The sequence below is a fragment of the Rhinolophus ferrumequinum genome, chromosome 16 (assembly GCF_004115265.2).
Source record: "Rhinolophus ferrumequinum isolate MPI-CBG mRhiFer1 chromosome 16, mRhiFer1_v1.p, whole genome shotgun sequence".
Classification (NCBI taxonomy): domain Eukaryota; kingdom Metazoa; phylum Chordata; class Mammalia; order Chiroptera; family Rhinolophidae; genus Rhinolophus; species Rhinolophus ferrumequinum.
The window spans coordinates 56058683-56129025 of record NC_046299.1 but is presented as its reverse complement, the minus strand read 5'-3'; the positions used below and the strand labels follow the sequence as shown (position 1 = coordinate 56129025).

Here is a 70343-nt window from a genome sequence, read left to right as displayed (position 1 = left end):
GAACGCCATAAATTTTATGGATCTATGGTATCATTAGATAGTAAAATTCATGCAAAAGTTGCAGTTTTAGGGGTTGACTTTAAAGGTCTGGAACGGATTAATCCATTTTGCATTACTTTCTATGGGGAAACTGTGCCTTAGTTTCAGAACTTGAACGGTCTTCCAGAACGGATTATGTTCGAAAACTGAGGTACCACTGTATGTCGTATTTGAAAAATGGAGCTAAGATATCTAAACTTATAAGTTTATTGATGCAAGGATTACATTACACGAGGTATCACAGGTATAGCCTTAGCACAATACTAGGTTCAAAAAAAATTTAGCAAATACTAGAGTAATGATACATAATTCTACTTGTTGCTATTAGTCCCAGCTGGCCACCACCCTGCTTCCATGTCTGGCCTATGACTGCCATATTTCCCTATTTCCTGGCCCTGATGCCACTTCCCCCTATTTTTAGTTCCATTGGTCATTTCTAGAGAATGTTGGAAGGAGGGCATTAGCTAACTGAGTCCTTACTATCTTCATGCCCAGAAGTTTTCCTTTACGTGTTTACGCTGATTTCTGTTGGTGTAAAGAAATAAATTGATTTCTAAACACTTACCTTAAATTCACCCAGTGTATGGAGTATTGATTCAAGTAGTTCTTCTAGTTCTACTGGATTTTCTAAGGAAGCAGTTGAACCTTCCACTGTCTGCAGTATTTTGTCTCTTTCATAATACCTCTTCTTTTCATTTGTGCTTCATTGCCTTGATCAGTCCATAGATAATGAATAGTGGTGATGGTGGTGTCTTTACCTCATTCCTGGCTTAATAAAGAATGCCTCTGTCCTTTTTCCAGTATAAATGTGTAAAATACTTGTTTAGATAAAAGTAGTTAACTTGTTAAGAAAATGCCCCTTTATTTCCTTTATTTCTACCTCTTAGAGTTTGTGGTTGTTTTTAAGTCTGGGATGGCTATTTATTTTAATCAAATAATAGTTTTAGTATTTACTGAAATTATAAGTTTTCATTTTTGTTTCTTTGACCTTATAATGGAAATGATGGCCAGAGATTTTCTGGAACTCCACTGGGGAGTGAATAGCTAACCAACAATTTATTTTACGTTCAAATTAGTGGCTAAAGGATGAACTATGCAATGAAGAGCATTAGGATATTTAGATGCCCATTTGGGAAGAACATTTAAGTTTGAATCTGTCCTTGCAACCACCTAAAACTTCTAGATGGATTAAAGATTATGCCTTTTTTAAAAAAAAAATCTTTAAACTATTTGAAGAAAACATTAAAATATATGTTTATGGTCTTGATGTGAGGAATCATAAACAAGTTGTAAAACCTAGAAGCTATAAAAGGAAATATTGAGAGATTTGGCTACCTATTTACATATCTAAAACTTCTGTATGATGAAAGACACCCTAAAGAAAGTTGAAGACAATGGTAGAATGGAAGAAAACGTTCCCAATATATATAACAGACACCGACTTAATAATCAGAATATGTAAAGACAAGGGGGCAAAGAAAAAAAAGTATTTGAATAGGCAAATAAAGCTCAACTTCACTCATAATAAATTGCAAGTAAATAAAAACAACAACAAGGTAACATTTTTCATCATCAAATTGTTAAAAGTTTAAAAGATAGATATCCAGTGTTGGAGAATGTACAAGGCTGCTAGCTAGATCTACAACTTCAGGTCTCTCCTCTAGGGAGGTACTTTATGTAAATGGCGCCCCCTGTAGCACACAGAATTGGATCCAACACAGAATTGGATTAATCGGGGGCCCTTGGAGTAGGGTTCTCAGGGCCAAGCCCTGTGTTGCGGCTTAGTAGCAGTTTGGGACACATCTAGCAAAATGTAAAAGGCCCTCTGACTCAAAGATTTCTTTTCCAGGAATCTAGCCTTTCAGAAATCCATGAATATGTAATACGTACCTAAAGATACATGCAAAAGGATGTTCATTGAAGCATGATTTATATCTGGGATGAAAAAAGAAACAAACTACATATCCATCAGTAATGGATTGTCTGGACAAATAATGGTCCATCATTCATGAGATATTTTGCAACTTTTCAAAGGAATAAGTTAGATTTATGTGTACTAATAGAATGATCTTCCAGATTTGATGTTATGACTGAGACAAACATGAGTGTGAAAGCAAATCCCCAAAGTGTCTAGTATTCAATCCCATGTACACGTTTGTGTCTCAATATATATTAGATAGATAGGGAATGCACAGACAAGGAACTGAAGCGTCCACCAAGTTGAGGGGACAGAACTGGACTTGCTGGGTAGGGAGGTTAGTGATGTGGAGCAGTTTCTTGTTTACCTCTGTCTGCTTTCTTCCTTTGTGACTCTACCACAACAAAAAAGTATTATATGTGTGGCGTTTTTATTGCAAATTCAAAATATTAGGTAACCCACTGGTTCTGAGCTGCAAGAATCCCTGTGGGTTTGGCTGTTTCCTTGTCAACGTCCCACCTGACTTACTGAGGAATGTCCTACTGCCAAGTGTGAGAAATTCTTGGCATTCTTGTAATAAATCCTTCTTCTGAACCAGCTCATCTGGGCATCCTAATCCCCACGAGAGTCTGAAAAATTAGATCCAAGATCTGCTGACTCAGAATGGGAATTTCTGTGCCTTAGACTGTTACCTTGGAGGAAGAAGTGAGAAGTGAGGGTTCTGGTGGTAACTGTCCCGGACACCTGCACAGCCACAGTGGGTAACAGGAAATGTAGAGAGGCAACCTTGATCTGCAAGGGCTCCCGTTAACCCCGATGGGGGCCCTTGCTGGATAAAGACATCCTCCTGGGCTTGGTGATGAAGGTGCTTGCTCCACTCGCACTCAAGGCTCTGCAGCACAGACGTGAGGGCTGCTTTTGTTTTCACACAAACATAACTTGTTTTTTGCAGTTGGGTGGGTGTTTCTCGTGAATGAGGGTTAGAATTAGGTTCTAAACTGGAGGGAGGTGGATTTGAAGTTCACTGAAAAACCCATCCAGCTCTTATTGTTGGCTTCCTTAGAACGAAGAAAGACAACCGGGGTCTCAGGGACGCGGTTTATATTATTATCTAAGGGCCAGCCTATAGAGGTAGCAGAACTGGATTCAAATATGACTACATTACACCCGCTGGTGACTATCAGCAAGGTTCTTAACATCTCTGACCCTCTACCCTTCATGGAGTTGCAGTGAGGATCAGAGAGGGTGTGTATACAGAGGTAAACCGATCAAAGTTTATTAATATTATGGTGGATAATAGACTGAACTCCTTGAGGGCAGACGTGTGTGAATAGAGTCTCCTGGTGGGAATTCCCGCCTGTTCTCAGGAATTTATTTCGCTTTCCCGTTCCCGAATCCCGAGATATAAACTATTTTCTGTTCTCCACAATGAATCGTTTCCTCAAAGTGATGGCCGATACCACCAACCACCTGGGTTCAAGGAGCCGATTTTCCCGATTTCCCGACCAACTTTTCTCTGGATTCAGGAACGGTAAAGCGAAACAAATTCCTGGAAACAGGCGGGAATTTTCACCCGGAAACCCTAGCGATAAATAGGAAAAATGTCTAAGAGATACATTGTGAGTAGTATGTTTATTTCCCATTGTGGGTATTACTGGGTTCAAGAAGCCGATTTTCCCGATTTCCCAACCAACTTTTCTCAGGATTTGGGAACGGAAAAACAAACAAAAAAAATCCTGAGAATGGGCGGGGATTCCCGCCTGGAAACCCTATATGTGAATATGAGAATTCTTTTGTTTCCTTCCTCCCCTAGATTCTACCTAACACTGTCTGAAACAGAGGAAGTGTTTGCTGAACACTCTGATTCTGATTCTCATTCTCATTCTATTAGGGTTCTGGGCCCTTCATTGCTCTTAAGCCATTTTACAAGTCTGTAAGTCATAAATAGCAAAGCAAAATAATTCTTTCCTATAGGTATGCAAATTATTCCTGTTGTAGGTTCAATTAAGTCTCCCGTCACTGTGTGGAAGAAGCCAGTTTTGCCTCTATTTGCACGATCGCGTCAATATTCCAAGTCTGTGTCTATCCTTTGCGCTGGTTGTCACCTCTTACTGATCCCCTCACTAATAATGAGTTAAGCAAAATCTTCAGCCCATGCTCATTTTACATCTGTATGAAAGTCATGATTTTACCTTTTTTTGAAAAATACCTTCTAGTATTATTATTACACTGTTAGCAGACCAGAACGTTTCTAGAGAAGGCAGATACCACTTCTCAAGGCCAGACACTGTCCCGTGTAATTAGAGTTAAGGACTTATTTGTATGCGGTCAGAGAAAAGCTTTCACACTCCGTGCAGTCAGGGGTGCAGTGCCGTAGCTGTGGGTAACCGGAGGAAGGCACTGCTCTCCAAGCTTCAGTTGGCCGGTCTGTAAAATGGGCTCATAACGGGGACTCCAGGGAGGCCCCTTCCCGGGCAGGCGCCCAAGGCTGGCATGTCCGCCCTCCGCCCGCAGGGTCTCTGGGCTCCGCGCGGGGTGTGGAGGGGCCTCTGGAGGGGGCGGGTTCGTTTGAGCCAGAAAGCCCGGAGCCGCCCAGGAATTTTGGCTGGGACTGCGAGCATTTCCTCCCGGGCGGACCGGCGCGATCCCGGGGAGGGTGGCGGCGGGCAGACGGCACCATGCGGCCCCTGCTCTGCGCGCTGGCCGGGCTCGCCCTGCTCCGCGCCGCGGGCGCCGACGCCGGTGAGTGGGGCCCGGGCGGGCGGGCTCAGGGGAGAGCGTGGCGAGGTGGGAGAGAGCTAGAGATGGAGGAGGGAGGACGATGGAAACAGAGCCAGATGGAGAGAGAGAGAGAGAAAGAGAGAGGGAAAACGGTGAGAGAAAACAGGCAGAGAAAGAAAAAGGCAGAGAAATAAAGGCAGAAAGACAGAGAAGATTGGAGAGAGGCGAGAGGAAAGAATAAAAGGAAGGGAGAAGCTCAGGCAGAGAGACTTTGGAGATAAACAGATGGGTGTGAACTATGAACTAAGAAGGAGGTGGAAAGAAAAAAGTGTGAGAGGCAAACGGAACAAGAGGGAAAGCAATAGAGCAACTAACATGGCAAGAGGTGTGTGTGTGTGAGAGAGAGAGAGAGAGAGAGAGAGAGAGAGAGAGAGAGAGAGAGAGAGAGAGAGAGAGAGAGAGAGAGAGAGAATTGAGGGAAAAAGAAAGATTTGAGAGACCAAAAGGAAGAGAGTGTTGAAACCCGATTATTGAAGGTGAGAGAGGAGGAGACTAGGATCGCCCTCAGGGTGGGGCAGCCCCCACCCCCCGCACCCCCATCCCGAGCGCCTTCCCGAGGGCCGGCGGAGGCGCCCAGGCCCGGTAAGCCCTTGCCTTGGAAGCTGAGCTCCAACATGCAGATGCCCCAGGCCTGGCCCAGCACAGCCAGTCAAGGGCCAGGCAGGTGGCCCCAGGATAAAGGCCACAGCCTCACTTCTCAGGTGGCCTGAGGAGCGCTGCAGTTGGGGTGAGGAGGCCCGTCTCCAGGCTTCCAGAGTTCACCAAGGGCCTGAGCTGTTTTGGGCGGAGAGGGAAGGGATTCAAGAGGGAGAGGCCCTCTGGGTGCTGCGCTGGCTGGGTTCTTTGCCTTGTACTATCCCCTCTGTCTCCTGCCAGCAGTGCTAGTGCTCAGGTGAGGCAAGTGTACTTACTGTCCACACAGATGCTCATTCCTCCACCCCGAGACTCTGCATATTGTACAATACTGAAAGTGTACAAGCCACGTTCCCAGTTACCCAGCATCTCACCCAGGTCTTCGCCAGAGGCAGCGTGTGCTCATCCTAGTGGTTCAGGTGAGCGGAAGTCTCGGGTCTCACAGTGGTGCCCAGAGAGAGCATCCAGACCTTCTGCCCCCTCAGTCAGGCCCTTGTCCCCAGGCCAGGCTGCTCCCCCATCACCCTGGAGCCAGTGGATGTTGAGTCACTCGCAAAGTGCTCCGCTTTAGGATGGAAGCCCCACCTGCACCCCCCAAGACCACCTCAGGGTACAATGAACTGTGGGAGTGAGCACAGGGAAAGAATGGAGGCCAATCCTGACCCCGAGCAGCCCCTGGCTGAGTAACCTTGGGTAAGGTGCTTCACCTCTCCGAGTCTGTTTCCTCCTCTGGAAGTTAGGGAGAACGATACCCATCCCACAGAGCTGTCTGCGGGGATTGGACAAAAGAGGAAGCGCCCAGCATGGAACATGTGTCAACACACTGGCTACTTCTCTTGTCCCTTCAGCTCCATTGATCTCTCTGAGCCTCAGTTTCTCCACCTGTTAAGAGGACCTCGGTGAGGAATGGCTCTGCACAGTGCACGTCCTTCTTTTTCTTTCCCTTACCCTTACCCTCCCCTGCAGCCCCCACCTCCTGGAGCAGAGAAGACAAAGTAGTCTGTGTTCCCCAGAGGGGAGGAGTGGCCACTGCCCACTAGTGGCTGACTTTTTGTGGCCCCTTTAGCCATGACTGGTACATACTCTTTAATTTAAAACCATTTTTAAACATTATTTTCTTTCTGATTATGAGTGCTCATTGCTACAGAAAAAAAGAGGAAAGTATAAATGTGTTAATGTAATTTCACATTGAGTTCCCACATTTTTGTGTATAATCTTTCAGATTTCAGACAATATACCATTGTGTTTCTTAACTTTTGGTTATGAAATCTTTTGGATACAAAGGCATACCTTGGAGATATTGTGGGTTCCGTTACAGACTTCCACAATGAAACAAATATTGCAATATAGTGAGTCACGTGATTTTTTTTAGTTTCCCAATACACATGAAAGTTAGGTTTACACTATTCCGTAGTCTATTAAGTGTGTAATAGCATTGTCTTAAAAAATGTACATACAATAATTTAAAAATACTTTATTGCTAAAAAATGTTAACCATCATCTGAGCCTTCAGCGAGCTGAGTCTTCAGTGAGTCATATGTAATCTTTTTGCTGGTGGAGGGTCTTACCTTCAATTTGTAAAAAACGCAGTATCTGTGAAGCACAATAAGGTGAGGTTTGCCTGCAAAATAATATAATGAACCCCATGCACCTATTACCCTGCTTCAACAAGTATCAATTCATGGGCAATCTTGTTTCACCTATAATTCCCTCCTTCAGATGATTTTGAAGGAAATTCCACACCTCATATATTTTCATCTCGAAATATTCCTTAACTATCTCTAAAAGCTAGGTAATCTTTTAACAAACATAACTTTGTCACACCATTGTCACACCATGCCATTTTCACACCCTAAAAGTGGACAAGAATTCCTTAATATGCATATCATAAATATCTAATCAGGGTTCAATTGCCCCTGATTGTGTTATGTTTTTACATTTGTTTTGTTTGATCCCAAGAAGGTGCATTATGTTGCTTTTGCTTGATATGTCTGTTAAGTTTCTTTTAATATAGTTCTCTACCCCCATCCTTTCTTTCTTAAAATGTATTTGTTGAAGAAACTGGGTTGTTTGTCCTATAGTTTTCCACGTTTAGATTTTTATCTGATTGCATCCCCCAGGTGCCATTTAAATGTTCTTCTCTCCCCTGTATTGTCTATAACTGGTAGTTAGATCTAGAAGCTTGGTCTAATTCCAGATTTTTTTTCTTTTTTTTTTTGCAAGAGTACCTTACAATGGCCCTTTTGGCTTTAATTTACATTTCTTTGATTACTACCAAAGTTGGAGTTTTTCTTCAAATGCATATTGTTCATTTCTCCTAATTCTTGTGAATTGTTTAGCCTTTTCAATTGTGGTATTGAGATTTTTTTTTTTAATTGGCAAATATTGGGGAACAGTGTGTTTCTCCAGGGCCTATCAGCTCCAAGTCAAGTTGTTCTTCAATCTTTGTTGTGGAGAGTGCAGCTCAGCTCCAAATCCAGTTGCTGTTTTTTTGTTTGTTTTTTTTTTTGTTTTTTTAAAGATTTTATTGGGGAAGGGGAACAGGACTTTATTGGGGAACAGTGTGTACTTCCAGGACTTTTTTCCAAGTCAAGTTGTTGTCCTTTCAATCTTAGTTGTGGAGGGCGCAGCTCAGCTCCAGGTCCAGTTGCCATTGTTAGTTGCAGGGGGCGGAGCCACCATCCCTTGAGGGAGTCCAACTGGCAACCTTGTGGTTGAGAGCCCACTGGCCCATGTGGGAATCGAACCGGCAGCCTTCAGAGTTAGGAGCATGGAGCTCTAACCGCCTGAGCCACCTGGCCGGCCCTCCAGTTGCCGTTTTCAACCTTTAGTTGCAGGGGGCGCAGCCCATCATTCCATGTGGGAATTGAACCGGCAACCTTGTTTTTGAGAGCTTGCACTCTAACCAACTGAGCCATCTGGCCGCCCCATGGTATTGAGATTTTTTTATAGGATCTGTAAAAGGTCTTATTAAGTGAAACAAACTGTTTTGTGTCATTTGTAGAGAATTTTTGTTGTTGTTGTTGTTTTAAGTTAAGGCTTCAGCTGAGTTCCTTTCCTATTTTGCTATCAGAAGGATCTGAAGTACTAGAGCCTGGTCCTTTTAGCCAGTGTAACTATTCTCACTCATGCCTGGGGGCCATTGGGGAAGCTCTCACTGTCCACCGCTGAGCACTCCAGGTCCTGTGAATATCCATCTTCCATTGCGATTCTGCTTTTTGCTGTGGGTGAAAGAGGAAGATGCTGAAGGGCTGTTGTGAGGATCACAGAATATCTTCTTACAAAAATAAATGTTGTGGGGAGTGAAGCTTCAAAGGCAGTTGGATCCAAGGCACACATTTGGGCTATTGTGGGGACTCAAGACAGCTGCAAAGGTGTCAGGTATATGGGTCCCCGTTGGCCCACACCTGTCCATCCCCTCCTTTTACAGAGGAGGCAGCTGAGGCCCCAAGTGGGAGACCCTTGCTTACAGAAGGTCACACCACTGCCAGGGCATAGTATAGACAGTGTCAGGCAGATTCAAATCTTGTCCCCACCCCCTGCAAGCTGCATAATCTGGGGTATATTACTCAACCTCTCTGATCTTTGCTTTTCTAATCTGTGAATAAAAGATATAAGCATACTGAACTCACAGAATTAAATGAGATAATCCATGTACAGACTCAACATAAAGCTTGGCATATAATAAGTGATCACAAATCAAGAGTAACTTTGAATATAGAGGATGTTATGCTCATTCTAAAGGTGAAGAAAACAAGAGTCCAGCAAGCGGGAATGGCTTCAAAGAGCCTGGAGAGCCGGGTGCTACGCCCTTTGTGTGCTTGATGGAGAAGCCCCTCGCAAGCATCACTTGGACCCCTGCGTGGGTTTAGTTCTAGAGCAGATGCCTCCCTGTCTTGGGGAGAGCTGGTTGGAGTGATCTAGACAAGAACACTGGCTCCATGTGGAGAAGGGGAGCCATGAGGGACTTGCACTGCTTGCTCTGTCTTCAGCTCACCTGGTAAACGCCCCTACGTGGCATTTCACATCACTTGGCAGTTCCAGGGCACCTTCAAGTGCAGGATCCCGTTTGAGCGACACAGCCGTCCTGAAAAGTGGACAGAGCAGGGCAGATCCCATGCCGATGAGGAAGGCAGTGAGAGGCAAAGAGTGTGGTCAGTGAGAGTGGCGGTGGGACTGCGTCTGACTCCCAGCCTTGTGTTCTTCTCAGAGCGCAGAGAGAGAGGTTTATCCTGGATGGCTTCTGAGACCTTCTCAGCATTGCGGGAGTTTTGGAATGTTCTAGTACATTATAGCCCAGTGAATTAAAAACATAGTATTCCAAGATAGAAGGAATATTGGTTTCGGTACAGCCTCATGGAGCACAGCTGCCTGCCAGCCCTGACCACCAGCCAGTCTACCTCTGAACTGATACATGAGAAAGAAATAAACATGTGTGTAATGGAAGGGGGCTCTTTGTTACAGCAGCCTAGCTTGTATCAAGCAAAATACTAACTTAACCAGATACTGAAGGTCTTGGAATAACATTTCTAAGCTCTCAGAGTGATTGGCTAGGCTCAAATCCCATCTGGAAAACGAACAGAGACCAAGGGAGCAGGACATGTCTCTCTCCCAAAACAAAACAAAAATGTTCCTCAGAATCTGAGCTGTCTGTTTGGGGGCCTGAGGGTCCCTCTCCTGTTTCAGCCAGAGCAGTTCCACAGATTGGAGTTCTTCACATAATTGTTTGAATATAATATTCTTCTGCTTAAAATAATTTTTAAAAACCACTGATGGTTTTGAATGAATCACAAATTGTAATACAAATATTGAATGTGGTAAAATTTTATTATTCTATTATATTGAATGTGGTCAAATATAATTAACCCCCAAGTGACAAGAGTTGCTGGTCAAAGCAGAGTGCTTTTGATGATTTAGGAGGCACACTAGTACCTTTCAGGGTCACCAGAGAAAATATTTGTCATCACCAGCATAGCAGAAATCCTGTGAGTTGTCGGTGCTTTCTTAGTGTTGGAGTCCCAGATACAAAGGGTCTCCTCTGCTTGTAATTGAGAGTGAGCCATACTTCCCGCCTCTAAGGGGGACCCAGTGGCCATGTCTCTTTAACTGGAAAAGTGAGCCCAGCGCCTCCCCCTGGGCCTCTGGCCTCCACTGGCAGCCTGTTTTCACCAGCGCACAACATTCCACCCCTGGCCACCATCCAGGGTGCAGAAAGGCCCTGAGTGGGAGCCAGTCCAGAGAAAACAATCCGGCATCCAAGAAAGTCCATTTCCCAACTGGCTCGGGCAGGGAGGGAGGGAGTGAAGGAAGGAAGGAAGAGAAGACCGGGTAACTACAACCTTAGCTGCTCAAAGTTGGTCAAGGTAATCCTTCAGCCTTCCCCATTCCTTCTCTTGTTTGCACTTTCTAAGCCCCGTGAAACAGGTGTTATCATGAGCTCCTTTCTACTGATGAAGAAGCTGAGGCACCAACACGTGTGTGTGGTACATGCACAAGCTGAAGAAAAAGAAAAAGAAAACGGCAGGCACACCCCAGGTCTTGCCTTGGTGGAGCTTCTGGTTCAGGAAGCAACTTATCCTTGACTCATCCCATTTCTGTCCTTGTAGTTAAATTTTGAAGCCTCTCGGCAGGCTCTGAAAGACAGAGCAACATCATGGATGAGCTGTATCTGGGTAGCAGTGCCTCAGATAATAGGCCTATCCCACCGGGTTACAGAGGAGGCAGCACAACGTGTCCCACAGGCCCACACCAATTCGTGGCTGTGCTGGGCTGGGAAAGAGGCTATCCACTGTGTTTTCTGCCACCATGCGTTGAGGTCAATGCCATGGGGACCCACGTGGGGGAGAGCAGCAGTGCAGAGCCCTGGCCCTGGCCCTGGCTCTGGCCCAGCTTTCTCAGATGAGCTGGTCGGGAGGCTTGGATGAGCTCATGGACAGTGGGGCGGTGGAGCTCAGGGCGCAGTTCTATCCAGACGTGAGAGATTAGCGCTGCGTGATGTGGAGAGCAACCTCAGCCCAGCCTTTTCCCTGGAGGGGCTTTGGAGCCAAGTTAGACCTCATCACAGACACGTAAAGAACAGTATGTTTTAGGCCAATGGGGGGAGCAGATTCATGTTGTTCATGACTTACAAAGCTGGCAGAGCCCCACGTGGCCGGCAGGGTCACAGTGCTTCCTCTTGGCCTAAGCTGGGGAGAGGGGGAGGGGGGAAGAGGTTAGGGTCTGAGAGAGGCCAGGTGAGGCTCAGGAGAAAAATTTGGCCAAAGACCCCAGGGCAGAGCCTGCAGAGGATGGGTGTGGACACAGACCCACACCGGAACAGCCATCTCTTCTCTGACAGCCCTCCCTGTGGGCCAGAAGAGCTCTTCCTGGTCCCCTTGAAGTTTTTCCTCTCCAGGCTGAGCACCCCAGTTCTTTCAGCTGAGACAAATGAATCAGAATTCGGAGTCCCTTCACCCTGGCCAGCTCTAGACCTGTTCAGCCCATCGAAGGCCTTCTCAGGACACATGGCCCAGAATGAAGCACAGCCCTCCAGGTGGGGTCTCTCAGACCATCCCCCCTTGTTCTGAACATTTTACATTAATGCATGCAGCCCACAATGGCTTCTACGTTTTGCTAACAACCCATCAGACACCTGGCTTTTATTATGGAAAATTTTAAGCCACATACACGAAAGTAGAAGAGCGCAATGAACTCCCATGTCCCATCACCCAATTTCAACAATTACTAATCTTGGCCAATCTTGTTTGCTCTGTTCTCCCATCCATGCCTCCTCCCACTCCCAGCTCTTGTTTATTTTAAAATAAATCTCAAGACATCATAGCATTTCATCTGTAAATATTTCAATATGGCTCTCTAAAAGACTCCCTTAAGACAAAAAGTAACCCAAGGCACCACTATAACATCCCCCTCTTTTCCCAGAGTCAACATGAAGGCCATTGTCCTTTGAAGGGGCTTTTTGTAAGTTCAGTGGAGGGGAAAAATGAAATGGAGAATATAAAACACAAACTGTTCTCCTCAAAAGATGCTCAGAGCAGAAGGAAGTTTTGTCTCTGCTCTTGGTTCTCGCCCCTGAATGGAAGAGAACAGACAGAGCTGGAACCAGAGAATCTCAGGGTAGGGGGACTCCAGCAGAGCTCCAGAGGGAGGGGTCAGCCAGCTTGCTGAAGTGGGGTCAAGAGAAGGCCAGGGTGCTTGGGATCCAGTCATTTGCTGATTGTGTGACCTTAAGCAAGTCACTCAACCTCTCAGAGTGACTTTCATCACCAGCAAAATGGCTCATCATCTCCTTCCTGACCTCAAGCCCTTCCAACCTTCTGGGCAACTTTAAACGTCCTCTTGGGCAATACAACTAACACCAAGGTCTTACAGTTACAAGAGTTTTGTACCTTGAGCAATCAAGTCCAGTAACTCTTAAACCCTCTCTGCTTCAGATGGCTACATCCATGGCCACAACCTTGCTATTGCCAATCTGAAGCTACTCCGCCTCTAAAAGCTGAAGTTGCAGTATCCCTTCCCACTTTTGCCTTTGGCTCCTCCCATCATCGCATCAAGACCTCCAGTCCCTTCAGCCCCTCCGTTTCCCCCAATTATTAGCCTCTTACTAGCCTCCTTCCTTCCTATGCAAGCTAGACTCCAGAGCTCATCCCCTCAACCCCTTGCTGGCCAAATCTTCAATTCCTTTGCTCTCTTTCTTTCCACCACATTCATCCTGCAGACTCCCAGGTTTCAGCTCCATCCAGCCATCGTCTTTGCTGCTCTACACTCAGCCTGCTGAGCTGCGGGGGGAGGACTGGTGCTTCCAACGTTCCTCATTGATGTTAGGTCCTCCTGCACAGTCTCCTCGTCCTCCTCATCCCTTTTGGGAGCCCTCTTGTTATTTCCCCCCCTTCTTCCGCTTCTCACCACCCACTCTGGTTCAAGCCGTTGTTTCTCAGTCTAGTTGTGTAGGACACAGCTCCCTGGCCCATGCTGGTATTATGAGCCTTGCGCTCCCCCCGGCTGAGGCAGTCAGTCACCAGTCGACCATGGATCGCTCATGTACTGGCTGCTCACAACGGCTGCCGGCCACTCACGCTGGGTACTGGCCGCTCATGGTGGCATACGGTAGCCTGTGGCCCACGGTAGTAGCCCATGGCACACGGTAGCCCGTGGCAACTCACACCAACCTCCAGCTGCTCATGGCAGCCCAGCTCTCGGAGCTGTTGTTCACAATCTTAGCTGTAGAGGGCGCAACTCACTGGCCCATGTGGGAATCGAACCGGCGACCTCGGCATTAGGAGCACGGTGCTCCAACCACCTGAGCCACCGGGCCAGCCTGGGAGCCTTCTCTTTATTCAAGCCCCCTACTCAGTGGTGTGCTGGTGGACTGGCTCTAAACAAAAGGAAAAGAAAAAAAATTGCCAATTTTCGTGGTGTAACTTCTCTCACTATCGCTCCCATTTCATTGGCTGTTGTGGCTGCTAATTCGCGGGTTGTGAAAGTATTCATGAGGCAGTTAGAAATACAGAAGGAAGCTTTATTAAAGTAAGAGGAGGGTAAGCTGGGCAGAGTCTGCTCAGGACTATTGCACAGTCTTTGTTTCCTCTGAAGTTTTATATTTGCTAACCAGGATGTAAATTGCTTCAGCCTGCAGTGGAATTTTCAGTTGAGTTCAGCTTTGTCCACTGAGGTAGGGGAAGGTGGAGTTAAACTGGTTATCAGAACCTTAGTATATGTTATGTAGATTTAAGTTGGAACCAGGAGTGGATCCCATACAGGTGCAAAACCTTTCCCAAGTCATAGGGCCTGCAGGGCCAAAGTAAACAGAACCATTGAAATTGGTATGCATATTAAACGTATGGTAAACAGAGTCATTAAGGTTTTTCAGGAAGAAGGAAGGCAAAGAAAAGAGCAAAAACCTTTCTGGAAGTCCCAAGCTAAATTACACTTGTTAAATTGCATTATACCAGAGGGTCAAATCTCAAAATAGAAGATTTATTAATAGTGCCACCATTACAACCCCTGTCTTATCAGTGGCTATGTTTAATAACCCACTCACAGAATTCCTGAAAATTCAACAACTAGCTCTCCTCTTTCTTAATCCTACATGAATTTTCAGATGATTCTCCTCATTTTACAGGACGAATAGAAGCTATCAGGTGGGAACTCACTCAACTTTTTGGCCCTCTACGTAGAACTTTTCTTACCCATTTTTGCTGCATCCCCTCTCTCTTCCTTCCATGTATGGCCCCTAACCCCCCCCCACCCTTTCTGGATTCTGTGGCCTCTCATCTCTTCAGGAAATGCATTCCTTCAGTTCTGTCTTCTTCCTATCCTTCAGCCTATAAGCATGGCTGTGTTTCTTCAATGCTTAAAACAACAGAAACGACAACAATAAACATCCTCTAGACTTTGCGATCTGATCTCCTTTCCTTCACAGCTGTGCTTCCTGAAAACATTTTCCAGGATCCAAGTTTCCACCTTCTGACCTCTCCTTCCTTTCTCATCCCACTGCAGTCTAAACTTTGCTTTGCTTCTGTCGACTGGCAAAAAATAACTCTTCAGAAAATTCACCAAAAGAACGGTTTATTCGGGAAGAGAAAAAGACACGAGGTCACCCCAGGAGTGTGCAGATGCACACTCACGACCGGTGCTCCTACTGACCGCCCATGTGAAGAAGAGCCCCAATTCCAAGATGGCTATTCTATTTATTAGCATCTCTTGACCTCCCTTCCCCGAAAGTTACCACAAAGTTTAACAGGAAGTCAGGACTAGAGGGTTAACAAGGGACCCAGGCCCACCCATAGTACTCCCAGCTCTACGGTTCGTCATCTTAAGATGCCAGTTCACTTTTATCACTTCCACCACTTCGCTGAAAGTGCTGGGGTGGAATTTAGCTGTAACTTTCCCATTGCTCTGTTTTTCCAGCCTTTGCTATACCTCCATGATGCTTTAGATCATGCTGACTGCTTCATCTTCTGTAAAGCTCTTTACCTCTTAGTTTCTGGGACAGTATCCTTCTTCCTGAGTGTCAGCGGTCTCCAAGGTTCCAGCTAACTGATACCCTGCAGGCATTGCAGACCACCAACTCTGAAACCTCAGCTCAGAACTGTTACCATGCAAAGGGTCGGCTGCTTGCCACACAAAAGCCAAGACTCAAGAGGTGAGGTTGGTGGAAAGAAAAGCATATTTATTCCAAAATGCCAGCCTAAAGGGAAGGCAGTGGACTCTGTTGCATAGATTGCCTTCCTGCTCTTAATATTGCCAAAAGGTTTTATAGGCACGCAAGGAGAGGCAGAACAAAGGAAAGGAGAAGTTGGCCAGGTAACTCCAGGAAAAAGCACTTCCCAGAGGCTGGTATGTCCCAGAGACAGAAGTGGATCCTATGCAGGTGCAAAAACTTCATGTCACTGGGCCAGGCATGCACATGGCCCAGAAGTAAAGGGAACCATTGAAACTGGTGTGCAAAATAAATGTATAGTAAACAGAATTATTAAGGTCTGGCAAGAGGGGGAGGGAAACAAAGCAAAGAAAAACTGAAAAAATTCCAAGCCAAACTACACTGTTAAATCGAATTACACTAGAGGTTTAAATCTCAAAATAGAAGATATAGTGTCACCTTACAGAACCAGGGCTCTAAGACTTCCCGTGTGAGGGTTTGTGATGCCAGGAAGAACCAAGGAGGAACCAACACTGGGGAGAAAAATGATGGCTCAAGGGGTGAACCTCAAATCTTCCACTTACTAGCTGAGTGACATTGGACATATCATTTCACCCCTCTGTGCATCAATTTCCTTATGTGTAAATTGGGGATAATAATAAATTGTCGTAGAGGTTGACTGAGTGAACATATTTGTTTAGCACACTATGTGGTATGTGGTAAGCACTCCTCAAATGTTAGTTGTGACTAACTGGTCAGCAATGTCAATGCTACCACCGAAATATCTCCACTCAGTTTCTTCCTTTCTATTCCTACTGCTACTGCTCCGTTTCATCACTTCTTTCACTGATTACTCCAGTAACCTCCTCCCTTCAAAGACACATGCTTCCAACCCATTCTCTGTATTTAAAACATCCATATATGACTATGTGACTCTTCAGTTAACAGAAACCCTAAAACAAGCATCGTGATTGTTTTTTAGGGCCTCTGGCTTTGTTTCCACGATCCACCTCTCCAGTGTCATCTCCCACCACCTGTAGTTTCCAGCCACTCCAAACCGCCGAGGGTTTGTACGCTGAGCCATGCTAACGCATGCCTATCTTTGCACATGCCATTCTCCCTCGAGGAGACTTTTCCTCCCTCCCTTACCTTACCCAGTTCAGGCAGCACCTCCTTCAGGAGGCTCATCTGGGTCTGCAGGTGACCATGGCCAGACCCAAGGGGGCAGCTCCATACTTGCTCCCTAACCCCCACTTAGCCTTCTTTGGCTTCTCTTTGTGACGGTTTTCACTTGAGTGCTTTATAGGAGCTTCCAGTGTTACAGGGAAACCGAGGACCCTATAGTGACTAGACTTGTTTTCCCACAGCTCCTGAACCTTTCATCCCCTCCCGAGGAGACTCCACTCGAAGCACAGGGTGTGACACACACATGGCTGTGCACGGCCGTTTAGACGTCATAGAGGAGGTAATAATAAGGGTGACCTGGGAGGACATGCAGCTTCAGGGCCACCTGCCAGGCCGGTGGCTTTATAGAGCTCGGGACAACCTTGCTTTAGAAAATTGGGGAAATCCAGGCCAATCTAGTTCCCTGGCCACCGTGTTAATCATCTCCCTGCCCTACCTGGGCTGTTGGCTGGCCAGCCCCCAACAGATCCCGACGCCTGCGGCCTTGCTGACACCCGGCAGAGATCTCTGCATAATGACCAGACAGGGAGGTGGAAATTCAGTCACTGTGTTTTGTTACACAGCCAATTTGTAACCTGGGGTTCATAAACTTGTGGGGGGGGGAATTGTGCATTGTTTTCAAAAACCTTAGCATAGCGTCCCATTCATTATAAATACAGACACCTAACCATAGTAGTGTTAAAAGTACTGTGACTTTTGTCATCAACAGAAATCAGATAATTTCACACCATTATGGTTGTATATCTCGACATATCATTTATTCTAATAAGTATATCAAAATTGTAGTCATTGTTAGACCTGATGTTAGGTCATGTTATTTAATGAGTTAATAAATACATGAATTTTTACATCAAAATTTTAATTTTTAATACTTGAATAATATTTTAATGCAATTGGTGTCTTTGTAATTCCTGTTTCATTTTTTTCAATTAAATCATTTTTCTGAGAAGTGGTCTGTAACTTTCACCAGACTGCTAACTAATGGGGTTCGTTTAGGAAAAAAGTTAAGAACCCTGAATAAAGAAAATTTCAAAATCCCAAACCTGTCATTTGGCAGAGTTGCCACCAGGGGTCGGGGCAACAAAAGGAATGTGAGCTCCCCGTGGTGAAGAGAATACGAATCCTAGAGCCGCTCCTGGCCAAACCTATGCCTGAGAAAAACCGCTGAGCGCCAGAACCAGGAGTGGACTTAGAGAGCAGGCCCCTAGGATTCTGTGATCTGGGGAACTGAGAAGCAGGCAGGGGCAGATACTGGACGAGGAGGACTCAGGTCCCCTGGCACCCAGTTCTCTTCCCACTGGATCACCAGGTGCTCCTGATTAAGCAGGACTTGGCACCACTCTTGTCCTTGACTCTTCCTGCCCCCCACCCCACCCTGTTCCCATCTCTCCTTGTTCTAGACGGTGGAGAAGACAGTGGAGCACCTGGAGGCGGAAGTGAAAGGCCTGCTGAGCCAGCTGGAGGAGCTGGCCTGGAACCTGCCCCCAGGGCCCTTCAGCCCGACCTCCGACCTCCTCGGAGATGGTGAGCAGCTCTAGGGGCAGAGATGACAGGCTTTGGGGCTGGGGATGGGTGCTCCACCGCACGGGTATAGCCTGGGTGTAGACTGGACAAGCCGGGAGAGGCTCCAGCTCCTCCTTGGGACAGAAGTGGGAAGGCATCCCCCCCCAGCTCACCCCAAATGTTCTCTGCTCCCACCCCTTCCCTGGGGTTGCTGCAGCCCAGCATCAGGTCAGGGTTCCTGGAAGAGCTGGCCCCGCTTACGAACCTAACACAGAGCAGATGACTCCTTCACTGGCCATTTTCATCCCTCCAAGCTCCTCAGTTCCTCTCATCTCCCTTCCAAGGAATACCATTGTGCCAAGACTGGCATTCCTCTGACCGCGCAGGACGGATTGCCACCCTGCTTTCTCCTTGCGCTCTGTTCCCTGGCACAGGAGTTCCCTGGGGATTGGGAGGGGAGGGCAGGGTGCCTTCAGCAGCCCCTGCTTGCTTACACTTCTTCCTTTCAGATCATTTTTGAGCACCGGAGCCTGAGTTGCCCAATATTGGGAAGTGACAAACCCGCTGAACACTCTCCTCTGAAACAGAGCCATGCATCCTGGCTATCCTTCCTCAGCTTTGTGCAAAATAAAATCTACTCCTTTGGTCCCCTCTGTGTCTGCTAACAGAGTGACCCCCGATAGCTGCAGCCCCCTCTCCATCTAATCCCATGCCCTGAGGCCCACAACTCCCTGCAGCCTCAGACCTGGGAGCCCCCAGTCGGTCCGTTCTTCCTTGCCCTCCTTTACAGGGACGGACAGGGTAGGGTTGGTTCCCAGAGGTGAAGCACCTGAGACCCAGAATCGGAGGTGACACAGTGGAAGGGCCCGTTGGTAGCCTTGCTACTCAAACGAGGCCACAGATGAGCAGCAGTAGCCTCACCTGGGAACTTGTCAGAAATGCGGAATTTGGGGCCCCACCCAGACCTCCTGAATCAGAATCTTCATTTTAATGCCATCCCCAGGGGATGTGTCTGCACACTAAAGTTTTTAAAATTTTTCTATTGAGGTAAAATTCACATAGCACAAAATTCAAGTTGTTAACCATTTTAAACTACACAATTTCAGTGGCTGCAGAGTATTGTGCAAGCGTCACCACTCTCTAATTCCAGAACATTCTGTTCATCCCAAAAGGAAACCCTGTACCTACTAAGCATCACTTCCCATTTCCCCTCCGACCACCCCTTGGAAACTAATATTTCTGTCTTTATGGACTTAACCTATTCTGGACATTTCATATAAATGGAATCATAGAATATGTGGCCTGTGTCAGACTTTTTTCCATTTAGCATAATGTGTTCAAGGTCCGTCCACGTTGTAGCCTGTATCAGTTTCCCTTTTATGGCTGAATAATGTTCCATTGCACGTTGTTTGCACTTTTTGGCTATTATGAATAATGCTGTAAGCATTCACAGATGTTTTTGTGTGGACATGTTTTCATTTCTCTTGGGTCTATAACTAGGGATGGAATTGCTGAGTCAAATAGCAACTCTTTTTAAGTTTTTGAAGAACCACCAAACGTTTTTGCACAGCAGCTGTACCATTTTATATTCCCAACAGCAATGTATGTATAAGGGTCCCAGTTTTCCACATTCTCACCAACATCTGTGTTTTTGATTATAGCCATCATATTAGGTGTGCAGTGGTGGATCATTTGTGGTTACTAGTTGTATTTACCTAATGACTAGTAATGCAGAGCATCTTTTCATGTGCTTGTTGGCTATTTCTACGTCTTCTTTCTTTTGGAAAAATGACTAATCAAGTCCTTTGCCCATTTAAAAAATTGGGTTGCCTTTTGTTGTTGAGTTGTAAGTGTTCTTTATGTGTTGTGGATACTAGGCTTCTATCAGATACATAATTTGCAAGTATTTTCTCCCATTCTGTGGGTTGTCTTTTTACTTTCTTGATGTTCTTTGAACACAAGTTTTAATTTTGATGAAGCCCAATTTATCTATTTTGTTGTTGCTTGTGCTTTTGGTATCATTCATTTCTAAGAATCCATTGCCAAATCCAAGGTCATGAATATTTATTTGTTTTCTTCTAAGATTTTTATAACTTTAGCTCCTACATTTAGTTCTTTCATCTATTTTAATTTTTGTATATGATGTGAGGTAGGGATTCAACATCATTCCTTTGCTTGGGGATATCCAGTTGTCCCTGCACTATTTATTGAAGAGAATATTTTCCCCATTGAATGGTCCTGGGACCCTTGTCAAAAATCAATTGAACTGAGATGTTTAGGTTGATTTCACAATTCTATCCCATTGGTCTATATGCCTATATTTATGGCAGTACCACACTGTTTGAATTACTATAGATTTGCAGTAAATTTTGAAATTTAAGAAGTATGGGCTCCCTGACTTTATTGTTCCAAGACTGTTTCGGCAGTTTGGGGAGCAGTTCCTTGTAATTCCATACGAATTTTAGGATCAGCTCGTCCATATCTGCAAAAAGGCAGCTGGAATTTTGATAGAGATTGGACCACATCTGTAGATCAATTTGCAGAGTATTGCCATCTTAACAATACTCTTCCAATCCATGAGCATGGGAAGTTTTATATTTTTGTATTTTTCAGTATACAAGTCTTTCACCACCTTGGTTAAATTTATCCTTAAGCATTTTATTCTTTTTGTTATTATTGCAAATGGAATTTTCTTAATTTCATTTTCTGATTGTTCATTGCTGGTGTATAGAAATACAACTGATTTTTGTATGTTCATGTATCCTATCCTACAACTTTACTGAATGCATTTACTAGCTCTTTGTGCAGATATTTTAGGATTTTTTTCTATGTATATGGTCATGTTATCTGTGAATAGAAATAGTTTTACTTCTTACTTTCCAATTTGGATGCCTTTTCTTTTTCTTGCCTAATTGCCCTGGCTAGAACTCCCAATACAATGTTCAATAGTAGTGGCAAGAGTATTTAGTATGTCAGCTGTTTTTCATAGATGCCATTTATTTCAAGTTGATAAATTTCCTTTATATTGTTTCTTAGGTGATTTTTTTTTTAATCATGAAAATGTGTTGGCTTTTCTCAAATGCTTCTTATATCGAAATGATCATGTGGCTTTTAGCCCCATTCTTTTAATGGATATTATGTTGATTTTTGTATATTGAATGATCCTTCTCTTCCTTTGATATATCCCACCTGGTCATGGGGCAGAAGCCTTTTAATATGCTGCTAGATTCAGTTTGCATTGAGAATGTTAGCACTTTTCTTGTGATTGATGTTTTTGTCTGATTTAGTATCAGGATAACGCTGGTCTCACAGAATGAGTTAGGAAGTGTTCCCTTTTTATTTTGGGAAGAGTTTCCCCCGTTCTTCCATCTCCCCTCCCCCCCCATTCCGGTTCAAGCCGTTGCTTCTCAGTCTAGTTGTGTGGGACACAGCTCCCTGGCCCATGCTGGTATTATGAGCCTTGCGCTCCCCCCAGCTGAGGCAGCTGGTTGCCAGTTGTCAGTCAGCCGCTCACAGCAGCTCTTGTCGGCTACTGGCCACTCACGATGGCTGCCGGCCACTCATGCTGGCCACCGGCGGCTTATGATAACACACATTAGCCCACGGCAGCACACAGCAGCTCATGCCAGCCTCACCGCAGCCCAGCTCCAGGGAGAGCTGTTGTTTACAATCTTAGCTGTAGAGGGCGCAGCTCACTGGCCCATGTGGGAATCGCACCAGCGACCTTGCGGTTAGGAGCACCGCGCTCCAACCATCCAGGCCACCGGGCCGGTCCTTGGGAAGAGTTTGAGAAAGATTGGTGTTACTTCTTTACACATTTGATAGAATGCATCATGAAGTCTGTTGGTCCTGGTTTTTTCTGTTGGTAATTTTTTGATTACTGATTTAATCTCATTATAAGTCTATTCAGAGTTTCTATTTCTTCTTGAGTCAGATTTGGGAATTTGTATGTCCCTAGGAATTCTTTCATTTGCTCTAGGTTATCTAATCCATTGGCATATAATTTTTAACAGTACTTTCTTATAATCCTTTATTTTGTCTCTCCTGTCAGTATAGCTAAAGGTCTGTCAATTTTGTTGAGCTTTACAAAGAGCCTTTTTTTTTTCTGGTCTCATCAATTCTACTGTTTTCCTAGTCTCTGTTTTGTTTGTCTGCACGCTAATGTTTTATTATTTCCTTCCTTTCGGTTGCTTTGGGTTTAGTTTGCTCTTCTTTTTCTAATTCCTTAAAATGGAAGGCTAGGTTATCTATTTTAGATCTTTTTTCTTCCCTCTTGAGCACTGCACTTTCACTGCATCCTATAAGTTTTGATATGCTGTGCTTTCATTTTCATAAATCTCAAAGAATTTCCTAATTTCTCTTGCGATTTCTTCTTTAACTCATTGGGGTTTTTTTTTTTTAAAGAGTACGTTAGTTTCTACATATTTATAAACTTTCCAGATTTGCTCTTGTTATTCCTAATTTCATTCCATGTGGTCATAGAAAATACTCTATATGGTTTCGATCTTCTAACATTTATTTAGTTTTGTGGTCTATCTGGAGAATTTTCCATGTGCACTTGAGAATATATTCTGTTGTTGGGTGGACTGTTCTATGTCTATTAGGTCTAGGTGGTTTATACTATTGTTCAAGTTTCGTTTCCTTGTTTATCTTTTGTCTAATTGGTCTATCAGTAGAGAAAGTGGGATGTTGAAGTCTCCACCTGTTATTGTTGAACTATTTCTCCATTCAAGTCTATCAATTTTTGTTTCAAACTTCCTGGGGGCTCTATTGTTAGGTGCACAGGTTTATAACTGTTACATCTTGATAGATTAACCCTTTTATCAGGATATAAGTTGATATACTTTGTCTGCTAATTTCTGCCTTTTAATTAGTTTATTTCATTTATATTTAATATGTAAATTCTTTCATCAAATTTGGTAAGTTTTCAGCCATTGTTTCTTCAAGTATTTCTGCTTTCGTTCTTCTCTCCTATGACTCCCATTATGTGTTATGTTGGTATACTTGATGGTGTCTCATGGGTCTCTTATTCATTATTTTTTCTTTTTGATCATCAGACTGGGAAATCGCATTTGACCTATCATGAAATTTGCCAATTCTTTTTGTGCCTTCTCAAATCTCCTCTTGAATCCCTCTAGTGAATTTTTCACTTATTATTGTACTTCTCAACTCCAGAATTTCTATTTGGTTCGTTTTTATACTATCTCTTTACTGATACTATTTGGTGAGGCATTATTCTTCTGGTTTCCTTTAGTTCTTTGTTTATGGTTTCCTTTAACTTTTCAATCTTTTCAGACAGTTGATTTAAAGTCTTTGGTAAATACAGTATCTGGGCTTTTGTGTTTCTATTAAGATTTTTTTTCCTGTGTATAGTTCATACTTTATTTCTTTAAAGATTTTTATTGGGGAAAGGGAACAGGACTTTATTGGGGAACAGTGTGTACTTCCAGGACTTTTTCCAAGTCAAGCTGTTGTCCTTTCTTAGTTGTGGAGGGTGCAGCTTAGCTCCGGGTCCAGTTCCCATTGTTGCATCCCTTGTCGGAACCGGCAACCTTGTGGTTGAGAGCCCATGCTCCAACCAACTGAGCCATCTGGGAGCTCAGAGGCAGCTCAGCTCAAGGTGCCGTGTTCAATCTTAGTTGCAGGGGGCGGAGCCCACCATCCCTTGAGGGAGTCAAACCAGCAACCTTGTTGTTGAGAGCCCACTGGCCCATGTGGGAATCGAACCAGCAGCCTTCAGCATTAAGAGCATGGAGCTCCAAACACCTGAGCCACCGGGCTGGCCCCCATACTTTGTTTCTTTGTATGACTCATAATTTTTGTTGAAAACTGGGCATTTTGAATGTCACATTTTTCCATAATGTGACAATTATGGAAATCAGATTCTTCCCCCTTGTGTTTGTTGTTGCTACTTATATTTGCTGTAGCTTAATGCCTTTTCTAAAACTATTTTTTAAACATTTGTATTCTTTGTCAGGTGTGGCCATTGAAGTTTCTGTTCAGTTAGCTTAGTTGTCATTGATGACTCAACAAACTTCCTTAAACTCTTGGAACCAAAAAAACACACAAGAAAAAAATATCTCCCAGTCTTTGCAGATGTTGTGTGTGTAGGGGCACGTCTTTTATACTCAGTCAGGCAGTTTACAACTCTGCCTTAGCCTTTACTTCCTGCTTGTGCAGAGCCTGAAGGTCAGCCAGAGGTGAGAGCTTAGGACCTTCCCAAGTCTTTTCTAAGTATGCGCCCTGCCCTGGGCATGTGTATGGCTTTCTAGATTCCAGGAATTTGTGGAAGCTCTTCAAAACGATTATTATCCAAAGCATCTCATCTCCAGTCTTTCCTCCCCAAGCTCTTCAATTTGTCTCCCGTTTGCCCCAGACTTTTGGAGTTCTCTACCCCACCATTTTTCCTGACTACATTGAAGTTTCAAAAGCTCTGATTTAGTCTACTTTTCATTTCACAAAGGGGCAACACAGGCCCAAAGAGGGGGAGTGACTTTTCCAGGATCTCATGGCATAGGGATGCTTGATTCCTGGACCAGTACTCTTTCCACTTCAGGACTAGATCAGCTGACTGTTGCAAAGGAATCAGGTTCAAGTTGGACACCAGTATTAGCCAAGGAGAGCTTCCCAAGGAGCAATGGGTGAGCATAAGAGCCCCTCATAGAGTTGGGGGCTTGACTGAATCCTTTGCTGAGGGGACCCTATCTGGGGCCAGGTGGAAGACTGAGTAATGATGTCCCTTTCTCTGAGGGGAACACACGTAGAGCTTTCAGGTGTGGTGAGGTGAAAATTTAAGCTGTTATCTACCTGGGGAAATGATTTAGCCTGATTTCTGCTTGTAGGTATGACTCCAGGAAGGAGCTGACAGCAGAAAGAAAAAGGCCAAATCCTAGGCTAGGAATGTAACTCCCTGTTAAAGTAAGAGAATGGACGTGGCATGGCCATCCAGCTGTTCTTTTTTTTTTTTTTTTTTTTTTAGATTTTATTAGGGAAGGGGAAGAGGACTTTATTGGGGAACAGTGTGTACTTCCAGGACTTTTCTAAGTCAAGTTGTTGTCCTTTCAGTCTTAGTTGTGGAGGGTGCAACTCAGCTCCAGGTCCAGTTGCCATTGTTAGTTACAGGGGGCGTAGCCTACCATCACTTGCAGGAGTTGAGGAGTCGAACCGCCAACCTTGTGGAACCCTCGCTCTAACCAACTGAGCCATCGGGCCACCCGGGAGCTGAGTGGCAGCTCATTGACTTCATTCTAGTTGCGGAGGGCACAGCTCACTGGCCCATGTGGGAATCGAACCGGCAGCCCCGTTGCCCAGAGCTCGCGCTCTAACCAACTGAGCCACCCGTCCGTCCGTCCCCATTCAGCTGTTCTTGGACCATGGGTATCTGCAAATATTCGTCTCTCAGATCCCTTTTCCCAAAGTTGGGAGTAGATTTACTTGCCTCATCTTCCGTCACCTGACCGAATTCCAAACACCGTGCCACCTGCTCAACTGCCCTCTGTGTGAACACCTCTAGTCTTAGAAGTTCTCTGTCTCAGTGCAGGAGTATTTAGAACAGCATCAAAATCACAAGGCAAGCAAGTTACAGATGCAATTTCCTGGTCCCCATGCCTGCTCAGAATCTGTGAGGGTAGGGCTCAGCGACCTGCATCTTTAACAGGCTCCTCTCAGATGATCTTGATACATACTAAGGTTTGAGAACCAACACTTCAGGACCATTTCGCCATCCACAAAGCGAGCACTCCAAAGTTGCTTTCCTCAATATTGCACCTGAGACAAGTGACTCACTGGCTTCACCCTAGTCTCAGCCCTACCCCTAACATACTGTTCCTTCCAATGCCCCACGGCTGTTGCAAATTTCCTCAGGGCTGAATTCATCTGGTGCCTCATCCTCCATTCTGGAAGTGACATTAGATGTGTAGCATGGACTGGCCTTGACTAACATCTCCAGGAGACAGCAAAAGACCAGAGAGGTGATCTAGAAGGTCATCCCCTCTCCATATTTTTTGTCCTGAGCATAATCAACAGTGCTAACGATAACCTCCTATTGACCTTGAAAGGCAAGCAGGTGCCTTTGCAGAGTTCACAGTCCTCTCGGCCATACTTACTATGGGCTGGGTCCCATGGGCAAGATTGAGAGGGCAGCCAGGGTACAGCAAGGCAGAGAGAACCAACACCACCAAGATGAACACAGGTGGCCCCAAATGCATGGACCAGGGTGTCAAACTCAGAGGCCTGCTGGGGCCAAATGGGTAACATGCGATGGTGTGATGCATTAGGGAGTAGGTGGGCCTGCGCTGAAATGCAGAATACACGCCTAAAGGGGGCAGCTGCAACTTGGCTCCAGCAGCAACTGCTGTGCAGGAATACTGGGCCAGTATTGCCAGAGTTTGTTTTTTCAAGAGAAGTTAGAAGTCTAGATTTTTTTAAAATATAAAATCTTTCGATGCTTAAATGTTAGCAATAATTTCAAATGTCTAAAAAGACTGGGGACTAAAGTAAATGTATATATAGGTTAGACACTACCTGTTGGTTACCAGGTTGAAACTACTTGTATAGACAGCAGGGCAAAGTACTGTCACAGAACATTTCCAGAGGCCACTGGGGTCAGCCTGAGTTCATAGCAAGTTGTGCAATGCCAGGTAAACCATCCCACCAGGCACGTCCCTCCTGGCACCCAAGGGCAAGGGGCCTGCCCTAGGGCAGGAGCACCTTAGCTAAGCATGCTAGGTCTTGGTCGAGGCTCCAGATATGGAAACTGAGGCAGAACTGAAGTGATGAGTAGGGTTTGCCATTGATTCCAGAGTCCATCAGTCTTCCCTGGCTGAAGAAGGCAGGTCTGGGTGCACCAGCTAGTGTCCAGCTCATGGCTTCTCCATGCCCCTTGAGTCATCCCCTCCTCTCACTATGTCCAAGGGGGAGTGAGGAGTCCGCATTCCCAAGCAGATGTCTGCTCTTGGACAAGACAGCCCTGGGGCCCCGGCCAGGACCCAGCAGGTCGATCTCTCAGCCTAGTCTCTGGATTCTCTCCTTTCTAAACTTTCCACATAGGAGATCAGAAAGGAATAAAGACCCCTGCCAGCACGGCGAGCTCTGGGCTTCTGGACGTGACAGTGATTTCTAGAAACTCTGCCCCTTCTAGAGTCGCCCTCTCCTAACACCATCAGCCAAGGGGCAAGGGGCCCACCAGGACCCCCCTTTTCAGACTGAAGGGTCCCCAAGGGAAGATGCTGACCTTATGCCTCTCTGGCCCTCAACTGTGAGGCCCACCCCAAGAGTCATGCACACACCCTCCTACCTGTGCCTCTCCTTCAGGACCTGGGAAAGGACCACATCCTTCCTACCTTCTTCTCACTGTGTCTGCTGTGACCCAAATCCCTGCGGCCTATCAGTGCCTGGGCCACGAGCATGGATTTCAGGAACGTCCCTTTCTCGTGTACGTACAACCTGGGTTTCTTAAAATTACTTATGCTCAGGGTTTCGTGAGCACAAATTTCTATTTAAAGTCATATAAATTTTCACTGACTACTAAGGCTGGAACCCGTGGGCTACAGGGCATACAGGGCAGAATCCTGAAGCAGAAGAAAACAAGCTGGCACCAGGAAAACATTTCCAGAATGTTCCAGAGCTGGCTGGCTTTAATTTAGAAAAAGCTTTTAGCTATCAACATTCAGGTTTAAGGCACATTCTCAATTACATGAAGCCCTGTCACTGGCAGGGAGCTGGGTTTGTTCTCATGGTTTTACATGGAAATAGGAACAGATGACTTTCTGGCCCTCTTTTTTTTTCTTTTCTAATAAGCAGTGAATTTGGCAATAACAAAGCTCATGACACATTCTTACCAGATACAAAGACTACCCTTAAAGGTCCTCCCTTTCACTCCTCAGTGAGGACATGGTGTTTCCCACCCAACCTCTCTCACCAAAATGTGTATGGCAGCAAAGAGACTTGTATGCATCTGTCTGGCAATGACTAACAGAAAAAAAAATGCCTCCAAATAAACATATAAAATTACATGACTAACATGAAGCCGAGTGTCTCAGCTACAAGCAAAGGGGAATGATTGTGTGGGTCAGGAAACAAAACATCTACTTTAGCAGCAACAGGCTGTGAGGGGTGGGGAGGAAAAGGCATCCTGAGAGAGTTCCAGACCAACCCAGGCCCTTCGGCACAAGCACGATATGCGACCAGGAGGGGAGCGTGGAGGGCAGGGCACTGGGACACCTGGGGGTTATTTTGTGGGTTTGACAGAAACAGACAGACATTCTCTGGGCCTTTTCCTGGCATCACCGTTGCTGGCAGGTGGAAGAAGCGAGCCACCAGGCAGCACTCAGTCGTTGCCACCACAGATCTTCAGCAGAATCTTCCGGTAATCCCCTGAAGTATCTCCCTGGTCATAAAACAAGTACATCAGTTAAGGGAGGTGTGGCCAGTTTGGGCCTCCTGGCTCCCCCTTTCCTTCTGCCCCGTGCCCTTAGAGAGGCAGGCCCCATCCCAGGGAAATGCCCCATCACACAGGTCCCAAAGCAGCCGAGAGTCTCACACAACAGGCAGCGTGGGCGGCATAGGCCTGGGACAATGTAGTTTAACCTCCCCAACTCCTGTTTAAAAACCAGAAAGCTACAATCATCCCAATGATCAAAGCCAGAACTTGAAAAATAAACACAAAAATTTTCACTAATGGCAGCGTTTTCCCAGTGCATATTTGTTGCGCTCAGGTGGGTTTATACCATAACGCAGCAGTATGTCCTACTCAGGAAATGTACCGTGACGTGACCTTCCAGTAGGGGTGCTGTTATCATTTGGGCATCCCAAGTCACACTGCTCTTCCTCTATCTGAGTCTACGGGCGTTAACTCAGAAGTCCAGGCCTCGCTTAGCTAATTTCTCTCTAATCATTTCCCTCCTGAGGGCAAGGCCTCTGGCTTCTTCAAGATGCCCACTGCCCCCTGGCAGACAGAACATACTTTGTGGCTAATTACTCATTGTCTGCTACCGACAGCATCACTTCTATAGCCAGGGAAATGGAGGTTAGGCTCTCTCAGTGACATGCCCAACATCAAATGCTAGTAAGTCTGAAATCAGAACTTGGTCATGCTGACTTTCGCCGCAAGGTTCATCGGAGTTCAGAATTTATCCGTCAGACCACCCAGAGAGGAATACATTTTGCCAGACTGGCTCCGGCACACGGTGATAAAAAAAGAGTAGCTGGTTTGTCAGACACTTAACACACATCACTCAACAGGCTTTACACGGACCGCCTTGCTCAAGACTCAACCCTCCTGAGCGAGCGACTATTATACCTGTCCTAAGGATGGGGTTCCATGTGTTACGCAAGCTGCTTGAGATCACACAGCGAGTAAGCAGAAAAGCCAAAACTGCACTCCCCACAGCGTGACCTGTCCCTAGAGCTGTCACGCTCAACAGCCTCCCTCACTGCCACCGCCATAATAAAGCTGAGAGAAAGATGTGCCTCATAGTGAGAGGAGCTGCACTCCAGGGAGCCTTGGGACATGAGTCTCAGTGACAGTGACAGTGACAGGATCACAGGATGGTGGGACTCTGAAGGCCGGCACCCAGGAGGGAAGGTCCTGAGTTTTCTCTGACTCCAATGTTAGGAGCTCCCTCCCCATCCATTCACCGAGCAGCAGGTGTGCTGGATGCTGGGGACCCCGGGTGGGAGTGTCCCCAGGAGCGTGCAATCGGTTTGGGGGCAAATGGATGAACAAGTTTAAGATGAAGAGAGAAAGTACAGGCCCACAAACAAGACGCTCATGAGCTGCAGAGGCCCAGATGTGGGAGTTCTGAAGGAGAGGTAAAGGGGCCAGTGGGGGTGGCCAGGGAGGTCCCCAGGCGAGGGACACCCCGAGGCAGCCCAGTTCCCCCTAGAGGCCCGTACCGTGATGTCGTGGTACAGTGACTTGCCATACAGCCGCTTATACTCCATTCTGATGTCTAGCAGGTCAGTCTCACTGCGAGACACCATGATACGAATCAGGGTCCGGTCCTTCGTTCCTGCTCCCTGAAGAGAGGACACCAAGGGTGTGAGCAAGGGGCCTCCTCACCGTCCCACCCTCCCCAGACACTCTGGTCCCCTCCTGCCCATGGGCCCCCGACTTCTTTGCTGAGGTATGGCTCTCCCCATGCCTCCTGCCCTGAGCCCTTGGTCCCAGTCACGGGGGGAGGGGGTGCTGAGACACCACCCACCCAGACTCTGCATATGGGAGTTACGTACCCTCATGGCTTTGTTGAGCCTTTCAGCAAAGAAGGCAGGGGTATTCTTCAGACATTTCACTAGAAGGGAGAAACAGCATAACGTGATCTGCTGGAAACTGTCAGTCGAGAGGGCACAGAGTACAGTGTCCTCTTCTCTTAGGAGCCGGAGTTCTAACCCAACACTGCAGCCATCTCCCTCTCCCCCTTCTCCTCCAAGCTCAATTATCGCTGGTCTTGGCTCCAGCTCTTTGGAACAGAAACATGCAGAGCCTGGACACCAACCCAACCTCCTTCCTGGCAACCAACATGAAAGGAGCTGAGCACGGAAGCCCCGGGACAGTGATGTTGCTCAGGCGGCAAGGAGCAAACTGGACACGCTGTGAGCCTCCTGGAGAAAGCACGCCCAAGGGGGACGACTGTGTCCCTAGTGTTCTCAGGCCATGAAACCTACTGTGGGGGCACACAGGGAAACGAGGAGGAGTCACCATCTGCCCCATCAGAGAGCTCCAAGAAAAGCACAGCAAAAGACGGGCAAACCGTGATTTTCCCAAGTGACTGTAAAGAGGGGCCAGCCCCTCACAGGAGGCAGGACCTGGAGCCTGTCAGGCCCGGTTTTAAAGGACAGGCCATGGACACCAGGAGAAGCACCCCGTCGTCCCGGGAGCTAGGCCAGATTTGCTTTAGCAAAGGCATGTGTTGCTGTTGCAACCACATGTTTCTATCACAAACATCTGACAACTGCCTGCAGGGAGGTATTTTTAGAGGAAACATGGTAGGATATGAGTCATCTCCTCCAGCACAGCCGTCGGTTGCTCTCCCACTAATGCCCACACTGCAGCTCCCCTCCCAGAGCTACACTTGAAATAAAAACAAGAAACAGAAACAAGACACCTCCAGGACCGCTGGGGGTACAACTACGTGGTGATCCGGGAAGCAGTATGACTTTCCACCACGCAGGCATGCTGGATTTAGCAATCTTGGCTCCTGTGTTTCTTTCGTGCACTGCCCCTCAACCAGAGCATGATGGGCACTGTGAAAGCTTACAATGCTTGCCAGTCCCTGGCCGGCAGGCGGGCAGGCAAGGCAGGCCCGAGACACCTACCCACAGCCAGCATGCCCTGTTCCAGGTCCCCGGACATCTCCCGACAGATGCTCTTCTCAATGTCTCGGCCTGTCATTCGCTGATACTCATTGAAAACTAGTGGGAAGAGAGAAGGGACATGTTATGTATGGCCTTAACTGGTTCCCTCCTTATTCATATGTTGAAGTGCTAGCCCCCAGGACCTCGGAATGTAACAAAATTTGGAGATACCTAATTACCTGTAAAGAGATAAGGCCCTTACTGTGTGCGCTAAGCCAATCTGACTGGTGTCCTTATAAGAAATTTGGACACACAAGGGAACAGCAGGGATGTGCACACAGAGGAAAGACCACGTGAAGACACAGCGAGAAGGTGGCCATCCACAAGCCAAAGAGAGAGGCCTCAGAAGCAACCAAACCTGCTGGCACCTTGATCTTGGACTTCTAGCTTTCAGAACCGTGAGAAAATCAATTCCTGTTAACGTCACCCAGCCTGTGGTGTTTTACTACAGCAGCCAGAGCAAACTAACGTCGGCCACATGGTGAGGAGGCCCCTGGCACCTGGACGGCCGCCCGGCCCATGCCTGCCAAGCTCAAGTCAGCCAGGTGCTTCATGCACAGGTCACGTGCACCCCAGGCCTGCGCATGCGCTCCTCTGCCCAGGACTGCCCTCACCAGACTGCTCACCCAGATCGTGCCTAATCCCCCATCCACACACAAGTGATCCCTCTCTTCTCCAGTCTACACCATTCCCTCCCCACTGTTCCATGCGTCAGTCTTGTCTTTCTCAACCTGACTGTGAGCTAACACCCCTCCAGCTCCCCAGCTAACACAGGATGAGCGGAGCACCCACTGGAAGTGACTAGGTTCCCAGGGACGCAGGTAGCACCATGGAGTCCTGGGTCTTACTCGAGCTCTGACCCTGGATATAAATGTCCTCTCCCCCAGCCTGGGTCTCAGTTCCTATCACTGTTCTCCAAACTGCTGACATTTGCTTATCAGTGCTGTGATTTTTGCTATGCCTGTATCCGCTTTCATTACTCAACTTCAGGTCAGCTCCTCTTTTCTTCTAAGTAACGTTTGTGAAACCAGGGTTCTACGCGCTACTTATATGTTCTGTACCCATTAAAATAAATGACTCAGATGAAAATATGTTCACTCATGCTCCATTACAATGCTCTTGCCATCCCAGAGCCTCACACGCCCTCAAACCATTCATCGCTCCCAAATTTCCATCTCTAGCCAGAGCTCTCCTGACCTCCAGACTCAGAAGCCCACTTGCCGACCTGATTCTCTCCAGCCCGAGGCTCCCGGTTCCTCCCCTCCTAAAACCTGCTTTGTCCACAGCTTCCCACCCAATCTCATTCCTGCACCGGCTCAGCTGGAAGAAATGCTTGTGTCATATCCTTGACGGCTTCCTCTCACACTCCACGTCCAATTCATCAAACAAGACCAGAATCTCACCCCTTTTTCACCGCCTGCCCCTGACACCTGGTCCAAGCCACCACTTCTCCTCTGGACACGGCAGCAGCCTCCTAATGGATGTCCTGCTCTGCCATCAACCCCTTCCCTCTTCTCGGCACAACAGCCAGTGAATTTGCAAAACCTAAGTCAAATCACGTCCCTCCTCCACTCAGACCCTTGATGGCTTCCTGTTTTACTCAGGATTAAAAACCTCATTAGGTCCACGCAGTTGTCAGCCGGGCCTGCTGCCATCTCTGACCTGACCACTCTCACTCACCCCCTCTGCTCCAGCCTCACCGACGCCCTCTCACGGCTTCTCGGTCGCGCTGGGCGCCCCCTGCTCAGGGCCTCGGCACCTGCAGCAACTTCATGTCTTTAACTCAAATGTCATTACCGCCGGGAGCACGGCCTCAAGCACCGCCCAGCGCCCTCACTGCCTATTTCTAACAGTTATTTTTCTCTAAATGACTTGCCATCTGGTGCAGTTTAGTTAGTTTTCGCTTACTGCCTGTCTCCCTGAACGAGAAGGTGAGTCCCCTCAGAACAGATCGTGTAGCGCTGTCCCCCACTGCTTCCCACACCTGCTCCATGACCTGGCACGTGCAGGAGCTCCACTTATATAAGTTGAATGAATGAATAACTGTTACTCAGCATTAATTGTTTATGACTTTTATGCCACACTTTGGAAAACATTGGCTTAGGTGCTCTTGAGGGTTCTCGCAAGTCTAATAGCCCACATTCTAGCACATAAAGATACCAGCCAACAGCAGGCAGCCATTTCCTCACCTCTTGCTTTGCTTTCCTCCAGAACTGGATGCTAGCAGAAACTCAGGAAACCGGCTAATATTTTAAGTCACCACCAGGAGGCTCTTTTAAGGAAGTGAAAGCCCCATGCAGAAAGGAACCACCAAGTGTTCCTACAATCCGTTTCCCCACCGTATCTTGTCTTCCCTCATTACCTGGCCCCAGGGAGGCCTGGGACTGCCTTACCTGCCACCAGGTGGGCCCGGCTCCGGGAGCAGAGGATTGCATTGAACTTGGATTCGTCTGTTCCCAGGCGGTTCTCGCCAGCTGCGTACAGCTCCTGAACAGACAGAGGGGAAGATGGATGTGCAATGCCGGCCTCACCACAGACACCAGGCCCAGATCACCTATGAGAGCTGGGCAGAGACTCCGGGCTCTACAGGTCGAGGGGAAGGAAATGGGAGCAGTGCTTCAGCTGTGTTTCACTCACTGTGTGGAACCAGATACCGTCCACACATCCCTCTCTGAGCAACACAGAGGATTCTGAGGCCGGGGAGAACTCAGGAGCAGAACTGAGGCCCAGCATGGGCAAGGAATAGCTTTAACCCAACCCAGGGAGCAGCAGCACAAAGGAAAGAATGGAACCAGAGTCCTGGGCTTGAGTCCTAGCTCTGTGGCCAACCTGCCCTGGGACTCTAGACAGGCCACTGGCTCTCTCTGTGAGTCTCATTTCCTCATCTCTACAATGTAAAGGTTGGATTAGATTTGGGATCACAAACCTGAAAGCCCAAAGGGGCCAGTGGAGTAACTCAAGGGAAACAGGCCAGTTGTAAGGCCAGAGAGTGGTGGGGACCAAAGCTAACACAGAGAGGGAGGGCCGGTTACGCCTCAGCACAAGCTGAGTACAATGACAGGGGAATGCAGGCTCACCGCTGCCACATCCATGTCTCATGAGGAGCCAGAAACTGATTTCTATGTCAAGTTTCCCAATCTATAAAAGCAGCTTCCCTATCTATAAGAAGGAACATGTGAGACAATACTACTACAACAGTTTATAAATCAGTTACAGATGCGGGGTTTCACGTGATAGGGGTTTTCCCAGTGTTTGGTTGCATATGCCATTATGTTTGCAAAATGGGCAGAATTTGCACTTGCCTGTTAAGCTTTGGAAAGTGTGAGCCCAAAATATTTGCCAATTTGCAACCCCTGCACGAGGTGGCTTGAAAGTGCCTTCCAGCGTCAGGGAGCAGCTCTTGGAGCTAAAGCCACTGATACGCAGGGGTGGCCGTCAGGGGCTCAGAGACCCTACTGTCAAGGTAAGACAGGAGCAGGTCCAGAACGAAGAAGGCAGAGCAGCAGACACAAGACCTTGAAACTGAGGCACTTTCTGCCTCAGCTGGGAAATAGCCTAGATGGGAAATAAGAACAGGAAAATTCCCAATGGGGCCCACGCCAGAGCCCAAGAGCTCTGAGGGTGTCAAGCCATGAGTCTGGAAATGAGAATGGATGTCTCAAGGCAGGCAGATGTTAAGGCCAACCCTGCAGGAGGGTGTCTGGGACCAGGGGGTCCGTGCTGCCTGCACAGAGAACAAAGCCGGGAGTCTGGGCTCTGCCTCCACGTATCTCTGGGTACAGTGCTCAGCCTTTCTGAGCCTCAGTTTCCCCATCTGGAAAGCAAATGGACCAGACCATAAGAGTGGCTCTCTTCTAGTCCTAACATGAGAGCAGTCCACAGAGGTCCTCTTCAACCTGGCAGACAGGCGAGATAAGGAGACCACGGGCAATTCCTGGGCAATGCCCTGCCGGTGGTGGCAGGAGCCGTGAAGAGGGAGAGAGGTACGGCCAGCTCCACCCCACCAGGAAGCCATGGATCTCTCCAGCCAGAACTACTGTGGTCTAAATTCATTAGCGGGAAACCCACACTCCTCTAGACAGGTACTCAGATGCCTGGACAAAGAGAAGAAATGGTGACTTTTCCCCCGCTTTTGTCGGAAGTTCACACCAGGCCGGGGAAAAGGGTAGAATTCTAAGGTTGCACAACTAATGGGATGGCTGGTTTCCAGGCTCAAACTGTCAAGTTTCACAGGCAAGTGTGAATTCTGTCCATCTGCAAACATAATGGTATATGCAACCAAACAGGGTAAGTACGAAGTCACATGAAGTCCCACATCCATAACTGTGACCTACCAACTGCTGTGATATTTCTTATCTCCTGTGTTCCCTCTTCCAGGTGGGGAAACCGAAGCCCAGAGAGGCTGGGTGAACTGCTCAGGGCCACACAGTTGACACGCAGCAGAGACTGTCTGAAAGTCACAGCATCTGGAACCCACTCCTTATTTCCTTACTGGTTGTGTTTCCATCCCACAGCTCTTCCCTTGCGAAGCAAGAAAAGGGCCCCCTCCATCCCTACCCCAGCTTAGGAAGCCTAGGTGGGGTGCCTGGTCTGGCCATCGCACTCACCTGGACATCTCTCTGGACGAGCGACATGTCCACATTTGAGCTTTCATCCCTGTTTCCCTGAAAGGAAGCAGGCTGTGTAGTCAGGGTCACTCTGTGGAGTTGTACCACCCCCTCCCTGCTCCTTTCCCTCCTGGCTCAGATCCCCACCCATCCCCCACCACCTCCAGCCCTGAGCTCTGAGCGGTCGTGGGAAAGGTACCTGAGAAAGAGAGATGAGGAGCCGCTGAAAGTGCCCTGATGTGTCGCTTCGAATGGCCTCCTCCAGGGTCTTTTTGAATTCTGAGGGACACAGTGAAGGCCCACCTTGTAGCCCCACAGACAGAGGGCACTGGCAAGAGAAGGGCCTGGGATCTTGGGCCCGAGGAGAAAGGTGGCCCACAGGGCTCTCCAGGGCCACATAACTGAAGATTCAGGAGGGGCTAGGACCTTCCAGTTGATCTGGCTTCTGGTCAGCCTCGGCCCAAACCACACCCAAGATGTTCTCCTAGCCTTCCCTTACCTTAGTCCTGACCTGTGTGCAAACAGAGGCAGGGCTGGGTCTTGGATCAAAGCCCCATGTGCTAGTTGGGGCAGAAGATGAGGTGGTAAGAATGCCAGGAAGGAATAGAGGCCCTGGGAGAGGGTGTGGCCAAGCCCCGGACACACAGGGATCTGCAGAGGGTCGAGGGCCTCGGGCAGGCCTAACCTGTTTTGTAGGCTCTGCTCAGTTCCCGGATGTGTTCGTTGCTGCGGGAGGCAAGGATCTCAATCAGGCAGGCTTCATCGGTGCCAGCCCCCTGTGGGAACACAAGAAACCACAGGCTCGTTACAGCTCCCTCACTGGCACCCAGGAAAGAGAACAGGTGCCATGCCACTGCCCTACCCCCAGGGTACAATGCCCAACAACAGAAGCCACTAACAGAGACACGCCCCTGGTGCTGCTGCTGCAGAGAGCAGCCAAGCTCCCTTCCACAGCCCCAGGAAAGCACCAGATAATGACAGTGACAGGATGATGAGTAGAGATCACGGGAAGGTTCATCCCCAGTCTACCCACCAGGAAACTGAAAACCAGAGAGGTACAGTGACTTGTGTCCACGGCCACACAGTACATCGTGGGCTGAGACGTGAATCCAGAACTGTTTTATTCCAGGAATGAGATGAGAAACAACTGACAAAATGGGTTTAAAGCAAGAGTGGACACGTGGAAAAACGAGTCTTAGAGTGGAACGTGGAGCTTCTGGAGACATCTCAGAAAAGGCAGCAATGAGCGTGAGGGATGACCACTTCAGGGACAGGGTCACTAGCCCAGTTTCTATGTCGGTTGAAGCTCGGCTCTGCTTCTGGCTAGCTGTGTGTCTCTGGCATGTTACTTAACCTCTCTGTGCCTCAGATTCCTTGTCCGTAATAAAGTGGAAGTGATACTAAGACCTACTTCACAGGGAAGGTGCAAGGATTGAGTGAGTTACGTAAGTAAAGCACTTAGGCACTTAGAACAGTGCTTGTCACACAGGAAGCACAACAGAGTTAGCTATTTTATGATTACTGTTAGTGACTTATTCGAGTTGACAAAGTGCTTCCGTCAGCCTCCTGGCTCAGTGCTCAACCATACATCACACGAGAGCAACCACATTCCCATTTTACAGATGCTCGAGGCCACACAGCTAGTCAGTGACAGCTGACCTCAAACCTGTGTTGTTTCCAGCACCCCACAACCGCCACCACCCCATGAATGGCTGGCGGTGGGGACTGGACAGAGGTCTGGGAGCCACCCCCAGGTGCCCTCCCCAACTGCCTCCTGACCCCCTCTGTAGGAGAAAGCTCGTAGCGTGTTTCAATGGAGGCCTCTCTCCCTCCCACACTGAATGCCCTGCCTCTCCTCCCGGGGGCAGGGAAAGTTGTCGTGTCCATCAGGCCTCTGAGGAATGTGAGATTCCTTCTGAAGCACCTGCTTGATGCCCAGGATTCCCCTTCTGTGGGAGCTGCCCTCCCCATCCACAGGATAGCTGCTGTGGGTCCTGGGAGCCCCAGGAGCGTATGGAATGTAGAGGACCCTTCCCTCGGCCATCACTGGGGGAATGGGTCGGGCGACATAGAGAACCAGGCTAAGCCCATCTGAACCTGCCCCCTATTTGGCATCTGGACTCAGGGGCAGCTGGTCTCTTCTACGGCCGATAGGTAAAGGAACAGGCTGCTCGTGTCTATCCTCATAACCGATTCTCCACTTTGTTCTGCTTCAAGTCCCCTAGGGTGTTCTGTTAGCTGCAGAGTCCTAATGAATGAGGATGACCCCACCCTCGCACCCGTCCTTGTCACTGCACCACTAGCTTCTCTACAACCGCAGCTCCCACCATGTTTTTAAGACGGGGAGAGACTTAGATGTTGCCTGACAATGAATGACACCTCATCTGCCTCTTGCAAAAGTCACCGAAAGTCCCCCTTTCTATATATAGCACTTGGACTCCAGCCTGAGGGGTCCTAGGGCCGCAGTGGCAACAGTAGCTAGTGAGTGAGCTAAGATACACCATGCGGTCCTGGCCTTCCCCTGGGCTGTGTCCACACGTGTAAACACACACACGCACACACACAAACAAACCTTGATGGCTTCCTTTGTCTCATAAACATCAAAGAGAACTGGAGTCTTCATCATAGCCAAGATTGTCTTCTCAAAGTTTCCTGACAGTTCAGATTTCAGATCTTTGATCAAATCCTGATTGGATATTCAAAGAAACAAAAAAACCCTATGTTGAGATTCCCTAGAAGGTGACTAATATCCCAGATCTGAGGACTGGGAACGTCAGCAGAAAAGCCAAATCTCAGGCCCCAGCCCAGACCTGCAGAATCGGAGTCTGCATTGGAGCCCACCCCCAGGGGGTCCGTGGCACATTAATGTTGGAGAAGCACGGGGCTAGAAGCTAGCCTATTCAATATTTACCCAGTTTTTACCTTTCTAAGATTCAAAATCCCAAAAGCTCGAAATATGTCCCCCTTGCATTTGTTCAGTACTCAAAGCCTTTTCCTTCAAAGACCTTCTACCAGCTGAACCTCCCAGCGTGGCTGTTAAGAGGGCAGGGACAGCAGCCAGGGTTCCCAGGGGGTGACACAGGTCGGGGGGGTGTGGAGGGGAAATGACTTGCCCAGGGTCCCGGTGAGTGGTGGCAGAGTCAGGGCGGGAACCCAGATCTCTGGGCACCTCTCAGCAAACCTCACTGCCCTAAGGACTCTGGGATTTCTCCCTCAGCGCATCCTCCACCCCTAGAAGGTGTCATCAGCCAAGAGGCCGCTGGCTAAATGGGCAGCACCGTCTAATCCAGGACATGTAGGCCCACTTGGCCCCAAGGAAAAGCAGGGGTGAGTAGGGCGGTGTTGGAGGATATGCTTCGATTCAGGAAGGACCGGGCCTCCCTGTGCACCCTCCCTACGTGTGTGTTTTTTCACACACACACACACACACACACACTCTCTCACCTTCCCGTAAGCTGTCTTGAAGGACAGAAGGATCTGCTGCCGCTGCTTGTTGGAACGACTTCCTAGGCAGTCGATGATGGCCTGCTCGTCAGTCCCTAGAGGAAGAAGAGGTGGGAGTGGGCAGGGCTGGGGGTTGTGGGGATGTTCTGCAGCTGGAGATTCCCTGGGTATGGGTCCTCCCATTCTCCTGGGCGCCCCAACTGTACCCCACATCCACCTTCTGGTCCATCGCCACTGGGCCACGTTGCCTCCACCCAGCGACCCCAGCCCACAGAGCTGCTGGGTAACCACCCTGGGTACAGGGGTGGGGTGGTTAGCACTTGAGCTGCCAGGAACTCTCACCAAAGCCTTTCATGGCCTTCCGCAGGACCTCAGCATCTCGCAAGGGGTCAAAGCCAGGAGCATCTGTGATGGTGCCTCGTGTTCCAAACTGCTTGGACAAACAGACTTAGGTGAGATGTGGCATCTCCCAGATGTGAGACTCTTCCACCCCAGGTTCTGGGAATGACCTCTGCTCTGAAAGCTGGGGTACCTGAAGGAATTCTCGATCATCAGCACAGAGGACTCTACATTGAGGGGATCTAACGTGACTCTTATCTGTCCTCGTGTCCTAGCACTAAAGCTTCTGCCTGGCTCCCACAGCTAGGAGCCCACCTATAGCTGAGTCCTGATGCTGAAAATCTGCCCGACACCCAGGTCCTCCAGGGCTGGCCCGGGTCCCTGCTTAAGGTGCCGGGGCCACAGGCTTCTCCTCAATGCCTCACCACCACAGCACACGTGAGGTCCTCCTAACAGTGGCTGGCTAGTCCACAGGGCACCGTGGTGCAAATCAGAAAACGGTGTTCCCTCTGGGGGATACAGGTGTCCCACTTTCACGATGGTATATGCAGCTAGACTACCTCCGAGACCAGCACCGGTTTCCTGGCACTGCTTCCTAGACTCTGCAACCTGTTTGCCGGCCTTACTTCTTCCTGACACTGACAGCTGTGCTCCTTGGCAAACTTGAATTTTGCTGACTAAACAGTCTCCTGGTGGATTATCTTCTAGAGCTAATACAAACTGATTTTCAACGGAGTTAAGGAGATAAGCTCAGAGAAGATGAGGTAGGAAGCAGGGAGGGAGGATGGAGAACAGGGCAGGCGTGGGGGCCAGGAGGAGAGGGGACCCTCTGTCTAAGAATAGTCATCAAGCACATACCACTAGCCCTGTGCTTGGCTGACTTGGCTATGTAACCATGGCAATGAATCCTAGGTTCTGCAAACATGGACTGCTCTCCAAAATGAGCCAAGAGCAGCACTGGCGGAGCTGCAAACAATCTTCTCTACCCAAAGGAGGTTTTACAAATCCTCTGAAGCCAGCCTGGGAGGGAGCAGCCAGGGGTTGAAGACTGAGAGCCATTGGGTAGGAAGCCTTGGGCCCAGTGGCCTGCGCGGTTCTTACAGAACACAGAGCCCAGGCGGTAAACGACAGAGGAACGAAGAACACCCCAGGACACTCAGACCCAACTCGCACAGAGAACGTCTAACCAAACTGGGAGAGACATGGCAGCTCCCTAGGTCTTCAGGGATACACACGGGGGCTGAGAGTCTGTGAGAAAGCGACACTGTTAAAGCAAGAAGTTATGGCTGGAGGACTGAGCCCCGCCCTGTTCCTTCACACCTTCCCTGACCTTGCTAGCAGCGGAGACTGGGTCATGTGTCTTGGACCTTTGGGGAAGGGCCAGGACTGAGGGGACTGCAGGGCTGGCACTCACCTGGGATGGGGGCACGGCAGGGGTGACGGTCCCGGACCCTTGATATCCTGGGTAACTTGGCACCGGCTGTTGCTGCTGCCCAGGAGGGGGCATTGAGGGCTGCCCAGGGTAGGTCATTGGTGGCTGCCCAGGGTAGGCCGCTGGGGGCTGCTGTCCAGGAGGTGGCATGGGCTGGCCTGGCACAGGGGCCCCTGGGAATGGTGGGTATGAAGGCATCCCAGAGGGTGGGTTTCCGCCAGGGGATGGGTACATTCCATATGGAGGAACAGGCTGCTGGGTGGAAGGCGGCTGCCCAAAACCCCCAGGGGGGACTGGAGGGTAACCGCCCCCAGCGGCCCCAGGGTACAGGTTTGGCACGTTGGCTCCTCCGAACGTCCCGGACATGTTGGCCGCCTGAAAGTCCAGAAAGCAGAGCCTAAGACTGACGAGGACACCAAACAGGGCCCCCAGGACAGCACTGCAGACGACACGGAAAACACCCAGGCGAGAAAGTCTAACCCAATCCCGCTGCCAGAGGAAGAGAAGAGGGAGCCTTGTCCTTCTTCATTCCCTCCCCGAGCCCTGCAGCGGGCTCCCAGGACCTGCACGCAGAGCTCAGGCAGCGTCTCAGCACCTTGACACTATCCCACAGGCCCTCCCCTGTGCTGCTGAGCCCGACCTGCTCCTGTGCCCAAAGCCCACACACTGGCTCTGACTCCACACGGTTTACTTATGGTGACCGCTGTCTCTTCCCAGTGGAGATAAATACTCAAGGGATGAGACTGTGCTTTGTTTTACTCACATATCCCATGCCCAGAATGGGCGTGGAACAAATTAGACGGCCTACTGGCTGCACTGTTTCCATTGAGCATACATTTGTTTCCCGATTACAAAAAAATACTATTTTAAAAGCAAATCAACATAAGTAGCATTGTCTGTCCATGGTACGTCACCCACTCTCAGGCCCGACCAGAATAGCTATTCATATGGACACACACACAAATACAGACATGCATGTGGACACGTATACACGGTACATGCGCACGCACGTACCCACTCTTACCTCCCTGCTGACCACACGCTAAGCTCATACAGAAGGTACTCAACACACATTCTGTGTAGGCACCACCCCTACCCAATTCCCCAGAGCCGAAAGGGACCCGAGAGACCGTGCGGCCCAATGCATTCCCCTTCCCTGATTTCACAGCTGGGCAAATCAAAACGCAGCGAGAGACAGGAGGTGGGAGCCCTGAAGAAACCCCGTGTATCCTACACACTCAGCACTCACAGGTAACACACACTCGGACACCTCTGATAGCAGCAGCCTTTATCCCTCTGGCCAAGGGGGTGGGCCCAGGGGCAGCCCAGGGGCAGCCAGTGGGAGGGCTGGACTCACCATTCCCGAGAGGTAGTCCTGGCTGAACTGCCCTGCGTAGTTGGCCACGTTATCCAGCCCAATGGGGGGCATGCTGGGCGGGGGGTAGCCAGCACCTCCCCAGGGTCCGCCACCTGAAAGCAACACCAAGCCTGTTAGCTTTCACAGTTGGCCCTCGTAACAGGAAAGGCAGAGACAGCAAGCTCCCAGGTGGTCAGGAGGGGAGGCCAAGCAGGGCTCGGGGACAGCGCTGCAGGCCACGGGGAAACCCCAGGCAAGAAAATCTAATCCAATCCTGTTGCCAGAGAAAGAGAAGAGGGAGCCTTCAGCAAACACTCCCTTTGTGGGCTACGGAGACGGAGGAGGGCCAAGGGCAGACCTGTCCTCGGGGGCTCACCACTGTGGGGCGGGAGTGCGACACAGGGACAGGTCATTTCAGGGCCCTTGCCGAGCCCATGACGGCAGTGAGCTCAGGGAGCACCGAGGATCCAGGGAGATGCAAAAGCATGGCGGGGGGGGGGGGGGACTCTGTTTGCTATCACAGGTGTGTAAGAGGCAGGAGAAGCAGGATGGGAGGATAGAGGAAGATGGGCTGGGTCACAGAAAACAGACATCATCCTTGTAAGTGGGGCAGAAGGGAAACAGCAGTGAAAAGCCCCAGTTCTGATACCAGCAGAGCCAGGGTATGAGCCCTGGGGCAAGGCACTCAGCATGCTAGTTCAGAGTCCTCTCAGCAGAGGAGATAAGAATTAGTGTTTGCCTCAAGTTGCTGTGCTGAGGACTGAGAGAGGAAATGCACACGCAGGGCTTAGCTGGGTGGCCGATCAGCTCTATGTTACAGCTGTCACTGTGACGAGCAACATGACAGTTAGTGTCACTGGTCATCATTCGGGCCGCTGGCCTGTTAGGTACATTTCTATTCTAAGCAGCAAAAAGGCCCTGGAAGCCACAAGTTTGGCTTCTCAGCTCCGGGGGTCCAAGGCACTCAGGACAGTCTTCCTGGAATCTAAATCACCTGCCTGCTCCCTCTCTTGCTGCTCAGGTGCTGACAGAGGTGGCAATGGTAGGGTATGGATGGTAGGATTCCTACAAGAGAGAGGGGACTGAGGCCAGTGCTGGCAGATCTGGGCTAGGGCTTGTTCAGCACAAAATGGCCCAGCTCAACCCGATAAGCCATGAGACACTGGCTGAGCTGCCTCCGACCTCCAGGTCTGTCCTTCAGCTGTTGAATGGGAAGGTGGGTCCAAATGGCCTGCAGGGCCCTCTGAGCCCAGACCCAAGGACCTCAGCTCTAGGGAAATGAATGTGCCCAGGGGTCTTGTGCGGCAATGGGCAGCGCAGCTCTGGCAACCTCAGGATGACCAGCCTGGAATTGTCTCTTCTCTCCCCGTTGTCCCAGAAGCCCTCAGGCTTCCTTTCCTACCCTGGGGACCAAATCTCAATTCAGGAACCCAGGAAGAGCCAAGGCCAGAGAAGATGACTTCTAAGTGTGAAGAGCAGCACTGTGGCCCGGCCAGGTTCTGATCACCTCACCAGCTGGTGCAGCCTCGTGGTATCAGCCCATAGTTTCTGGTACCCTGTTTCCCTGAAAATAAGACCTAGCTGGACAATCAGCTCTAATGTGTCTTTTGGAGCAAAAATTAATATAAGACCTGGTATTATATTATATTATACCCAGTATTATATTATATTATATTATATTATACCCAGTATTATATTATATTATATTATATTATATTATATTATATTATATTATATAAGACCGGATCTTATATTAATTTTTGCTCCAAAAGACGCATTAGAGCTGATGGTCCGGCTAGGTCTTATTTTGGGGGAAACACGGTAGTCACGGTAGCAGGAACATTTGACCCTTAGTGACTGCCTCCACTTCCTCTCTCGGCAGCGGAACCTGCTGTTGCAAACCATGCATCCTGAGCACAGGGTAGGAGAAGTGACAAGTCACCTAACAGTGCTTCCAGGACACGGTGCCAGAGGCTTTACCTGGCTATCTTAATATTCAGGACAGCCCAGTGAGGAAACGATCCCTGAAGCCATTTGCAAAGAAAACTGAGCCAGAGAAGAGAAGGCACTTGCCCACTGCTATAGCTAGTAAGTCAGAGACCCAGTCCTGGGCTTCCAGAGGCAGCTTCAAGCCCAGGCCTCTCCGGGCCTCACGGTCCATGCTGTCCTGCAGCCCACTCCGCCCGCCGCTGCACTGCTGAGGATTATGGGAGTGAGGAAATGACTGGAAAGCACTCTTACTCCTCCTGGACACGGAGCATAGAGGGCATCCCCCCTCTCCCATCCCTCAGACCCTCTTACCTGGTACAGCTGGTGGGTAGCCGCCTGCGGGCGGGGGGTAGCCTGGGTAGCTCATGGTTAGATCTGTAAGGAAGAGGAATGCCACTCAGGCTCTGCCAGCCTTAACAGCCTTACCAGCAACTTCTTGGGTAAACAGCAACACCCACAAGCCAGGCCCCTGCAGGACAAGCTGCATCAGGCTAGATTGTGGCAACCCGTTTACCCTCTACCTGCCAGGGCCTCCAGCTAGAAATAGACACTGTCTGCAGGGCCAGACTCACATCCACACCCAACACGACAGGATTCACCATCCATAAGCAGTGGGTTACCGTGAAAACCCCTTTCACCCAAGCTTCCCTCCCACCTCTCCTGACAAGGAAGGCTGCTTATGTGTAGAGCTGTGCTCTTGCTTCAGGAGAGAGCACACTGCTTCATTCTCAGGGATCCAGGTCTGTTTGTCTTTTTCTTCCAGTGTCCTTACCACCATCCATACAATAGGGGACCAGAGCCCCCGTCTCCCTGTGCCCAACCTGCAGACCCCAAATTCTCACAGAGGCCCCCAGACTGGATCAGCTCCAGCGTACACTTTTCATTCTCTAACCAGGCTACACTTTTCATTCCCCAACGTCTGGTTCATCCAGCGAGGGATCCTGAAATGGAATCACTGTTCTCCGAAATAAGAAGGGACCTCAGGAGGGCTCATCTGATCCAGGATCTGGAATCAGGCAGGTGAGGTAGCACTATCCTGTTTCTAAGAGGCAGGTGGAGCTCAGAAAGGGTACGTGACTTGCATGTCAGTAGTAAAGGAAGGAGAAAGGCCTGGAACCCGAGGTTCCTGCCTGCTGGTGCTGAGTGGGATACTTGCTCTCACAAAGTCCCTTTGTATACAGATCTCTCTGCCGTGTCCCATGACGATTAAACAACCCAGAAGGTACACAGATTGGTGGTGACAGCAGCCTCCCAGAGACTGCCATGAAACCTGCCTACTCCTGCTAATCAATGGCTGCTGCAGTTTGCAGGGGCAACTAATGACAGGTGAGGGTGTGTGAGGAAACACGCAGGCGCCCTTAACAATCACATTTCTGGCCCGAGGTAAGCCCACCTTGGTCGCCCTGGGCCCCAAGCCAGCATAGACCACTGGTTCTCAAACTGCAGTGCACCAGAACCCCTAGGAGGGCTTGTTGAATACAGTGGTGGGCTCCACCGCAGGGTTTGAGTCAGTAGAACCAGAATTTGCATGTTTAACAAGTTCCCAGGAGATGCTGCTGGTCCTGGGGCTCCACTTTGAGAAACACTGGTCAAGAGGCTGCTCTCCATCTACAAAATCCTCCTTGCCCTTCCTGGCTATGCTGGTGAATTGGGCATGCTGTTTCCAAGAAAGCGGAAGGACTTTCTTAAAGTGCCATCAGTTCCCACAGGGTGGGCCTGGTTCTCAGCCCAACGGGTGAGGTCATTTGTTTTGGTGAGTGGGCCCAGAGGTGACTGTAGGCAAGACCATGGGAGGCCAGATGATGGCCAAGTGACCTTGGAGAGAGCTAGAACTGGCTACCTGCGGGTAGGCCAAAGACCCTTTCTCTTGCACACTGCGGTGTGATGGTTGAGATTCCAGTGGTGCTGACCTCAGGCTGACTCTTCTGTGGCTGGTGGAAGGTCAGCACAAAGCCCACCAGGCCCTGCCCTGGGCCTGACCCTTCGGCCAGAACCCCACACCCCTGGGATCTGAATGATGGATGGCTCAGGAACCTTCTGATGGGGGAAAGAGGAAGTCCCCTGTGAGAGAACAGATGAGCTGCAATTGTGCTCCTGCCACCTTTCTTTCTGGAGATCACCGCTATGCAGAAGCTTTGGGCACCAAAGATGCCCCCTTCCACTTCTCATCTCTTCCCAGAGCAATGAGGTCACAAGGCCCCAGCCACAGCCAGATGGGGAAAACACCCAAAACAAAACAAAACCTGGATGCTACCCTGTTCCATACCCCAAAATAAATTTCACCCAGACCGACGATTTAAATGTAACAAGTGGTCCCGAACCCCAAAGATATAAAATTAAACTTCTGCATGATAAGAAACAAATAAAAAGCCATCAAGACGAGAGAAATGACAAGTTTAGGGAAAATATTTTACAATAAGAAAAGGACCAATAATGACCAGAGAAACTCAAATGATGTGAACAGGCAATTATAGAAAAAGAACTAAAGATTAAAGATGTTCACTCATTAATATGCTGAGAATTGCCAATTAAAACCAGAGATGTCAAAAGTAAAAATGACACACTCTTTGACCCAAAAACTCGACTTCTGGAAATCTCTTTCACAGATACACCCGTGTGAGATGACATGTACACATGGATTTGACTGCAGCATTGTTACAAAACAAACTCCTAAAGGTCCACCTATAAGTGGCTGGTGAAATAAATCACAACAGAGCCATACAATGTATACTCAACTATTTTAGAATTAGCCAGCTCTCTATATGGGGATATGAAACGGTCACCATTATTAATCAAGGTATCATACCAAGCTATTTCTTTTAAAAAAGAAAACACAAACATACAAACTTAGTGATGTGTGTATATATATGCAGAGAGACCATCCCTGGAACAATAAACAAGAAACTGGGTAATACTGGTTGCCTTTCGAGAAAAAAACTGGGGGAAGAAATGAACTTACTGTTTATATATTTGCATTTTTTTTTTGCCACATGTATGTACCGACCATTTAAAAAACAACTTTAAAAAAGGCCCAATTCAGGTGGGGATTTCTGAGCTCACTGCAGGCTGTGGCTGTTCTTTCAAGATTTGAATAACTCACACAGGGTCTATTCAGTCTGAGGCAGCCCCGCTCTGGGCCTGGGGTTAGCATTATTATAAATATATCATGAGACTCGGCAACTGGTATTCCCCACCTGGGTGTTCCCCGCCTGGCCAGCCTCAGCCTGCTCCTAGGGTGATGGCACTCACCCCCATCAGGGTTTCAGAGTTCCTGGCAACAGTCAGAATCTGTCCCCTGGCAATGAGCTCTGCCCTGGAGTGCCCCATAAGCCGGGTGTAATCCCAGGTCCAAGGAGCAGTCCTTTATCCCTGGGGCTTCCCCTTTCCCCAAGAGAGCTCCAAATTTCTTCTCCTGAAACAAGTCACTTTCCCCACCATTTCTTCCTGCCTGAAATAGTTGAGTCTGTGACCCACTCCTTTCTCCTTCTGTGAGTCTCTTTAGAACCAGAAGTCCCAGGTGTGTTCTGGAGAGGTCAGGGTAGGACCGACCACCCCTTCCCTGCTCCCCACCTCCCAGGGCTGCTAACACTTGGGTTCTGGGAAATGGAGACCTGTGGTTAAATTCCTCCCTTACCTTCTGCCTGGGGTTATAACCTACTGTCATCTGGGATTCCGACAGACAGCAAACATCTCAGAGGGCTCTCACTTAGCTGTTTCATATCCCCCCATAGAGAAAGGGCCAGGGATGGACACTCCTGAACTGTCACTGCTGACCACTCCCTGGCTTGACGACAGAGGGTACCAGTACTCAACCACCTATCTGGCCACCTAACTCCACCACAACCCAGCACACATTTCCCCATGGCGTTCACAATAGGATAAAGAGGACCTCCATCAAATGAGGGTTCTAGCCCATCTCCATGCACAGAGCCCTCCAGTTTGACTTCTAATAACCCCCAGGAGAAAAGCAAACCAGCCAGAGAGCTTGGGGCAACCCACCCTGGCTCCCAGGGACTACCCAGCTATCACTCATCCTGGGAGGCTGCAAGAATCCGCATGCAGCTGACTCACAATGTCCACATTCTTCCCTTTTTTGACAATTAAGAGGTCTATTCATCATCCAGTCTTTGGGTAACTGGCCTCCACTTCTCAAAAGAAGCCACCATCAGGGCCTGTTGTTCTTGGTGAAGTCATTCCTGGGACCCCGGGGCTGCCATATCCTGGCTCAGAGGGGAGCTCAGGCAGGGCTCCCAGGGGCCCCCCACCTGCCCCTCCCAATGCCTATCCAACCCCACTGCCCACAAGAGAAGGGAGCACAGTGCAGTACAATCCAGCAGTGTGCTTTCTCTCCAGCAGCCCGGAGTATCACACCTCCTGTGCTCTCCAATGCCGTGTTCCTACTTCTGTCCTTTCACAAAGTAAAACGGTGTCTGGGTGGGGATGCTTCCCATTGCTGCTGCGATTCTGACGGGCCAGGGCACATCCCCGTTCTATGTCAGTTCTGGTCAGGCGCTCTGCCACGGTGACACAGGGCAGACAGCTGGCCTCTTTCAGGTTTGCTCCAATTCTTAGAAAGCGGGATCCGGGGAACTTCCAGTCTCTGGTCCTGCCTCCTTTGGGGCCACTGCAGCACCAACACTCCCCTTCCCTCCTCGCTGGGCCCATCTACCTGCAGCTGTGCACCTAATTACATCTAGCTGTGGCCCCTCTGGCTCCATTGGTGCTTTTCCACTTCAGTCTGCAAAACAACCATCTGCTGGGCTGTTAAAAGCCAGGCTGCTGGGTCCCTCTCGCACAAGGTCTGAATCAGGTTTGGGATGGGCCCCCAAAATCTGCATTTCCAACATGCTCCCGATGCTGCTTGACTATGGACCAGACTTTGGGTAACTGCATCATCATGCATGAGAATCACCTGAGAGCTCGCTAAAAATGCAAATGCCTGGGCCTGTCATCCTGGGCCCTTCAACCTGGATGGGCCCGGGAATCTGAAATTTAAATAGGCACCATCCCCAACCCCATCCCCAGCGATTCTGAGCTCCACACTCTAGGAAACACTCTTTCTTTGAGGTACTTGGACACTTTCCAGCTTATCCTCTCTAGCCTTTATCCCCAGCAGTAGGCTCTGTGGACAGGATCCAGAACCCGGGCGTCCCAGGATCCAATCAGAACTGAGCCGCAGGGCCCTGGGGGAAAGTTGAAAATATACAGCAGGTACATAGGGGGCTTTTCAGGGACCGTAATAGGGCCTATTCCCTAAAGCTGTGGATGAGGTCTGATAATTAAGTTCGCGAACTCATCCTAGAAAAAGTGCTACATACCTCATTGCTGAATATCACTACGGTCACCTTCGAAGTACTCCCCTTGGGAAGCTATGCACAGACGCCAGCGCCTAGTCCACCATTCAAAGCAATTTTGGGGGCTGGCCCGGTGGCTCAGGCGGTTGGAGCTCTGTGCTCCTAATGCCGAAGGCTGCTGGTTCGATTCCGACATGGGCCAGTGGGCTCTCAACCACAAGGTTGCCTCAAATCCCACAAGGGATGGTGGGCAGCGCCCCCACAACTAACAACGGCAACTGGATCTGGAGCTGAGCTGCGCCCTCCACAACTACGATTGAAAGGACAATTTGAGTTGGAAAAAAATCCTAGAAGTGCACACTGTTCCCCAATAAAGTCCTGTTCCCCTATCCCCCTCCCCCCAAAAAAAGGAATTTTGGAACTCTTTTTCTGGAATGGCCATCAGAGCTGTCCTCGTATTCCCCTTGATGTCCTGAGTGTCATCAAAATGTCTTCCTTTCAATTATTTCCTTTATCTTTGAATAAAGAAAGAGGTCATTGGGGGCCAGATCAGGCGAGTAGGGAGGGTGTTCCAATAGTAATTTGTTGACTGGTTAAAAACTCCCTTGTAGACAGTGCCATGTGAGCTGGTGCATCGTCGTGATGCAAGAGCCATGAGTTGTTGGCAAAAAGTTCCGGTCGTCTTAACTTTTTCGTGCAGTCTTTTCAGCACTTCCAAATAGTAAGCTTGGTTAACTGTTTGTCCAGCTGGTACAAACTCATAATGAATAATCCCTCTGATATCAAAACAGGTTAGCAACGTCGTTGCAACAAGTTCGCGAACTTAGTTGTCAGACCTCCGTGTACGTACACAAATATACCATTAAATTTCAAGGGCTCCACAAGGGCCCTAGCTGGAGTCCCCAAACACAGGAATATAGAAATGCTATGTTGGAAGAAGAGGCAAAAAAAATCACACAGAACAAGAACCTCACTTCCCCAGCCCACAACGGAAGATGGAGATACGGGCTGGGCTATACATCTTCTCGTGTCCTGCCTGACTTCCAGGGACATGGAAGAAAAAGGGGGGATGGGAGGCAGCACATGTGTGGGGGAAGGGGAAACCTGCACTTTCCACTCAATTTCGCTGTGAACCTAACACTGCTCTAAAAATAAATTACATTTCAAAATTAAAAAACATAAAAGGAACACAAGCACACTGTAGGGAAATTCAAACAGAACGGAAAGGCACAAAGTGAAAAGCAAAAGTCCTTCTCCCCTCCGCCCCCTACCCAAAGGTCACCACTGAGTAGCTCACAAAGCTAGGTTTGGTCAGTGTAACTGGCCATCCACATTCCTGCCTGGTGAACCCCCTGACGCTGTCGGGGAGATAAAGAGTTAGCCAGCCCTCAGCCTGTCTGAGCAGCTCCTGGCCTCTACACACCGCCCAGGCAGTGCTGGGCATTCCTCCCCACGTCGCTGTGCTGGACAGTGAGAGGCAACAACCCAGAGCAGTGCATGAATGGGGTCCCAAGCAAGACAGAAATGTGTATTTAAGGTAGTCCAGTTCCGAGAATCTCACACGGGAAAGTATCCCAGTCAGTGACCTGGAGCCAGGCCCTCGTCTCCACACATCTCGCTATCCCATGGGTGTGACTTGGGGGCTTCACCTCGCAGGGCTCTGTCCTCCTCTTGGACTTTAGGACTCCTGAGGGGGACACCTCCTTCGGTTTTTCACTCTAATCCTGTATTTATAGGCTCCCACACTGGAAGGGATCTTGAGGATTATCTAGTTTCTAACCGACTCAGTTTGCAGCTAAAATACGCCAGAGACACAGCTTACTCAAGTCACAGACACATTAGGGTGAGGGTCTGTGCTAGAACTCGGCCTGTTGAGAACAGAGCTGCCTTCCTTCCCGTAACAGGGCCATGTTGCAGAACCTGTGACCATTTCAACCTGAGCTGGTTGGCTTGTTTGGTGGTCCCAGTCAGCCCTGCCGTTGGTTGGTGACCTACTTTAAAACCCCTCCTCCAAGGGCAAAAGGAAGACAGCGCAGGAACTGTGCTTTGAACTGGGGTTGGCCAAGACCATTTCTCATGCCTGGGAGGTTCCAGAAACCCTCAGGAGTCTCAGCTCCCCATACCTATGGGGAAGGGAGGAGGGAAGCCCAAGCTCTGCCATATACAGTCATTCAAAGTCTGGCTCAGACCTAACCTGGACCCGCATCCCCAGCTCAGTCTTCCAAGCAGTAACAGGCTGCGTGATGTACAGCTCAGTGCTTTCTGAACTGTGTTCTGCGGCACCAGCTTGACCTCTTGCAAGTTGAGAATTTACCAGCTACCCAGTTAAATAAGGAAAGAGATTAGTGTCCAAAACTTTTGGAAAATGCTGCCTACTACATCCCCTTCCAAGAAAGTGCCAATTCATTATAGTATAATAAAGACTCTGAGAAGTCCTGTAACAAAGGAGCTTGCTTAACTTTAAGTCAAATTTCCCAAACTTATTAGGCAATAATAATAATAATTAACATTTATTAAATACTTATTATGGACTGGGCACTGTGTTAAGTGTTTTACATGGAATTTAACTTTACAACAACTCTAAAAGACAAATAATAAGATCATGATCCCCATATTAGAGATAAGGAAACAGGTGTGGAGAGATTATGGAACTTGTGCGAGGTTCCAGCAGGTTAAATGAGCCAGAATTCCAATCCAGGCAGTCAGGCTCCAAAACCCATGGCTTTCACCCCTGCTTTACTTCCTCATGGAGCCCACCGGCCCCAGAAACTTGTATTTTAAAGACTGAAACTTTAAAAACACTAACTGGAACAGCAAGGGTTTAGGACTCAGGATGTCAGGTTTCACTATGATCCCAGGTACTTCACTCAAGGCAGTGGAGGGCGGTGGGAAGAACATGAACTCTGAGGCCAGACTGCCCACCTTCAAATCCCAGCGCTCTCCACTAGGGGTGTCTTCGGCAGGTTACTTAGCCTTTCTGGGCCTCAGTTTCCCACATCTGTAAAATGTGAGTGGTAACCATTTAATACCAAACACATTCTGATATCACTTAATCTCTCATCATATCAATTTCTCCAATATAATTGCTCAAAATAGCAAACAGGATTAAAGGGTCCCAGAGGACCCTGGGCCTTTTGGTAATAGTCAGGATGAGAAATGTGGCGGCAGGGAGAGGATGGGGTGGGGTGGGGGAGTAACAGGAGAGGTGGGAGAGTCGGGACAGTATGAAGGGCAGAGGATGGGAGGTGTGGAATGGAGTCTGCCAGCTCCTTCTCCCTCACTAGGCCCAGCCCTGTACCAGCAGGTCCTGCACATGGCTGTGTCGGATTTCCCGACGTCCCCAAGGAGAAACCACCAACAGGAAATGGCAATGTTTTCTTTCCATCCCCTCCGTGTCCCTGGGTGCCCAGAGGCTGGTCCAAGTTCCAGGAATGGGGAAAGCAGGAAGCAGAGACAAGAAGCTGACTGTGAGGGGAGGTTGTGGGGAGGGGGGCAGGGGATCTTTGAAAAGGCCTCTTGGAAAAGAAACCTGCCTGGGAAGGACTGGCAGAAGCAGGGCCTCGGTCTGCACAAAGCTCCAGTCCTATGGGCACCCCAGACCTTGTTGTCAGGACAGCCAGCCCTCCGTATCCACAGATTCCGCATCCACAGGTTCAACCAACAATACAGTATAACAACTACGTCCATTGTATTAGGTATATAAGTAATCTAGCGATAATTTAAAGTATACAGACAGATTGCATAGTCTATACGTAAGCACGATGCCATTTTATATAAAGGAATTCAACAGCCTTGGATTTTGGTATCTGTGGGGTCCTGGAACCAACCCTCTGTAAATACCACCTATACGTCTACTCTGAGCCCTCCCCCCTGACAGAAACCATGTTCTCTCCTCTCAGCTGCCTGTCCAGACCAGGTCTTTGGAAATGAGAAGGGGAGGGACCGAGGCAAGAAGGACCACTTTTACATGCACACAGATTCACGCAAGGTCTCTCTACCGACCCCTCCACAGCACAGCTCCCTGGCAAACCTGGCTCATTGCTGTTCATGGGGAGACTGCCCTTTGCCACCTGCCCACACCAAACAGGCTTCCAGAAGATCCAACACTTAGTCCTTGTAGACACCAAGGTTCTTGTGAGAAGCCAGTAGCAGCAACAGAGAAAAGCCCCTCATCCAAGTCCTAAGTTCAAGGCATAGTCAGGACAGAAGAAAACACTCCCCTTCCCCTAAAGTAAAAGGAAATTGTGGGCTGTGTTTCTAAGTGCAGTTCAGACTGGGGAGACAGGTCTGTGTCTTTGTTTCACCACTTCCGATGCGGGAAGCTGCTCCCAATCACACCACCTGATCAGAAGGGGCTCCTCCCAGGACCCGCCTGAGAAACAAAGTAGGAGGGACCAGCAGGTGTAAATCAAGCACAAGTGCGAGAGGCAGAGCCCTACCTGCAGCTTACACTTAGCTCTCAAGTCCCTCCATTTCCTGCAAAGTCCAACCCACGTGCCATTTCCCCAGCATCACCTCGGCCCACAGAGGTGCCCCACACTCCAAGCCCCACAGCAGTTACTGTCTGTACAACGCAAACTCTCCATGGCTCAGTTGGAAGAGAACTACTTGGGGAACGCCTTCTCTGAACCCCTCCCTCGTCCGGGTGAGGGAAGGGGAGTCTGAGTGGCTCATCTCAGGTCACACAACCTACGTAAGCATCGTGACACTGAGTCTCAGAAGGTCCAACTCCAGATTCTCTGCAGGACCTTCTACCACCCCAATTACTGTCTCTCCCACATTCTAAACCAGTTCCCCCATCTCAGCACAACCCACACTCCCCACCAAGAGCCACAAACATCACAGGACAGTCACAAGAGACTTCTCGGCTTTGCCGTATGGATTCTACCCACAGACCGCAGCTCTGATATCACCTTCTAACAAGGCTGCTGGGCAACCAGGGTGACACACAGGGTTTAGAGTACAATGACAATGATTCTAGTCCTAGCCCTACCACTTGCTGGCTGTGTGACCTTGGGCATGTTGCTTGACTACTTTGGGCCTTTCTCCTTACCTATAAAACTGGGGAAAATACATCCATCTTACGATGTGGCTGTGAGGATCGAATGCACTGATACACACATATAAAGTTATTCACCATGTCGCTTATTAGCATATAGTAGGTACTCAGTTAATTTTAACTTACTCCCTAGGACCTATTAGCCTGGGAGCTAAGGTCTGGGTCCTAACTCCGCCACTTACGACCTTCACTGACAACCTAACCTCTCTGGACTTCCAATCTGTCTGGAAAGATATAACCCACCCATTTACCTTGGAGTTACTGTGAGGAGTTAATAAAGTAAGAGCAGGAAAGACCTTTGTAAAGTATGGACAATTCTCTTCACTCTGTGACCAGCTCACCCAGTATTATTCTCTCCCACGTGGCCAAAAAGGGCAGGCTCTGCTGTTCGGAGAGGAAAAAAAGAGTCATCATAGATCCTGGGCATGCACCCAAACTTGTTCTATCGGTAGTCCAGCCTACACGGGGGTGGGGGGTGGGTGTGGGGGGTTCAGTGCAGTGTTGGGAAGGAGTGAGGGGGAGGGGAGGGCATTTCAAAGCCCAAGATCAAGGCAACATCTGGGTCCTTGACTAGGTCCCTCAAAAATATCCCAAAATAGGGCTGGCCCAGTGGCTCAGGCGGTTGGAGCTCCATGCTCTTAACTCCGAAGGCTGCCGGTTCGATTCCCACATGGGCCAGTGGGCTCTCAACCACAAGGTTGCCAGTTTAACTCCTTGAGTCCCACAAGGGATGGTGGGCTCCGCCCCGTTACTAAGATTGAACATGGCACCTTGAGCTGAGCTGCCGCTGTGCTCCCGGATGACTCAGTTGGTTGGAACGCAGGCTCTCAACCACAAGGTTGACAGTTCGATTCCTCGACTCCTGTAAGGAATGGTGGGCTGCGCCCCCTGCAATTAGCAATGGCAACTGGACCTGGAGCTGAGCTGTGCCTCCACAACTAAGATGGAAAGGACAACAACTTGACTTGGAAAAAAGTCCTGGAAGTACACACTGTTCCCCAATAAAGTCCTGTTCCCCTTCCCCAATAAAATCTTTAAATGAAAAATTAAAAAATTTAAAAAAAAAATCCCAAAAGACAGCCCATACCCTTTACCCCCAGAACCTGTTACCTTACATGACAATAGGGGCTTTGCAGATGTGATTGAGATGGGAAGATTAGCCGAGATTATCCAGGTGGGCCCAATCTAATCACATGAGTCCTTTCCTGGCTGTGTTAAGGAGGAAAAGAAAGAATAAGGAGAAACAAGGATGAAAGGAAAAGATAACAAGCATGAGCGGGACTCCATCCGTGGAGGAAGGGGCCGTGAGTTGAGAAAAGCAGATGGCTTCCAGACGCTGGAAAAGACAAGAAAACGGAATCTCCTCTAGAGCCTCCAGAAAACAAACAACGCTGCCAATAAGCACTGGGAGACCCATGAGACAAAACTGCAAGACACGAAAGTCATGGGGTAAAATGGTACCGTGAGTGGCAAACAGCAGGGTGGTTCCTCAAAACATTAAACATGATGCAACAATTGCACTTCTGGGTATATATACCCAAACGAACTCGAAGCAGGGACTCATATTTGTACACCCGTGTTCATAGCAGTATTATTCACAACAGCCAAAATGTGGAAATAACAGATGAACCGATAAAATGTGGTAATATACGTAACAGAATATTATGTGGCCTTAAAAAGGAAGGACATTCTGACACATGCTATAACATGGATGAACCTTGAAGATATTATGTAAGTGAAAAAAGCCAGTGTTAAAGAAAAAAAACCACAGGCCCAAAATGGCACCACTAGAAGCCCATGATAATAAATCTAGATTTAATACCTGGTCTAATCGCACTTTCAACCCCTCACTGAGACATAATCATAATCAACAGGTCAGGAGTTTTCTGGCCAACATGAAGGAGGTAATGTCACGTGGGGCCTCTCCACACCCACCAACCACCCCCACCATAGAAAGAGGCAATCTGCATGATAAAAACCCCTTCCATTTTCTTCCCCCAAAGAAAAGATGTCCAGGTCCAAAAATAATCCTTTCTTTTCTTAATAGCTCCCTTGCCTCACCCTTCTCCCTCTAAAAACCTTCCATTTGGTACAACCCCTCAGAGCACCCTTCTAGCTACTAGTAGATGGGATACTGCCCGATTCACGAATCACTCGCTTAATAAAGCCAATTTTAGATCTTCCAATTTACTCAGTCAAATTTTGCGTTTTAACACCAGTCACAAAAAGATAAATACTCTATGATTCCACTTTCACGAAGTACCCAGAGTAGTCAAATTGAAACAAAAAGTAGAAGGGTGGTTGCCTGGGACTCGGGGTGGGGAAATGGCCAGTTACTCTTTAATGGGGACAGAGCTTTAGTTTGGGAAGATGAGAAAGTTCTGCAGGTGGATGGTGGTGATAGTAGCACAACAAAGTGAATGTACTTAATGCCACTGAACTGCACCCCTAAAAATGGTTAAAATGGTAAATTTTATGTTACATATATTTTACCACAAAAAGGTTGTGATTTTAAGCCACTAAGTTTGTGGTAATTTGTTATAGCAGCAATAGACAACGAATATAAAGTTGCCACTGCTTCTCTCCTTCCCTCCAGATCCTTCCATGGTGCCCTCTTTGAAAAGGTCTCTGCTCTCTTTGTATAAGAGATCTATGCACAAGTCGCCCTAACTCTGAAAGCTTTCTTTGACATGAAAAGTAATAAACCACCAAGACCACAAAAAAAAAACCAATCCCAACTGAGAAAGGAGACATCAGGAGCTCACCTTTCCTGCATGTCTGGGTATAAGAGCTCAGGAAAGCTTTGCTCACCTGCACTATCAGTCAACATGAATCATCACGCTGAGACTCAGGGCTGTAGGGTCTCAAAAGTTCTGTGTGACCAAGCCTGACACACCCAGCCATGTGACCAGGCCAGACACACCCAGCCAGCCATGTAAATACTCTAGGGAGGGAAAAGGTCTGATCTGCACAAGCTGGGCAATCACACCCAGTCAGCCAGGACCTGAGGTCACTCAGCCCTAGAGATGACTCAGTTCATTGCCACCCACCCCGCCTCCACTCTCATTTCACAAATGGGGAAACTAACAACCTGAGAGGGGGAAGTGACATGCCAAGGTGACACAGCAAGATCCTAACAAGTCTGGCCCAGGACCCCCACCTTCTGCCCCCAAGCCGAGAAGAGCTCACTGTCCACAAGGCAAGACACCAGCCAATCCCTGGGTTTTTACCAACATCTGTAGGGGAGGTTTTAAGGGGCCTGGAGTCTACACAACTTTAGGGGCCCTTTTTAAGAAATCAATACATAACAACACTTTTTGGCAAATTTTACAAAACCACAAGACTTTGTGAATTCACTCCCAGGGCCTTGGAAGGGCCATAAACCCAAGAAGGCGGGCAGGCCTGAAGCTGAACTTCTGTTAGCTTCAAAGCAATTCCATCTCTCAGCTAGACTCCCAGTGGACACAGGCGGAAAAAAACAAAGTCCTCGCTTGCTCCAGGATCTCCCTTCAGCCAGAGAAAGAAACACAATAGGGCCATTACAGGAAAATACCCACGAGCCATTCTGTGGACCTGTTTAAAAGCCATTCCCAGACGAATGAGATAAAGCTGATCAGGTAATTCCATCTTTGGGAGCTAAGGAGGGGTGGCACGAGTGTCTAGAAAACCATTTCTCCCCAAAACTCTCCTGGGCATCTCTCTCTCTCACCTGTTAAATGAGTGGGGCTGGGAGGGACCCACATTGTCTACTTCTGCTGCCCAGAACCTGGCGCTCTGCGAAGGTATTGTATTTTGTAGTTCACAAACATTTATTTCTTTGTGGGGAGGGGCGGGGCTGCAAAAGAGATTCTCCGACTTGATTTTTTTAAATGGAAAAATAGGAGACCTGCCAACAAGGGTCCTACATTTCTGGGTGGTGACACACAGCTATGGCTATAGCAGCTGCCCCCTTCAGCCAGGTGTGCCTGCTTCAGCTGCCCACTGTCCCTACATGGGCTGTCCCTGCAGGCACCTGTATTTGTAATCAAAGATTTGAATAGATGTTACTTGGGGCTCTGCCAGTTAAGATGCATGAGCCATCTCACCTCCATAGGAAAGTCTGTCACAGATCTTCTCTCACAACACACTAGGGAGAGAGGGATGGTGGGTAAGACTAAAGATCTAAAGGCAGCAGGGAGTCAGCCCCCTGCCCTCTACCAGGGAGGCCCTGAGAGGCCATCACCCCGCCCTCTATTTATTCCAACTCCCAGTGGCGAGGCACCCTGCACTGTCGACGTAAGAAATGTCCAACCTGTAGAGAATTTTTATAGGAGTTGATTTGAGCCAAACTGACAACATATGGCAGGGAGCAAGATCCCAAATACTCTGGAGAATAATAATACGTTTGCAGCTTCTTTTATGGATTTAAAATTAAGGATGGAAGTAAGGAAAGTTACGTGGAGGTGGGGGAAAGCAAAACGGGATCAGATTACAGGATAGTCTAAAGTTACCTGATCTGGAGGGTGGTTACAGGTTAAAGGTGTGTTAACTCTAGGTGCACAGAAACAATGGACGGGGCTTCCTTAAACCTTTCACTAAAGAAGTGATAGGCCTGGGGTGTCACTACTCATGACCTGCCTGGTTAGGAAGTTACGGTCAGATCACCCTGTGCAGTTACTTTCCATAGAACGCTTTGTTTCATCCACAGCACTTCCTGAGGGCTGCTCTTCTCATGGTGGCAAGATCCCCAGCCAGCCTTGCACGACTGGAAGCTGAAAATAAAGCCCCACCAGAGCTGACAGAACACACTGGAAGAAAAGATTCTCTTTCAGATCTCAGGCATGGGCTGACCCCTGTGCAGGTGGGATCCTAAGCTCTGCCAAAGTGTCACTCTCCCCACCCAAGAGTGACACTGTGCCATGGCAAGAAAATGGAAGGTTCCCGGAGGTATATGTGTGATGGAAAAAAATTGCAGGAAATGCCTGTTGTAGCTCAGCCAAGCCGAAACCTCAGCACTTTGCCTCTTTAGGACTTTTGCTCAGAGAGCCCCTCTACCTGGTCTGTCTTCCTGTCTCCTTTAAGCCTTCCTTAAGCCTCTGTCACCCTGGCCTTCTTTTATGCCAGATGGAGCCCCACCTCTTTCAGGAAGCCCACCTTATTTCTCCACTCACAATGATTCTCCTTCCTGGAGCTTCCCAGCACTTGGCCTAAAATGTTCTCTATGCTCTCTAGTGTTCTAATAATATTCCTATTTTTTCAATACCTATGATAGGTACACATATTACCTCATTATACACCCCTCGTTAACTTTCACAATGTTGCTACAGGATAGGTGTTGCCATCTCGAGGGAACTAAGGCTCGGAGATCATCACCAAAAAGCAAGAGTTAGACACCCAACCAGTACCAGAGCCAGAATTACTTTTGCCGAGGCCTCCCAGTGAATCCGTGCCCAGACTATAGGACAGCTCTCCTCCTCCGGCCACCAGCCAGTACAGGGCTAGCACAGCGAGGTCCGCGACACACCCCGACAGGACACCAGTGGACCCTGATTCATCTCTCCCACACCCTGGGTGGCATCTGTTCTGACGGCCACTTTTGCTAGAGCTTCTGGTACGTAGGCTCCAGGAATTCTGGGGGCAGAGGACACTGGGACATTGCCCTCCCCACCCCCATGCCAAGGCAGGACCTCAAAGGTGTAACGAACATCCCTAACTCTAGGAAGCGGGGAGGTGGCCCTAATCTCTGCAGGGACTTTCCTCGTGGGGCTCTGCCTCACCGCTGAATTGTGGGTCACACATGCCATTAAGCCACAAAACAAGTCAGGTTGCCCCAGGGCATCACTCCACCAACCATGACCGTGTTTTCCCAGGCACTGAACAAAAACCCCACAGTAGGTGCTGTGAAACATTCAACTCCCCAGCCACATGCCACGGATTAAGAATAGCTGAAGCCTACATCAGTCATTAGCCAAGCAGAACCTCAGACACTACCTTTCCAGGGCTGCACCTGGGGCTGCCCAGCCTGGAGAAATCTGGGCAAAACTGGCTGGGGGACTGGCAATGAGGCAGTGTCTAGGCCCACCTAAGGGACTGAACTTGAGCAAGGAGACTCTGAAAGACACCTCTTAGAAATAAAAAGTCAATTCGCACTGGCATCTGGATCACACAGGAATTCTACAACGCTGGAGCTGGAAGGGGCCTTCGTGAAATCATTTGGTTCAAATGGCTCATTTTCCTGAGGTGGGAGTCCAGGCCCCGAGAGCAGAGGGGCCTGCAGAGGTTCAGGACTGGCTGGGGCAGGACAAACACTAGAGCCATGTTTCTCCCCTTCCAGGCGGATGCATTTGGCCCCGGAGGCTCCCCTCCACTCAGCACACTTCTGGGCTCCACTCCACCTTCCCGCTGGAGCATGGACTTGGGAAATGAAAAGGCCGACCATCAGCCCCAGCTCAGTTCAGGGCTCAAACGGCCTCTGCCTCCAAGCTCTACCCGAACTAATCATTTGTGTGCAATGTCTGGAGTTGAGGGAGGCAAGCTGAAGGGAGAAAGCACAGCAAGATACTCCCCATCCCAAAGCTGGGTCTTAGAGGGGCCCCCCAATCCCATGGGGACTGTGAGATCAGGAGGTGGTTCCAAGTGGCAGAATGTGTGGCTGCCAGACCTGACTACTGGGAACAGCCTGGAAGCAGCGAGGACTCTCAGCGCAGCAGCAGCAGCTTGCCAGTTTCTTCACCAGCCCACAGGATCAGAGGCCACCATGCCTTGCACTACCGGCTGGCTCTCCACTGTCACGAGGCACCATTCCCACATCCTAAACTGAGGAATACTGGCTTAGCCGATGGCAACACTGACAAGCACAGCAGTAGCTTCAAATTAAGGACAGCAATGGGCAGTGTTCTAGAAACTTCTAGTTGTCCCCCTTACCTCTTGCTTCTATAACAGAACACTAACTGTAGCCTGGCACGTGGAAGCTCCAAATAAGTACTATGTTTCGGAGCCTCCCTGGCAGCCAAGCAAGGGCCCTGTCATGGAGATGTGAAAGTCAGCTGTCCTGGACCAGGCAGGTAAGGGAAATGCCGCAAATCAGGAAGAGCAGTGCAACCCAAAATGTGGTCCTCAGACTGGCGGCATCAGCACAACTTGGGTACCTATTAGAAATGAAAATTCTCAAAAAAAAAAAAAAAGAAAGAAAGAAATGAAAATTCTCAGGCCCCACCACACACCACCTACATCAGGACCTTTAGGGGTGAGGTCCAGTAATCTGTGTTTCACCAAACCTTCCAGGTTGTCCTCATACATGTTCGAGTTTAAAAACCATAGCCCTAGAGAATGCTGGGAGCAACTTTACATATGTACATATAGCGTGTGGTGCCTGGACAACTTCATGGAACAGACACTTATTAACCCTGAACTCCCAAGTTCTGCAGAGAGAGAGAAGCACCTCTCTTCATTCATGACTGAATTTGAACCCTAATGCAGGCGGGTGGGGATGAGGAATGATGAGAACATTAACCAAGACAGCAGAAATCAGGAAAAAAATGACAACCAAGTACAATAAATAATAAACAGAAAACAAGATGCAAGGAGCAAAATCAAGAATATCCGGTCTGTGAACAGTCTGAATTCTCTACCAAAGACACAGCTACTACATTCAATATGCTACCATCATTGTCTTCTGATGTCCTTTCTCCCTCCCCTGCCCCAGTCACATGCTGATTGTAGGAGAAACATTTTTTTTTTTTAAGTGAGTAAGAAAGGTTAAAAATTAAGGGTTGGGCAAAAACATATTATATAAACACGGAGAAAAACTACAAGTGGAAAGAATAGCATGAACAATATGTTGAGGACTTTTCAGTAATACTGCCTCAGCAAGCTGAGGGGTTTTTTCCAGCCATTTTTCGGCCATTTACCTTTATCTGGAAAAACAGAACTTGAAAAAAAAGATTTAGACATCCCAGTCCCTTTAAACAGTTATGTGACTTAAAACACAATCACATAGGACCCATGGCCAAATACATCTGATATTTGGCCATAGGTCCTTTTTGTGTACTGTTTTGTCCTATCTCTTGGGAAACAGAGAAAGTCCATCTTGCTACCACAAAATGAGGAAGGAAACATAATTGCAAGTCAGAGTAGTCTATGTCCTTGGATCTAAAGGAAGCAGGAACCACAAAGGGAGGGAAGAGGCCTGTCCCCTGGGGTTTGCAGGCAAATATTCTACCCATCCGTCTAAAAAATCTGCTTAGAGGGGGAACACTGTGACAGTCAAGGAGGGGGAGCTCGAGAGCTGAGAAACAGATGGGGAAAACCCAATTACTACGTACTCCACATAGGCCTGAAGTGAAACTAAAGGCGCACGGCTGGCCAGCTTCTAACTGACTGACGCCTACCTCTAAATTTCTAAGCCTTTCAGTTACTGTCATAAAATGCACTTATTTATCAGTTTGGGGACTGTAAAGCAGGGATTCTCCCAGATTCTTGGCAATCTATTCTCCTAAAACATAGATAATATGAAATTTAAGGCCAAAAGCACTAAGTAAGCAACAAGTGACACCAGGTACAATCCAAAGACAAGCTTGATAAACCTGCATATATCGAATACGAAGGCCGAATTCACCAAGCTAGAACAAATGTTAAGTAGAGCCTGACTGAAAAAGAAGATTACAGTGAGAGTTTTTGATACACTTCTCAGAATCTGACAGATCAATAAGCAAGGATAGAGAGGGCAAGCTCGAGGTAACAGGAATCTCTAGTCTGTGTCCCACAGAGAATACATAGTCTTCTTTCATGTCCATCAAGCCTTTCAATATTGATCCTGTAGTTGGCCACAAGGAAAATCTTAATACAGCCCATTAAAAAGAGAGTTTGCTGATAACATTCTACTAGTCATAACTCAATAAATATAATGGTCAACAATAAAACATGATCATGCTGCATCCCCTACAAAACTACTCATAAATTCAGGACCCCATCTTCTAAATAATCCTTAGATCAAAACTTATCTATATAATAACCAGAAAGCAATGAAAAGGTGAACATTTCATACAAAAGTCCAGTAGCTAGAGCTGTATGTAAAGGAAAACGTGGAGCTTTATATGCATTTTAAGTTAAAATAAGTGACGAAAAATAAACAAACTAATTTATATATTAAAAGTAGAGCAATAAAATATGCAAAAAGTAAGAAGGAATGACTAGAGATAAAGGTAGAAATTCATGACCAACAAACACAAAAAAAGTAGAAAGGATACAAAACATTCTCTCTCTCTCTCTATATATATATATATAAATATATTTAAATTCCAGCATTTCCAGTTAGAATCCTATTCATAGTATCTAGTAAAGACATATTACAAGCTCTGTAATCTGTCCCTAATTTGGAAACCTTAATATCAGAAAAATGTCAACTTTTCCTTATAAATAAATACATTCAATGACATTCCAATCAGGATCCTATAGGTTGTGTACTCCAACACTGTTCCAAGTTGTAAAAATAGTCAACGGTCTCAATATCCATCAATAAGGGAACAGCTGAATAAATTATGGTACATCTGAACATTACACATAGAACATTCCACAGCTGCTATTGACCTGGAGAACAGTGACCTGGAGTTACTGTCCATGATAAATTAATCAAAAGCACAAGCTACATCGTGTGTTGTACAGCGTGAATCCATTTGGTGAAACACGCAGGTACCTGCGTCAATGCGACATGGAAAGAGACAGAGCGGCACCCACACTGCTAACTTCTGGGGTACAATGGGAGAATGGGTGGAGGAAACAGAAACGCTCCTGAAGGCACTGCTCCTCCAGCACCACCCAACCTTCCTCCTCCCCTTCAAAGCCCACATCTTCACAGCCTAACTACACCCAGCTCCTCACCTCCTGCTACTCCCCCACCCATTCATTCCATCTGGCTCCACAAAAATAGCCACAGCTAAGGTGCCCAATTTTCTCCACGTCACTTCACGGCCACCGCTGGCCACTCCCTCCTACTGAAGCAGGCTCACCTGGCTTCTGTGTGGGACTCTGTCTGAGTTTTCCTCCCCACCCTCAAACTGCTCTTTTTCTGGATCCTTTATTGGCTCATCTTCCTTTACTCAGCTGTTCCAGGTAAGTTCCTCAATCTCACCAAGCCCTTGGTATGAGATGCAACCTAGACAAAACTGTTCCTCTAGCCAGGACCCCTCCTGCCTACTTGGTATCTCCAAGCCACCTCAAACACAACATGTCTAAAACTGAATCCATGATCTCCCTCGCTCCGGACCTGTTTCTCATCCAGTGTCCCATGTCTCGGGCATGTAGAGGAACAGCCTAGGGTGGGTGGGCGTGGCCTCTGCTTTTGTGCACACAACATGGGGCTAGGCAAACAGTGGGTACTCATTAATGCTGAGTTCAACAGAAACATGCCTTGTCACCCACTTCCTAAAAATAGCCATGACCTTTTTTAGGTGGACAGAACAAAGTCACATCTGCTATCACCAGCCCTCCCACATACACACCCTTTTCCCGGGTTGCCACTCCTAGGGCTTAATCTGCCATCTGCTCCCTCCACCTCCCAATTCTCAGCCTCTGGGCTTTCTTCTTCTCTCCCCTCACTCAGACTGTTCCTATCTCACTGTCCTCTAAGCTAGCCTCTCCCCATGCTCCAGGTGTACGAGGTGGGGAACACCTGACTTCCCTCTGAATTTCGGAAGTGATTCCTCCCTTTGGTTCTGCTAAGGCCGTGGTAACTTCAGGAGTACAAGCCCCTGGAAGACTAGACACTAAGGGATCGCAGAGACAGGTGTCAACCACCTGCACATGACACCCCCAGCTTCAAGGTTCCTTGCAGTGACACACCCAAGATATCACCACTGTCATCACCACCCCTAATTGGTCTCAAACCCCTTTAACAAACATGTTCTCACCAGACTCTGCAAACAATCATTGGAGGTAAGCATTTCACCATCCAGAACACGGGGAGCCTAAGTGGCTCCATGGCTTGTCCCAGGTCACCCAGCTCAGATGAGCTATCGCCTGACACCTTGGTTGCCCTCACCCATTAAGTGCTCACATCAGTGTAACATGGTCAGCTGTGGTTCGAGTCACACTGTTCAGGCTGTCCTGTTACGATCCCCCTAAATAAAACCACCATGTGACATCAGACCTTTATTTCACAGGGTACAGGAGTCAGGGTCAGTAGGCCAAATGTGGTACGGTTTCAGTGGTTGTTAGAAAGCGCCACTGATTTTCAACAACTCCTTTTAAAAGTCCAATTTCCCACCAAGGAAACCAGTTTCTTCCTTTCCCCTAAAAGCTTTCCTATCTAGAGACCACTCAAATTCCTGACGTTCTGGGGCAATGAGATCAGAGGGTGTTATAAGGGAAAAATCCAGAGAAACCTGAGTATGCATGCTCGGCTGTGATTATGTAACACACCCACATACACTCTCCCCCACGTGCCCTCATGGGACCAAGTGTCAGGAACTGCTTCAGGCTTACCGGGAGAAGATGGCAGCTAAAAAGACAGAAGGAGGGAGAGCGCCAGAAAGGCCCTGGGACCCCTGGACATCCAGCACGCAGCACAGGTTCCGTTTCTACACTCACTTCCTGCCCACATGGACTTCCCTCCCCCTCCCCCCATATTCTGCAGTGAATTCCCAAGAACCCATACTAACCTATTCTGACGCAATTCTCATTCCTTTATCCCAAACTACCCATCCTCCTCCAAATCACGTGACCAAGGCATCACTAATCTATCTTGGCCTTCTAGGAACAGCCATCCAGGATGAGCCCTGTCTGTCATCCTTGCCCTGGCTACATAAAGCAGTCAAAGGGCCGCCTATTTGGCATCTCAGCCAGCTCCTACTCCCACCTCTCAGTCTGGACTCATGTCCATCTCCATGTCTAATATTTTAACAACAGGAAAACTTACTTCCCTGGCCTGCCTCTCAATTACCTAACATCTGCTGGGCACTCACATTAGGCAAGGCCCATTCTGGGTGCTGTGAGACCGAGACATGAGTAAGAAACAGCCCCCACCCTCCAGAGACAAAAGACAGAGCAAAGTCCCGTGGCCATACAAATACTACGCCCATCGAGAAGTGGGTTAGTACCAAAGGACTGGAGGAGAGCTGCACGGGCTCAGTGTCTTGTCCCTTCCTGCTGTGAACAGGCACCTGGATGGTTCCTAGGAGAGTGGTGAATAATGGGCAGAAATGGGGGAAGGAGAGCATTCCTGACGGGTGGAACAGCATGAGCTAAGACAGAGGGACGGGTCAGGAGAAGAGCAGTTCAATTTGGCTGGACCTTCGGCTGCATGAAGGGAGTGACAGCTATTATTAGTATTATAGTTGATATTCACAGTTGTTTCCTTGCACCAGGCCCTGCTGTAAGCTTTATGTCCACTCTGGGTGACATCCACCTGGATCACACAGGCATGGTATAACAGTCACCACCTGTTCAGGTCAGTGCCTGAGCTCTACAGTTATTAAATATATTAACTCATTTAATCCTCACAATTACCCTGTGAGGTAGGTATTGTTATTAAACCCAATTTAAAGATGAGGAAACCAAGACTAGTAAGAGACAAGATTAGGGAGGGATGCAGAAGCCCGAGTTAGCACCCAATGCCAGGGTAACATATTGCCCTGGCCTCTCTGTGGACCACCTTACATCACTGAAAGTGCCTTGAGGGAAGGGTAGCTATTAATCCTCCTGGAAGTCTCAACAATTGACTGAGCAAGGAAGGACTGAAGGAACTTAATGAGAGCCAGTTAGTGGTGAGCAAGGTAACATGCCCTGCCTGTCCAGCTCCTGGACTCAGCAGGGCATAGGCTCACCCCTCACAGCACTACTAGTGCCCAGGTCAGGGCAGCTGGGAACAAAGTGAAGGGTGGGGAGAGACAGAGCAGCTAGGTACCTCAATACCCAGGGTCTGTCCTAAAACACCCCCCTCCACAGAAAAGTCACTGATCAGAGGGATGGGGGCAGAAACACCGCAGGCAGACTGTTCCCCACTTAGGCGAGCACTGCCTAGCTTAACTTTTGCCCCCCAAAGTCTCTATGTGAGGAACTTCACAACACTCCTTTAAGACAACAGACTGGGTTTCTACCTTGTTAAGCCTTCAGGGGACATAAAAGTCCAAGAATCCATCCCTGAAACCCTCTCAGGGCTGAAGATGGGGGAAAGCAGAGAGAAGGTAAACTTATTGGTGAACATAGGACCTGGATGAACCCCACATTCCCCAAATAAAGTGCCTTACAAACAAACTCCAACAGTACCAGCTACCAGGAATTTGTGTCCTCCCAGGTCTGGGGAAAAGTTCCTGAAGGCAGCCTTCTCTACTAGCTCTCCTAGGTACAAGCCTTTCCCGGAAGGGCACACACACAACACTCGAGAACTCGGCTGGGTCAGAGGGGACCAGGCGACCGGCCATGGCCCACACCAGCTAGTCGCCTTCTGGTCGCGGGATCACCAGGTCCCAAGCCGGCCCAGGCCCGCTGAGTCCGACCCCGGCTGCACAGCACAACCACGTGACCCTGGCCATGGGGGCAGTCCCCGCTGTAGATCGAGCTGATGCAGGCCGATGCAGCCCGTCCGGGACCAACCGTCCGGGACCAGCCAGACAGCACCCCCCCCCCGCCCCGCCCCGCGCCTCCTTGCAGTGCAACCAGGAAGCCGCAGGGCCGGGCCGGGACGGGGCAAAGGGGTTAGTCCCAGGCCTCAGCAGCGGGGATCGCGGCGCACTGCCGCTGCCCAGTCCCGTGTCCTCGGTTGGCTGGGGACCCTCACTCACCTGGCCACTGGCCACAGGGTAGGGGGCCGCGAGGAGCGAAAAGGGACGCGGGCAGCAGCAGCTCTCTCCGCCGGCGTTCCGGGAGCGGCGCCTTTGATCGACGTGGAGCTCTGTCCCGTTCCGGCTCTCGGGACACTCAGGGCACCGGGAACACTTGCGACCTGGGGGCGCAGCAGCCACCAGGGCAGGGCAGGAGGAGGAGCCAGCTGGGAGGAAAACTCCCGGAGCGCGGCGGTCTGAACGCACCCGGGGCGGAGCGTTCGTTCCAGGGGCGGGACCGGGGGCGCGTGGGGCGTGGCCTGAGCTCGGTCCCGCCTCCAGGTGAGAACCTTCCTGGACCAGAAAGCGGAGAGCCGCCTCCTGGAGCTGGGTGATGGAAGCTGCTGGCCTTCCAGCGACCAGTGGCCCGAAGCGCCTTGAGGTCGGCATGGAGCCCCTTCTTCCCCATCCTTTCCGCGAAGGGCCCCGCAAGCGCCGCCCTCTCGGGAAGGGGATTCTACAAACCCCCTCCAGGCCTGTGTACCATTGTAACTCTTTAAGGTAAAGAAAATTTTCTGCATTGAAAAGGTCACCCAATAGTACAGACATGGGGTAGGAGTGGGAAGAATAGCTTTAGGGTAGAGAGCTCTGACAAACTATCTCAGCGGGTGATCAAGGTCAACACCAAGAGTAATAAAACAAGTGACAGTGTGTACCTGTGTGTTTTTCCTTCCAAGAACACATAATCCCAGTCTAATCATGCGGGAAAATAATCCCAGTTGAGGACTATTCTGCAAAGTACCTAGCCAGTACACCTCAAAACCGGGGAGGTCATCAAAAACAGAAAATCTGAGACACCCTCTGTCTCAATCAAGAGAAGCCTAAGGAGACATGAACACTAAATGTACTGTAGTATCCTGGATGGGCTCCTGGTAAAGGACATTTTATCCTGTGATAAAATATTTTTTAAAAATTTATCTATGAAAGGGCCGGCCCAGTGGCTCAGGCGGTTGGAGCTCCGTGCTCCTAACTCCGAAGGCTGCTGGTTCGATTCCCACATGGGCCAGTGGGCTCTCAACCACAAGGTTGCCAGTTCAACTCCTCCAGTCGCACAAGGGATGGTGGGCTCTGCCCCCTGCAACTAAGATTGAACACGAGCACCTTGAGCTGAGCTGCTGCTGAGCTCCCAGATGGCTCAGTTGGTTGGAGCACGTCCTCTCAACCACAGGGTCGCTGATTGGACTCCCGCAAGGGATGGTGGGCTGCGCCCCCTGCAACTAGCAACAGCAACTGTGATGTAGGTGATGTTGGATCTGCTAGCAGTTTCTGAGTGTGGGCCGGGATCATGTCTCGTGAAGCCGAAGAGTGGAAACACTGACCAGGGAGAGGCAAAAAGTTATAAAAAGAGGATAGTTTATTAGAGGCAGGAGAAGAGGTTGCAGCTCCCGAGCAGGAGGGGGTCCCGAATGGGGGTGCCCCATGACTGAGGCAAAAGCTCTTACTTTTATACCTTCCCTTGCCTGCTTGGGGAAAGGG

At 48.8% G+C, this 70343-nt stretch overlaps 2 protein-coding genes across 8 annotated transcripts; one reads left to right on the top strand and one right to left on the bottom strand.

Annotated features, from left to right (window-relative positions):
- Window positions 1-4276: 4276 nt before the first annotated feature.
- On the top strand, window positions 4277-19493 carry PLAC9 (placenta associated 9). 6 transcript variants are annotated; one of them, XM_033131393.1, is made up of 5 exons: window positions 4307-4699; window positions 5661-5790; window positions 16877-16974; window positions 18095-18218; window positions 18707-19493. In XM_033131393.1, the coding sequence occupies exons 1-5, from the start codon at window positions 4451-4453 to the stop codon at window positions 18715-18717; spliced, it is 612 nt and encodes a 203-aa protein (XP_032987284.1). In that variant the 5' UTR covers window positions 4307-4450; the 3' UTR covers window positions 18718-19493. The 6 variants fall into 6 exon arrangements, with proteins under 6 accessions (XP_032987285.1, XP_032987287.1, XP_032987286.1 ...); XM_033131394.1 differs by lacking the exons at window positions 16877-16974; window positions 18095-18218; window positions 18707-19493 and adding exons at window positions 11789-11903; window positions 16492-16865 and having other exon boundaries at window positions 4277-4699; XM_033131397.1 differs by lacking the exon at window positions 5661-5790 and having other exon boundaries at window positions 4522-4699.
- An 8310-nt stretch (window positions 19494-27803) lies between these two features.
- Window positions 27804-69014, bottom strand: ANXA11 (annexin A11). Of its 2 annotated transcripts, XM_033130439.1 has the most exons (16): window positions 68829-69014; window positions 61975-62198; window positions 45031-45093; window positions 42730-42842; window positions 41355-41747; window positions 39944-40031; window positions 39602-39696; window positions 38730-38843; window positions 36843-36933; window positions 36357-36436; window positions 36158-36214; window positions 33944-34037; window positions 31512-31607; window positions 30429-30487; window positions 30093-30215; window positions 27804-28584 (listed from the first exon to the last, which is right to left on the bottom strand). In XM_033130439.1, exons 3-16 carry the CDS (start codon window positions 45083-45085, stop codon window positions 28525-28527), a joined length of 1518 nt encoding a protein of 505 aa, XP_032986330.1. In that variant the 5' UTR covers window positions 45086-45093; window positions 61975-62198; window positions 68829-69014; the 3' UTR covers window positions 27804-28524. The 2 variants fall into 2 exon arrangements, with proteins under 2 accessions (XP_032986330.1, XP_032986329.1); XM_033130438.1 differs by lacking the exon at window positions 61975-62198 and having other exon boundaries at window positions 68829-69013.
- Between the last annotated feature and the right edge of the window lie 1329 nt (window positions 69015-70343).

What these genes read in the sequence shown, in the direction of transcription:
- PLAC9 (XM_033131393.1), top strand. Translation starts at nt 4,451, where the DNA reads ATGTCCGCCCTCCGCCCGCAGGGTCTCTGGGCTCCGCGCGGGGTGTGG. An exon ending in CGCCGCGGGCGCCGACGCCG is followed by an intron (nt 4,700 to 5,660) that starts GTGAGTGGGGCC and finishes CTGTCCACACAG; the next exon opens with ATGCTCATTCCTCCACCCCG. An exon ending in GTTTAGACGTCATAGAGGAG is followed by an intron (nt 16,975 to 18,094) that starts GTAATAATAAGG and finishes TCCTTGTTCTAG; the next exon opens with ACGGTGGAGAAGACAGTGGA.
- ANXA11 (XM_033130439.1), bottom strand. Translation starts at nt 45,085, where the DNA reads ATGAGCTACCCAGGCTACCCCCCGCCCGCAGGCGGCTACCCACCAGCT. An exon ending in GAAGGCCATGAAAGGCTTTG is followed by an intron (nt 39,697 to 39,943) that starts GTGAGAGTTCCT and finishes TTCTTCCTCTAG; the next exon opens with GGACTGACGAGCAGGCCATC. An exon ending in TCAAGACAGCTTACGGGAAG is followed by an intron (nt 38,844 to 39,601) that starts GTGAGAGAGTGT and finishes ATATCCAATCAG; the next exon opens with GATTTGATCAAAGATCTGAA.